Source organism: Papaver somniferum, unplaced genomic scaffold (assembly GCF_003573695.1).
Source record: "Papaver somniferum cultivar HN1 unplaced genomic scaffold, ASM357369v1 unplaced-scaffold_135, whole genome shotgun sequence".
Classification (NCBI taxonomy): Eukaryota; Viridiplantae; Streptophyta; class Magnoliopsida; order Ranunculales; family Papaveraceae; genus Papaver; species Papaver somniferum.
This window is the reverse complement of record NW_020622713.1, coordinates 2,585,123-2,657,211: the sequence shown is the minus strand read 5'-3', so window position 1 is coordinate 2,657,211 and position 72,089 is coordinate 2,585,123. Positions and strand designations below refer to the sequence as shown.

Sequence of the window (72,089 nt, the reverse complement as noted above, 5' to 3'; positions counted from 1 at the left end):
CCCATTTTACGATAAAAGAACAAAAATAAATATAATTGTGCTTGACTCCGCCCTTAACCACCATTAATCTTTCGGCCTCCACCTCTTCTATTACTCATTGTCGCCAAAAATGTTTATTGATATTATTTATCAAAATTACTTATTAATAGAAATAAATATTATAATTAATTAAGAAAACATTTATGATTAAAAAATGATTAGTCATTTATTATGAGCAATTAGTGAAACACTAATTAAATAACACTTTATAATGAATAAATTATTTATTATGTGCAATTAGTTAAACACTAATTAATAAAGAAATTATTATATTTAAGTTGAACAAACCACCACCGTTGATTTATATTTTCTATTAATTCCAACCAAGAAGGAACACTGGTTAGAGGCCACTCTTATGACACAATATGTCATGAGTTCGAACCTATCCGTTATAATTTTTGAAAATCCATATCTTGACTTGATTATTAATTTTTCATTCATAATATTGGAATTAATGCCACGCGTGCGAGTTCTAGGGGGTGGTCAGGAGAACCACAACCCTTGATTTATCTTTCTCTGGACAAATCCTAACCACCACTAACACAGGTAAACTTAGCCTAGCTTTGTTTTGTACTTATGATGTCTCTAATTACAAGGGAGATTCCTACAAATCTTCCTAAGTGAATTTATAATTATCGGTTTTCTAAAAGAACTAAATTATACTTCTAAGATCAGTCATCTCTGAATGCAGTTGTCATGTCAAGGTTGGCCAAGCCCAACAATGCCTTCCTACGAACAGAGAAAATACAACCTTCACTATTCCCCAGTGTTGGATTCATTAAGTACTAACTTATTGTGATTAACTAAGCATTAATTTATCAAGATTAATTAGTCTGTAGACTTTTATTGTAATTGGTGTAAGTCTGACAAATTTACTTCTAAGATATATAAATAGTTTACATCATTTTAAACAATTTAGTCATCTGGATCTATTTATTTATTTATGTTACCAATATAAGTAATCTGAATTCAATTTTACTTTAATTTAGAATATATGATGTTTTTAACTTTGTTGTAATACTATATATATATTTTTTTAAATTCATGTACTACTTAAGAATAACTTAATGTTATATCGATTATCCAAATGTTACCATTATTGTTATTCTTATTATTTTCAATGTATCTATTTGCTTATTTCATTATGTGACTTGATATAAGTAAATAACATCTAACAATTTTCCGTAATTGGTTGGTATTAACAATTTTATTAGTATTATTACATTTATTTCTTATTTCTTAAACTGATAAAAGTTAATCATAATTAATTATAATGCTTAATTTTTATTATTAATTCTGGATTTAATTTGATCTAATTTTGTTTCCTTAAATTTATATCATCGCTAAGTAATCCTTAAGGTGTACTATTAATAAGAATTACATTTTGCTATTGCTATCCTATAATTATTATCCAAATGATATTTATAATAAACTTAAATTTTACAATAATGAGTATTATATAGTGTTATTATTCTCCTATCTAATCACAAATTCTAGTCTTAATTATACTATCATTTTTTATTCTTAAACTAATAGTCCAGTTGGTACACTAAGCCTTAATCTTCTAAATATAATCCTACATTCACGAAAAGATTGATATATTAGATTTTATTTATCCATATTGAATCCATATACTCTATCTTGTTAAATATTGGCGTTGGTAAATTAATATGACCTAAATTTGAGTCTGCATAAAATTTTAATATGTCTTAATAGTCTTTAGATTTTGGTATTAATAATAAGTATCTTATTCACAGACAAACTTTATTCTCCTTTAAGTTTAATTTTGTACTAAGCATTCAAGTATTATAATTATCACGTCATGTGTATAATTTAGTGATTCAATGATCATTTATTGGACTAAAGAAAATCCGGGTATAAGGTCGTTAACAAGTTTAGTCTTTATTGTATGCATCATATGATCACACGATCTTAATCTACCTAACAAGTCTTATATTATCCATCTGGTTTGAACGTAAAACACATAATTCTAATTTGTTATTAGTTAACTTTGCAAAACTTAATCGTACATAGGCACTAATAATTTTCCATAGGTATTTAATCTTAATCATTATTTTATCGCTATATATTTGTTATTGAGATTTTAATTTAAATTATGCTCAATATAATACTAGTTTAAATTTTAACAGTTTAAGTTTGTCACACTAATTTTCCATTTCAAAAGATGATTGAATCTATTTACAAAGAAGGATCTTATTCATTTACCAATTTATTTTCTTTTAATTCTAATATTACACTAAGTATCCAAATACTATTATCACTACTTCATTGATACGACACAACGGAAACGATTTAAAAATAAACCGACACGCGGAGAATCCACTTCGGTAAACAGGACCCAATAATGATAATCAACTCCAATCCAGGAGCAAAGCAACGATAAACAATCAAGATGATCAAATCTCTCAAAGAGAAATAACAGGTTTTTAATCAAACAAAAGTTTTCATTAAACGAGCTAATCCAAGCCAATTCTAAAGTTACAATACGTATGGATTATATAGCCATTAAACATAAACCCTAGGAAATCCAAATGTTACTAAACTAACTTAAGAGAATATATTATTCTCATAAAACAGAGCAATCCAAATCAAACAACTATTTATCCTAATAAATCAAAATACTAACTAATAGATATCCAAGATTTGTTCAAATCTTGGAAACAATAGTTCCAATCCAAATACGTCCCGTATCAGGCTCCCCAACTGCGACGAAACTCGTCTCGAGTTTATACTGAAAATGGCAAGTTGAAGAAAGAACTTTGGTGCCCCCACCTGTGGCACAAGTGGATCTTGAGTCATGCATCGGAATCACTAACCATTCCGAAAATAATCTCAGTTTTACAAGCCTCAGTTTATGCATGTAAAAGCTCGTCTGGAAATGTAATTTCTTCCTACTGTTGCCATGTAGAAGCTCCCATGACATCTTCCAAGAACTGTCACCTCGGTATCCATAAGATATAAGTTGCACTTCACAGTATTTGGTAAACGGATCTTCATGTTCATAAGAAACAGATAAAGCAAGGTCTATTTCCCATGGCTTCTCAGATGAAACCAACATGCCACCATGCTCAGAAACACTCAACTCGATAGATTTTGAAACCAACATACAGTCTCCACATATATCCTCTTGCAAACCCTTGCTGACCGTTGGCCCACCTTCCTTCTTTTCTTGCAGACCCATTCTATTAACTGTTGCGCCCAAAGTCTTCGACTGTACATCCTCTTCTCTTCTCCTTTTGAAGGTCGAAGACTTGGGATAAGAACCATCTTGGTTTCTCCCCACATGAACTTATAAGCATTATCTCTGCGTCGTCAAACTGCGCCAACATCAAGTAACCATGGTCTTCCCAACACGATGTCGCATATATCCATGTCAACCACTTCACACACAATTGAGTCGGAATATATTTTACCGAATGAGAAAGGAAATCTGCACACACCAATGCAGGTGATTGCTTCTCCATAGCTAAACCACTCAATATGATTGGAATAAGGATACCAATCCATTTCTAGACCCAACGACTCTACCATTTTAGGGGATACCAAATTTTCTTCACAACTAGTATCGACGATGAAACGGCAGATTTTCCCGTCAACTATTCCAGAAAATTTAGACCACTTAATTCTCTGATCATTTGTATTAGAAAAACTGTCCATAGCAAATAATCACGATTGACCTTGGATGTACGTAAGTAATTCAAAAGAATTAAAACGCCTTGAATTGATTTGGAGATTAGCACAACTGCCAGTAACAAGACTCAAAAGTTAAAACGAGTTTAGGTGTGCGTGTTCTAAAGTATACTCTAGTCTATATACGGACTTAATTAAAATGGCCCTTAATGGGCTCAAAGGTGTAAATCCACGTCTACTGCTCCTTCATCCAAACAAACAGTACTTCTTCAACTAAACGCAGCCAAAACTAGGGCTGTTCATGGTCGGTTTTGGTTCGGTTTCCAAATAGTTCCAATTGGTTTCGGTTTGTCCCAGTGGTTTTTGGTTAACCAATAATTATGTCAAACCAAAAAAAAAAAAAACACAAATTTACAGATAAAAAAATCGTAGTTGCCGATAGTATTGGATTACACAAATTTACAGACAAAAAAAATAAAATAATAAAATATCAAGAATAGTTAAAGCTTACTCTAATTATAGAGATCAAAAGAAGATATATAATATATCTTAATTTAGTTATTGACAAGTAAAAAAGAAGGAAGACAGAAAGAAAAAAGTCGAATAGCAACAACTGTAGTTGAGGGTGGAGAAAGGAGGCGACTGAGAGAAGGAGAAAAAGAAAGAGGGAGTGAATCATAATGAAATATTAGATTTAGGGTTTCTATTTATCCTCTAAATCAATGGGTAGAATCTAATAGTTGTAAATTAACGGTAGAAACTAAGTTTAAAAATTAATCGGTTTTCCAATGGCTTTTGGTCCGGTTTTAGAGGTCAAACCAAACCAAAACCAACACTATCGGTTTTCCACTTTCTACACCGTAACCAATCCATTAGTAAATGGTTCGGTCTGGTTTCTTCCTATTGGTCTGGTTTGGTCCGGCTCCAGTGGAAAACCGAAACCATGTTCAGCCCTAGCCAAAACCAAATTGATTTGATAAGATCTTAAATCAATAGGAAACACTGTTAGAGATCTTACCAAGATATTCCCGGTCACAACTGATTAAACATGAAGGATACGCAACTTGATGATGAACAAAAACCAAATCAACTGCCTTATTTTTCTTCTTTTTTTTGTGTTTTTTTTTTCTTTTTCTTGATAAAATACCTAGATTGCACAGGACTCCTCAACTGATTCTTCTAGATAAAAACTCACAGATGCACAACATAGGAAAAGCTTGTTCTGATACCACCTGATACGGCACAACGGAAACGATTTAAAAATAAACCGACACGCGAAGAATCCACTCCGGTAAACATGACCCAATAATGATAATCAACTCCAGTCCAGGAGCAAAGCGACGATAAACGATCAAGATGATCAAATCTCTCAAAGAAAAATAACAGGTTTTTGACCAAACAGAAGTTTTCATTAAACGAGCTAATCCAAGCCAATTCTAAAGTTACAATATGTATGGCTTATACAACCATTAAACATAAACCCTAGGAAATCCAAATGTTACTAAACTAACCTAAGAGAATATATTATTCTCACAAAACAGAATAATCCAACTAAAACAACTATTTATCCTAATAAACCAAAATACTAACTAATAAGTATCCAAGATTTGTTCAAATCTTGGAAACAATAGTTCCAACCCAAATACGTCCCGTATCATTCATGTATCACTACTTCATGTATATTTGTTCCATTTTAGAGATTTACTGGATCATTTGTTAGATTAAAGATAATTTCGATACAAGAATAATTAACATATCGAGTCTTCTATTGTGTATATTACATCCTCATCTTTTTACGTCTAACACCTAATAAGTATTATATCAACTATCTAGTTTAAACGGGGTACATATATTTCTAATTTGTAATTAGTTTAATTTACAGAACTTAATCGTAAATAAACGTTAATAATTTTCCATAATTACTTAATCATAACTATTATTTTTCTCGTATCCTTATTGAATTTTAGCTAAGTTTAATATGGTACTAATTCCAAAAATGCTAACATTATCTTATTAAAATTCGTATTACTATTATTTTGATTTATAATTACTATTATAGTATTTTTATCATTAACATTGATGGTTGAACTATTATTCTAACTACTCTTACGAATATTGTTGAATCCCAAAAATATTGTTAACATTTATGTATTTATAAAAAAAAATATTCTATGTATAAGTAATGTTCAGTAAGTTTTATATGATTTACAAGATCTATCATTAATACTAATTTCACTATTTTTATAGTATTAAATTGACTACGTGTTCATACTTTTTAGATTAATTATTCACAAATCCTCATTAGCTAAAGTTATTGGTGTACCCTACAACTTTTACTTCATTACATATACAAACAAACAAACAAACAAATCAATCAATCAAATAATTGTTTTAATTATTGATAGCTTTTAGTGATTAAGTTTTATTTCACAAACCCAACACAGTTCTAAACTAATCTAGTTCACTAACTGGCACTGGCTATTTCTATCTTTTCCCATATAAGATCTAATAATGAGCTCTAATACCAATATTGTAGCGCCCCCTAAGCTAGCAGCTGACTAAACCAAGAGATTAACTAAATAAGAGGCACTAAAAATCTAAACCATTTACTTAAACATTCAATTACGAAAATCTACTACAAAGCTTAACCCAAAACTAGCTCCACTCAGAAATATATAAATATAAGAACTTCTCTCAAATGATATATATATACAATACTCATTTGGTTTACAAATAAAACATACAATATAATAACATAGCCGAAGTTAATCAAACTAATAAATTCAACTCCTCGAAGCTTCCGCTGCGCAACTCTGGTCTGTCTCTGAAAATGAAAGTGGGAATGGGTGAGCACATCATCCCTAAAAGGGGTTCCCCGAAGGAATAACATTTAACTTTCATGCAATTATTGGAAATGATTTGAAAACAATTCTTGTTTTCCCTAACACTAAAACGCAACCAATTTCACAGAAGCAAACAATCATGTATATGGAACTAACTCCTTCCAAACAATATATAATATGGTGACTCGTCCCGCACCTAGATAGCTATATGGTGAACTCGTCCCGCACATATTAAGCATAGCTCAAAAGTGAGTAGTATAAATGAAGGAACAGTATCCTATATACCACAGATGGAAATTCTCATTTCCAAACAATCAAATGGAAATTCTTATTTTCCAATAATTCATGAAGACAAACAAAGCATTACAATTCCTTTCCAAGCAATGGAAAGATTAAAAGAAATCAACAGTACTTTCGGAATTTTAAATAAAACAATGCATGGAATACACAATCAGATAATGCATGAATTTATTAAGAACAACTTTTGTAAAGAAAACAACAATAATCACAAAAGAGTTAAATATAAATTCCCACCTCTTTTGATGACAAGCCACGCCTACCTCGAGATCCACGATCCACTGGTTCATCCTTTATATCGATCATTGTTAATAAGGACTAACTGTTAATCACACAAGAACTCTAAGATTCTAGCCAAAATGGCTAACACAAGAATCATACAAGTCCATCTAATGGTTCTAAGTCCATTTATGACTTTACACATTTTGATACTCTATCTTTAGCATAACTAAGGTTTCCTAATTCAATTAGATTGATTCTATAGTCCATTAGCTAAGTCTTATAAATATCTACAACTTTGTAGAAGAACCCTAGGTCTAATTCGGACCACAAGAGGTCCAAAACAGCTAATTAAGAAAACCGCCCTAAGCCCAAGTCCACCAAGGTCAACTAACAGTCACTAACGGTCGAACTAACGGTCAAAGGTCAACCAACAGTCAATATCCAAGGTCGGGTCAAAGTCCAGGGTCAAATAGTCAAAGTCTAAAACGGTCAATTGGGTCAAGACAGGGGACTCGGTGAGTCAACACGATTCAACTCAGTCAGATTAACTGAGTCAGCTAAGGGAAAAAATGAGTCAGACTGAATAAGTTCAGTCAGACATACCAAATGTTCTCACACAGTTATAATTCTAACCCAGTTCAACTTCAAACTAAACAGTACATCAATTCATTCATAAAACAACTTCAAAACTCAATCTCAAATACAATTTCAGTTTACCTGCAATTGCAGCTTTAAGATTTTCATGGCGATTACCATCTACAACTCTATAATCACTATTCTAACTTTCTTTTTGACCTTATCCACTAACAACTTCACCTGCACCACCATCCCAATACCAACAATACATCTAACTTCCCAACCTTGCAATATCAGTTCAACATTCACTAACAATTTCATTTCTAGCTCAAACATAAGACTCACAACTATTCTTGCATCTTACAACACCATTCTTAATTGCTCAGCTCAACACAACATAGCTCCATTCCATATCCACTAGATTCTGAGCTTCATAAGCATCACCAGTTCAATAACAGACCACAATCTCCTGCAACTTCAACCATATTGGCACACTAACTTCAGAACTAGTTCTTATCTGCAACTCAACAATCTTATAAACTCATCTATAACTCTATCCATTCTCAATCCCATAACTTCTCTACAATTTCAGTTTATTTCTACAACATCAACTAACCCATTTCAGTTCCTGTTTATATAAACTGTAAACTCAGTAACCTCATTCTCATGAATTGCAAGCCTCAGATCAACTTGTACATACCACCAATTAACTTTAGTTACACTTCCCTGTAATCCATCTCAAACATCACCATAACCCAGCCAACTTCTGTGACACAATCCTGTCAATGCCATCATCTCACAACAACACTAACACCCACAGGATTATCTCATGTCTCAACACTTCCACTTCAGTTGAGACTAAGCATAAATACCTGCAACATCTCAGCTTTAATAACATCCATTCACAGTTCTACATCTCAGCAACACAGTCACCTTTTCAATCTGAATTTTACTTCAATTACAACCTACAACTCTCAACACCATGTCACATCTCTACCTGCAGATTCATATCCAACTCTGTCCATTCCATACCCAACAATATCGCAGCAGCAACATCATCACCACAACTACCTGTAATATACATCCATTCAACACCTATCTCAATCCTGGTTCTATTCTCAATCAAATAAACTAAATACTTTAATTAACTCAATGCAAAATACTGACATTAGAACAATTAGAGACTTACCAAGCTTTAACATCCTCTGAATTTCCAATTTACTAGATCGATTCTACTAAAACTCTAGTTCACTTCCATCTTCACTAAAGCTTGCAAATCAACCGCCAAATAAACTTCAGATCCAATCAACACTAGCACCATTTTTCGGGATTAGCAACGGCTGCATGCCGTTGCAAAAGGGACTTGCAACAAAAGACAGCCGTTGCGAAAACTGGCGTTGCATTTTCTTCGCACACAGCTCTTTTGTCGTTGCGAATTCTTTTCGCAACGGTTTTCAGTTCAGCTAAGTGTTTTTTCTTGACTTTGCAAGCTGTTGCAAATAGGTTTAGCAACAGCACTCTGTTGTGGCTATATTTTTGTCGCAAAAGCTACGTATCCGTTGCGAAATTTAGAACCAAAAAAACTTTAGAACGACTATTCTTATCCCGACCTGGTTTTATTATTCTGGTTCTAAATATAGCAACAGCTACCAGCCGTTGCTAAATGTTTGCAACAAAAAATAAAAGTCAAGTCAATCTGTTGTTGACCTAGTCAAGAGTTCCCTGCAACATTTTCAGGCTAGATCCAGACCAAATACCATTGATGGATCCACTTTCTTCTCTCATTTCTTTGTCCACCAACATCAAAAGAGTCTATAGACTTCATTTCTTTTCTTATTTTCTCCAACAGGGCTGCACAAAACCTACTATAATTCAGTAACTGTTGAGATACGCTTGGTTTAAACTGAGAATGATCATTTTCTTTTTTTATATAAGACTAGTTTAGCAAATTGAACACCTCATGTTGGCACTAAAGAAGTTAAAAATGATCATACATACGAACATTGTAGGTTGTAGCACTAAAGTTCGTAACCTAGAACAGCAAATGTACTAGCAAGTCAAAAAACAAGACCAATAAGAACAACACCTGAACTGTATTTCTACAACGCCAAACGTACGAATTCTTGCATAAAGAACATCTTCCTGCAAATTGAATAGATACAGAGTTAAGAAAGTCAGTACTATAAACAAGAAAAAGAGAAGTTGCAAATATATCACACCTTTGTTGGGACATAATACTTGCAGTTCATTCCACCGGTATAATGCACAGACTAAAGCTTTTATACTCTGACTCATTCCACAAAGTTTTTATCTCTGTTGCTTCCTTTTCAGTACCTACACATGGAGGAAAGACTTGTTCAATCAACAAAAAAGATAAAGAAACAGTAAAAAGTGATTCATAAACAAAACCACAGTAAAAAGAGTTTGAGGACAGAAAACTTCTGCTTGACCTGGTACTGATTGGTGTGTCACTGCCTATTCTCTTTTCTTCCAGTCCAGATCACAAGCTTTAGGACTTCTCACCGACACCTGTGCCAAGTAAATGGACTTCCTTGCACACATCTCCAAACGATATTCAAAATATTAAATTTTAACTACTTGGTACGGGTTGGTTTGTCTTGAACCTCATACTCATTCTCAAGTACTATGGAGGTGTAAAAGCCAGATTTTTACTGTAACTTGTCGTACCTAGAAGAGACTTGCAAGGAAATATAGGTGCTTATCAAGCGCATCACTGAGCATAAATTCTGCAACAAGCAACCTTTCGTCACTTTCACAACATCAACCAAGTAAGTTTGCCAATCTATGATTACATGAACAACGGTCAAAATATTGGCAAAGCTGCATAATACAACCAAGTATATCAATTACCTAAAACTACTAAAAGAAAATAATGTATGGACACACAATTCATGTTTTAACAAATTCTTTAACTTATCATGTCGGTCCAAACTAAGGCCGAGTCTGAAACAACCAAAGTTGGAATGAAAAAGAAATCATATTAGGAGGTGCAGCAACGACCTGTGGGAAACTGAACTCTTTGTACACCCAACTTAAACAACCATCTTCTTACTCATTAATTTTTCTCTGCAAAATCACAAAGACAGTGAGTATCGAGTTAAACATAAATAGATCCAACCAAAAGATTATGGAACTGTACATTTCCTTTCTTCAAAGATCTACCATTCAAATATACATAAGACTACAAACGCTTAATGATATAAATATTTGATAGGAAAAGAATTCAACAAATGGGGGTAATAGCATGTTATTATGTGTTTATTTTCAGAAATTTCTCAGTAAAAGAGAACTGTTATGCAATTTCGAAACAAAACAAATAGATCCAAACATTGTTAAAAGCAATGAAGAAAATGGAGGCGATTTAATTATACGCGGAACTGTTAGGTAACAAAATCAAAATTTCTAATCCACAAATGTCAATGCATATATGGATCATCCAAATGTTGTATATTCCTTGCAGATATGGGAAAACAAACATTGTTGACATCCTCATATGACTGGAAATTGTTGCACCAGCCTTAGGACCGAATCCATAAATCACACTATGAACACCCTCAGGAAAGCCAGCCTACAATGAACAACGCAAAACGTAAAAAAAACATTCAAAAATAAAGACGAAGGTACCATAAATAAATTAAGACAACCTCCTCCTGATGTATTTAGGATAATACGAACTCAGTCCTTGTATAATCCAAATAAATGCCATAGACATCTCGACAACGGAATATTAAGGAAGAATAATCAACAAAATTCCAAAAACAAATAAAAATGGATAGGAGCTTACGTCAAATTTGCAGTAAGTCCTAGAATAAGAGAAACACCACTAAATCTGAAAATGCTCCATTTTCAGTGGGCAACAAAACTAATTCGCATCTCTTACAGTTTGAGAGCAAAAGCACTTCCTCACGGTCAACAAATCTCTAATTTCACTTGATGGGTCTCTGCAACAAATCCATCAATCATCCAAGTTTGTTGGAAACCAAATGAAAAGAGTCACAGATAATATAGAGTTCCAAACATTAAAGCTTAACAATTAAGATGAAGGTTCAGATGACCTGATATAAGGAGCCAAATATAGAGATTCAGTTAATGACAAAAAACACACAAAATTAACAAGCCGAAATCAAGCTCGAGTGGATGCAAACTCTAATCATGAACCCTAGAAATTTTTTGGTACTTTTTTTTTGAAAATTATATCTGAAAAGGAAGATCAAGATAAGATTAATGCATACATCAACTGTTATCATGAATCAGAAAAGAGAAACAAGATGAAATCGAAGCTATTAGGTTACAAAATAGAAAACTTTTTTTTCTTTTTCTGAAATTTCAATTCAAGATGGATCTATTGAACTAGAACTATAAGGAGAGATTATACCCATCTTTCGATTCATTTTTGTTGATAAATCTTCGTTTTGTGTTGTTGATGATCTTCATCAAATCTTCTTTATCGATTCACAGCATATCTTCAAGAACTGATATAGTTGATGGATCTCATTGAAGAATTGAAGAAGAAGAGGAAGCAAAACCTGATGAACTTATAGGAGGGTGAATAAGTTGTGAGATTGTAGGAGATGAAAGTAAAAAAATCCCATAAGTACGAATAGGGGGAGGAGGAGAAGGAGGGAGTTGGTTCAGGAAAAGAAATAGAGGGATAAAATGATAGAATCTAGGGTTTTAAGGTGTTACCTTGCACACAGGTTGTTCGCACACCTGCAATTCAGGTGTTACTTTGCACATGGTTGAGCAGCACATGTGGTGTGGTCGGCCGTTGCAAATTGCAACAGGCTCAAAAATTCGCACCTAATGAGTGCAGTTGCAAATTTCGCAACCGCAGAAAACAATTGCTAATATTTAAGTCGTTGCAAAATCACTTGCGAATTCGCAACTGCGTAAGAGCTGTTGCAAAATTTTGTTGCTAATCGGGAAAAATGTACTCTAATTCACGTTACATCCATCTCTAATCAAACCCCTAGAACATCAACTTCATCTTATAAATCTTCTTATCAGCCATCTTCAAGAACGAAACCCTAATTTCTCAATTACACTCTTTTCTGAAACCCTAATCTTCAAATTAAGATTGTTCTTCAACTTAAAACTGTAATTCAACTCAAACCCATCTCATAAATACATCTTAGAACATCGATTGCATCTTCTAATCATTCTATGAGTTCTTCTTCCGAACCCTAATTCTTTGACTCATCACGATTCGACTTCAAAACTTCAATCAAACATCCACCCATAACTCTTCATCTAACCACAACTCTAATTTCCTCCCATAAATCTTCAGAACCTAAATCATCTCCATAAACCCTAATCTTGATACTCTCAGATTCACTCCGACTGTTCTGTTTTAAACCTAACAACCATACAATCTTCTCCATCATCTAAACATCTTCATCAATTAAGTCTCACTCACAACTCACAAATCTCTCGCAGAAACACCAGCGAGAAGGAACAGAGAAAGAGGAGCAGAAGAAGAACAAGAGAGAAGAAAAGAAAATGAAAGAGAAAAGGATAAGAGAGAAATAGCGTTCTCTTCCCAACTTGGTTAGATAAGACCAAAGAATAACACGTTCATCAAGGGAAGCCACCCGGCTAACTACGAAAAGACTAATTTGCCCTTCAAATAAAGTTGATGATATATTCTTCGTCCGATATCCGAATGACCCGTTCAAATAGTCCATTCTGAATAACTTTCCGATGTCTATTCAATCATACTAGTTTTGTATCTAGATCATTTCTAGATTAATTTTTATTAATTAACGTTCGTGTTAGACTAATCGAGTTATTAGCGGCTAAGATGTCTCTTGACTAGTCTAAAAGCGTTGATGAGCTTCAGGGTCTTTACAGATCCGAAAACCATATGTATTTGTAGTGTGAATTACATATTAATTCTCCCCCTTTTTGTTAATAAAATTGGCAAAGGTACAAGAACGGGATCATAATGAAATTTCCGTAAGAGACATTTCATGACTAACAGAAAAAATACATACCAACTAATTTAGATGCAATCATAAAGCCGAAGCTAAATGTACTCATCAAGGAGTTTAAAGATACAAGATAACCCCTCTAAAATTCCACATCCGCACACCCCTCAAGATATGACCATTAAGCACAAGTTCAAAAGAACTCTCCCCCATTTGATGTCATTCTCGAAAGAACAACAACGAGCGACCTTAATTCCAAAAGAAAAGAAGGAATTTTATTGGATACCAAAACCATAAGAATGATTTTTATATCCAAAAACTCAATCAAATTAATCACAAGTGAACCCATGATTAATTTAATCGGAATACACAACCAAATTAATCATAAAAAGTGATCAATTTAATTGATTATGCTCAACATAAGTAAACTTATGGAGCTACGACTAAGTTTAACCATAAGGAAATGATTAGATTAATCATTCATATACTCAACACAAGAAAAACTTATGGAGTACAAACTAAATAACCAAACAAGATGATTAATTTAGTTTATAATGCTCGACATATAGTACCTTACGGAGCAACAACAAAGCCAATAAAAAATAATCAACTTGGTTGTTTAGTTCTCAACATAAGACACATTACGGAGCCTCACAGTATTACATAAAATATGGATCAGTGAAGATCAATACTGTGGAATACACAAGGATTCACTCTATCTTCCATTACTATTCGCATAACGACATTCAATAGACATAATCCTTGCAAACAAAAGATTTTAACCTATCTTCCATCAAAGATTGAAAATATAGGCTTAACTTTTGTAATTGTCAAAAGTCCATTCATTCTTTAACCAATACATGAATATCGATCACAAACGACTTTATTTTTGACAAAGTATGGGACAAACATAGTTCACGGACGTAAACCCAAGATCCCATAACAAGTTGCAATATAACAAATCATAAAGATTAAATACTGCAAAACATCATCCTCCAAATATTTTTAGAATTTAAACCAATAAACCTAAAAAAGAACAAGAAGATGAAAAATAATAGCTATGTGTAGTCACAATCATTGCTATTCAAGCACTAGTTATTCTTCCAACTAAACCAAAAAGAAGACTTACTAGGCAACAGAACACAAATTACTCATCTTCTTCCTCATCGGAGATACTCCAAGATGCTTGAATTGTGTTCAATTCTTCCTTAAGCTCGGGAAACTTCGTTGCAACCAAAGACAATTGTTCTTGGACACACTTCACCCTTGAATCGACCTTACACACACCCTTATGATTTTTTTGAAGAAGACTCAAAGTGGTAGGGTCACAATTGTTAAGTGAAGTATCTCTTTGTCTTTTGCACACATTCTCCTTTATGCGTCTGAAGGTACACGGACGAACCAGTTTGGGAACTCCGAGAGAGTTGCCAATCGAATCAAGACCACAATCACGACAAATTTGTCCAATCAATCAAGGGTAACCTAACATCTGGATATGTGAAGTCATCGAAGACATTTGATAGATGATGAACCCAGAAATATCGAGACTTTGAACACCCGATTCAAGGACATAGACTATTTCCGCAAACTCATGACTCCACCAAGAGTTCTCAATTGTGGAGGGACAAAGATTGGGGATACCAAGTTTCCCAAATGCCAACAACGGGATACTAAGATCATTAGTAGGAAACTTTCCTTGATTCCAAGCTACCTTCTTGCCACAAATCCCTAGAGAGATTTCATCACAAGATGGACGTTCTTCACTTGGTCTAGGAAGACGCACGTTTCCCAACGGAATGTTGGTAATTTTTGAAATTAATTCTTTATTAACAAGAAATCTTTCTCTATTTATCATGGATTTGAATTCCATCTTATCAAGATCAACATCATGAATGTTGGCATAGAAAATTCTTGTGACAGAAACTTGACCATAACCATCAAAGATGTTTCCAAGATTTAATTTTTTTGAAGAAAGCTAAATCCTCTTCATGTCCACTAGATAAATCCAATTTCTTTTCTAGGATAAAACCTTTAGATGAAATCTTTTTGAAGACTCTAGCACAAGAATCATCCACAAACCTAATCCTAAGAGAATTTTGGTCACGATGAGAGTTCATGCTAGAATTTTTTGAGCCCTTAGAATTCATCATGAGATCAATAATAAATTCAAAGGACAAGAGGAATTTACTTACTTGGAGTTAATTTTGAACACCCTTTCTCTTAATTTCTCCAAAGAGCCTTTACTGGAGGAAACACACAAAACCCTAGAGGTTCACGTATGCGGACGGGTAATGAAGAATAGGGTGCACGAACTTCTCTTTATAAGACCAATAATGGGCTTGGACCCGTTTGTGAACCTCTACCAACACACACACGGAAAGTGGGGTATTCTTTTGCACAACAAAGGTTATGCATCCCGTAACAACACACTTTGTGAGAGACGATGGATGCAGTAGAAAGCTTTAGAGAATAACAAAACTGTACACAAGTCAAACCATTTCTTGCCCCATTCCAAGATATATATAAATGGGGTAGTGCCAATCTTGTTACCAAGAGGCATAATGCGCATAGGAATCCTCATGCAACATATTTGGTTGATATGTGTGAACAATCCCCGTTGTATAATCAAAATAATAATGATAATCAGGGAAGTCATATCTTTCTCTCCTTTGTTTAATCTGGTTAGAAGGAAGATTCTTCCGATTCCTAGGTTGTACATGTACCGAACCTCTTTCGTAATGATTCTTAGACTTAACAGAGTTAAGTTTTTCTAAGATATTAAAAACGCCTTTGAGTGCTCTGAATAGATCTTTGTCAATTGATCCATTATGATAGTATTCCTCAAAGAGATCTAGAGTTAGTCTAGTGAGGGTCCATATCCTTGAGCGTGACGAGCGTTTACTCAATGTTTCCTTCTTTTTATTTTTTCCTTTAGATTGATACTTATCATCCAAAACTTCCCTTTTAGATGAAGAAAGATTATCATGAGAACCCAGAGGTTTTGACCATAATAATCTTGAGGCAATCTTTAAGGATTTATGGCGTGCGTTACAGATGCCAAGAGCAAATTTTCCAAAGAAATTTCCCATGGGACAATTTTTAAGGAACGAACAAACACAAACTTGTTAGGTTCAAATTAAGTGTTTGCCTGCTCTGACACCAATTGAAAAAGCGGGGGTCTAACAACACCACCCAATATTTCGCTTAGAAATCTGTATGGAATAACTCCGAAATGCTTTCTAGAGAATCAACTAGACAGTCAGATTCAATCTAGGTAAAATTATCTCAAGGAGTTAATATCTCTCTCTTGTTATGATTTACTCAAGCTAATAGAAATCAGCGAGTCTTTAATCAAACACAAGGAATAACTTGGATGGTACCAAAGACCAATATCCAAGGATCAATCAATGACAATCAACAACCAAAGGTTGGATTACTCTAATTGATGATCAAAATTACAACCTGTATTATTTCAATTATAAAGATAAAACAATATAATGCGGAAATTGAAATAACACAGACACCAGAAATTTTGTTAACGAGGAAACCACAAATGTAAAAAAATCCATGGAATTAGTCCAGATTGGACACACACTGTATTAAGTCGTTACAGACACTAGCCTACTCCAAGCTAACTTCAGACTGGACTATAGTTGAACCCCAATCAGTCTCTCACTGATCCAAGGTACAGTTGTACTCCCTACGCCTCTGATCCCAGCAGGATACTGCGCACTTGATTCCCTTAGCTGATCTTACCCACAACTAAGAGTTGCTACGACCCAAAGTTGAAGATTTGATGATAAAAAAAATTGTCTCACACAGACAAGTTTATCGAAGGATCAATCTGTCTCCCACAGATAAACCCTAAAAGGTTTTGTTCTGTCTTTTGATAATAATCAAGGTGAACATGAACCAATTGATAATCTGGTCTTATATTCCAGAAGAACAGCCTAGAGTTATCAATCACCTCACAACAATCTTAATCGTATGGTAGCGAAACAAGATGTTGCGGAATCACAAACAATGAGACGAAGATGTTTGTGATTACTTTTTATATCTTGCCTATCAGAGACATCAATCTCAAGCCAATTAATATGATGGTACTCGTACGATAGAAGATGCAAGATCAGATCACACAACTACGATAAAGTAGTATCGGTCTGGATTCACAATCCCAATGAAGTCTTTAAGTCGTTAACCTGGTTTTAGAAGAAGAAAACCAAAGGTTAACGGAGAACCGACTCTAGCACGCAAACTAGTATCACACGTAAGGTGTGGAGATTAGTTTTGCATTGATGCTATATGTCCCCTTATATAGTCTTTGAAATCAGGGTTTGCTATTTGGTTACCTTGGTAACAAAGCAATCAATATCCACCTTTAGATGAAAACCTGATTTAGATTAAAGCTAATATTTCTCAACCGTTAGATCGAAAACTTAGCTTGCTACACACAATTGAAATGCACGCTTCTACGTTTGTTAACCGTATCCAAACGTATGCACTTGTTGGTTCAACAATAGTTAACCAAAAAGGTTAGCCATATGAGCATTTCATATCAACCATGTTCTTCTTCACCATAACTAGTTCACATAACTTAAATGAACTAGTTAGAGAGTTATTCAATTGCAAGGAAATCTTATGTAACTACACAAGACACAGTTAAAGCAAAGATGATTTGATTCACTTGAATCGGTTCATGAACTTTTATAGCCACGGTTTGCAAACTGCATTCCTTAGTCTTTTTAAGTTTAAGTTCAGAAATCATCTTCAGATATATAACCTTCTTAAGTTCGCAGACTTGGTTCGCGGACTTAAGTTACCGGGCAGAGTTTACAAACTCCAGCAGAAATTCTCGGGAATGAGAACTTCGTCGGTTCGCGGAATGGGTTCGCGGACTGAGTTCGCGGACTTAGCTTAACGCACTAGTTTTTCAACTCCAGCAGAAATTCTCGGGTTTGAGAAGTTCGGCAGTTCACGGACAGAGTTCGCGGACTTGGCACTTGTCATTCTTCCTGTTCTCTTGATCAACAAAACTTTGGTTCAAGGAATATGACTTATACATAAATGTGTTTCCACAAAAATGCTTATGTCCTCCATTGGTTATGTAATCTGAACTTTCATTCCAATCATTGAAGCAATTTTCAAAGTGATTGAAACATATCATGACTTTCATCACTAGGTAAAGATAAACTTGGTCGGAGCGAAAAGTTTACCAACACATATTTCGAGATATAGATAGGTGAGGTATACTCGGCTCGAAATACCAAATGTGTATAATCAAAGTCTATATATAGCATACGACTTTTTGTCTCAAGAAGTAGGAGATAGAATAGATAGACTTTTGAGTGATAGATAAGTTCAAGTCTTCACATACCTTTTTGTCGAGAAGTTCCACCGGTTCCTTGAGTAGTTCTTCTTCTTGTATGATGAATCGCCATGAAGTCCTTGAGCTCAACTACACTTTCTATCCTAGTCCGAGATTTAGCTATAGTAGACTAGAAATCAAGACTTATAGTTTTGATCACTAACATTGACAAACATGCTTGAGATAGCAACGCATGCGAGTTCGACCGACCAATGCTCTAACACTTTAAATCCAGTATGTCAAGTGTATGTACTGTATAAGTATAACATTAGAAAGAAAAAAAATGTTAACTTTTTGTGAATTAGTGAAAGAAGTTGAAAAAGAAATTGAAGAATGGTATACTAGAGAGGAGGAATTCTACAGACAAAAAAGTAGAGAGACTTTCTTCAATGGAATTGATCAGAACACGAAACAATTTCACATGCAAGTTAATAAGAGAAGAACAAGAAACAGAATAGAAACTCTTCAAAAACCATATGACAGCTGGTGCAGTGGCAGAAACAACCTTGAAGATCTTCTCAATTCTCATTTCAAATATATTATGAGTTCAAAAAGTCCTCCATCCAACCCTTCTCTGGATATGTTACCAAAAAGTGTATTATTGATGCAAACATGATGCTCTTACTAGAGTACTAGATAAAGCTGATATTAGTGCAGTCCTTAAAAGCCAGTGGTCAGTTGTCAAAGACGACGTTATCAAGACAAGATGGTGCAATCCTTATTTATTTCTAGAAGATTATTGAAGAAAATGAACAAGACGAACCTATGTCTCATTCCTAAAACCAAGTTTCCACACAATCCGGGAGATTACAGGACGATTGATCTTTTCAATTCCACGTATAAAATAATCATAAAACTCATGGAAACCAGGATGAAGGTCCATCTTGATAAGTTTATTTCTCCAATGCAAGAAGAGTATGTTCATGGTAGGCAAATTAGTGATAATATCACCTTAGCACATGAATTAATTCACTGTATGAAGAGAAAGAAAGTCAAACAACATTATATGGCCATGAAATTAGACATGAGCAAGGCTTTTGATCCTGTCGAATGGAGTTTTCTAAATGATATTATGTTGAAATTGGGTTTTTCTACCAAATGGTGTCAGTTGGTTCAGGAATGTCTATCTACTACAGAGATTCAAATACTTCTAAATTGATCACCTTGTCGGCCTTTTAAACCAACTAGAGGGATACGTCAAGGTGATTTAATCTCTCAATATTTGTATCTGATCACCATAGAGGTTTTTTTACTAGAGCTTTGGCTCAAGAAGAAAGCATTGGATACATACAAGGATAAAAATTTCAAGAAATGCACCATAGGTTACTCACCTTTTATTTGCTGACGATTGTCTTCTTTTCGTCAAGGCATATATGCATAATGTCAACAATATTTTGGAGATTATCAGAAATTTCAGTGAGGTCTCAGGGCAGCAAATTAACTTTCAGAAGTTTGTAGTTTTCTTCTCTAAACATTTCCTTCCAAGACATTGTAGAATGCTCTTAAGGAGATTAAAAATGAAGAAAATGTCATCGGAGGAGAAATGTCTAGGCATTCCCTTATTTCTGAAGAGGAAAAAAAACAATATGTTTTTCTTCATTAGTTAGCAGCATGAAGTACATGCTAAGTAGGTGTAATGGAAAATTCATCAACCAAACAGGCAGGTCATTCATGGTTAAACATGTTCGCAATGTTTTGTCACCTCATCATATGGGAGTGTTTAAGATACATAAGACATCAATAAAAGAAATGGAAAAAGTTCAGAGAGATTGTTGGTGGAATAATCCACAAGGAGGAGGTCTTTACATAACATTTGGCCAAGAATTTGTATAGACAAAGCAACATGAGGTATGGGTTTTAGAGACTTACAATGTTTTAATAAAGCTCTTCTAGCAAAAGTTGCCTGGAGGTTGTACCACCAACAACAACAACTATGGACCACTGCATTAAAAGGAAGATATTTTCCTCATACTTCTGCACTTCATGCAAAAAAGAAAAAGAACTCAACTTGGGCCTGACAGTCCATACAAGGAATGGTGGAGTTTGTGAAGAGATGGAGTTTTTGGGTTGTAGGAAAGAGTGACAAGTTTCAAACTTCGAATGATAACTGGGTTCCACGAAAGCAAACACCACCAGTTCCAGAAGTCACTAATGAATAAGCTCAGAGCTATGCCAAAGTGTGTGATCTGATTGATTCACATACCAGATCTTGACAAACTGATATAGTTAGAAGATTGTTTACTCATGAAAATACAAAGAATATTCATCATACTCGTGTCTTTACAACTAGTGATGATAGACTAGTGTGGACTCTGACTCGTAATGACCAATTTACTGTCAAGTCAGCTTACAACAAATTGGTGGAAATCAAAACCTATCATCAAGAATACTATGATGAGGATGCTGCTAATTACCTGTACAAGCAAGTTTGGAGTATGGATATTGTTAGAGCACTGCTCGGTCAAACTCGCAAGCGTTGCTATCTCAAGCTTGTTTTTCAAGTTTAGGTGATCGAAACTATAAGTCTTGATTTCTAGTCTACTTGTAGCTATGTCTCGGATTAGGATAGAATGTGTAGTTGAGATTTAGACTTCACGGCGTTCATCGATTGAAGACGAAGATCTGATGAGGAGAGATGGAACTTCATCAACAAAATGTATGTGGAGACTAAAAGACTAAGTCGTATAGCTATATAGACTTTTACATTATACACATTTGATATTTTGAGTCGAGTGTAACTCGCTTATATCTTTCTCGAAATATGTGTTGGAAAGCTTTTTGCTTTAACTACGTTCATCATTATTCTTGACGAGTTTAGTTGGAAAACAATTTATTTGTTGAAAACTAAATAATGAGTCAAAGGATGATCATGTGAAAATTGACTTGAAACATCTTACATGATTTGTGTGAGACAGTCATTTGATGTAGACTCGGAATATTTCGTATTGATCATTCGATCACTTGAAAATTACTTATAAGCTAATAGTTTGTGTGAGACAGCTATTGTCGTCTTCTAAGGATGTTTCAATGATTGAAATTGGATTTTAGAATAAATAACCATTATCTGGATATAACACAGTATGCATACCAGTATGCAAACTATTTTAGTATGATTCGAGTCAGGGAACCAAGTTTGCATACCAGTATGTGTACTGTTTTAAATGTCGAAGTCCGGGAACTAAGTTTGCATACCAGTATGTGAACAGTTTTACCTGAGTAAGGTCCGGTACGACAGTATGCATACCCGTATGCGAACTTTCGGACATGACCAAAGTCTGGAACTTAAGTTTGCGTACCCGTTTGCAAACTGAGTTGGTTTAAGTTCTAAAATCGGTTAAGCATGATTTCATACTCATGAACAAATAAATTTATAAATTAAATAATGCAATCTTTGCAAACCGTGGCTAAAATGTTCATGAACTGATTCTCTTGAATCAATCTGATTTTGTTTCAATTGTGTCTTGTATACTTCTATGAGAATATAAACAATTGAAAAACTCCATGAGTAATACAATTAGACTCATTTGATTATCATTTGATCTAGAACTGTTATATGGATGTAGTTAATACAAAAGTGTTCATATGGCTAACTTCGGTTAACTGTTATTCATCCAACTCAATATACACGTTTAGGTACGGTTACTCATATCTAAATGAAGGTATATTTAATTTGTATGTAACAAGATAAGACCATCTAACGGTGGAGAGATATTTCTTTGGTTTTAAGCAAACTTATCTTGAATCTTAAATCAAGATTTCATTTAATGGTGAATATTGATTGCTTTGTTTCAAAACTATCAAACCCTGATTTGAAGACTATATAAGAGAGAACTCTAGCAATTGGAAAAACCTAATCCCCACACCTATTTTGTGATACTAGTTGTGTACTAGAGTCGATTCTCCTTTAACCTAGGTTTTTCCTAAAACCATTATAGGTTAACGACTTAAAGACTTCATTGGGATTCTGAAGCCAGACCCAACTATTTTCTATGTAATTGCGTGTTCTGATATTACTTGTTCTATCATATTGAGTACTATCTTCTCTAATATTTGCTCGAGATTTATCTCTGATAGGTAAGATACAAAAAGTAATCACAAAGCTCTTCGACTCATTCTTTGTGATTCCACAATAACTTGTTCTACCACCATGTAGTTAAGTTATTGTGAGGTGATTGATATTTCTAGGTTGTTCTTCGAAAATATAAGACCGGATTATCAATTGGTTCATGTTCATCTTGATTTATCAAAAGACGGAAAAAAACTTCATAGGTATTTCTATGGGAGACAGATTTATCTATCAGAGTAGACTTTTCTGTGGGAGACAGATTTGTTTATAAAGTCTTTGACTTTGGGTCGTAGAAACTCTTAGTTGTGGGTAAGGCTGCAAGAGAACCGGTATGTAGTCCCTGTACCGGACTGGAATCGAAAAAATCGGACCGGAACTGAACCGGAACCGTAGTAAACGGTAGAGGGACCGGGACTGGAACTTGAGAACCGGAATAGACCGGTACAGGCACTGGTTCTGGGGGAGTACCGGCATGATCCGGACCAAAAGAACCGGTTAATATCATCTATTGAGATCTTGTATATTTTTAATCTTGTCCGTCCATCCTAGGTTTAGAGAATTCTATTATCTAATCTTTGAGTAACTCTTTCACTCTCATTTTGCTTCTTCGTTTTTTTTCTCTGAAGAGCATCCTACTGCCCTTCACTCTTCATCTAATTTCTCTGAACTACGCTCACCATCATCATCAAGTCTTACTACACAAAAGGTAAATCGATTCTCTAATCTTTTCGATTTTATTTTTGTTTCTGTTTTAAAACCAAACCATAGAAATTGAAAACGATTTTAACAGTATCTCTTGATTAGTCAACTAACCCAGTGTTTATACTCAAGCAGGAGAAGTGCTGAGGATACCAATTTCTTCTTCGTCTCTCTATCAATCTATCACCGATACTTCGATTTGTTCGTCTCTCTATCAATCTATCACCGGTACTTTACTTCTTCTTCTTCTTCTTGTTCGATTTGTTCCAATCTTTGTAACTCTCGTGGATTGATTTAGGGTTTGAGATTGATTGAGCGATCTATCTTATGGGTTCTGTTTAATTTTGTCTAACTTTATCTTATGGAACCCATATACTAATTCTTCTAATGATGAATTTCCTATAAATAGAACTGCCATCCTGTAGATGCCTTGCTTGCTTAATCTATTAGTAGTTAAGTTATGTTGTAATTGTCCAGGTATGACATTGACCAACAATTTTAAGCCATCCATCTGAGCCTGCTATCCTTTGTTATTTTTTTTATTTTTTCTGAATCACATTTATTTATTTATTGAAAAATAAAGTTTTAAATAATTACATCCCATCTTGGAGAATCAAAAAATAAAAGGCCAACTACATAAGCCCAGAAGAGAATTAAGGAAAACTGAAAAACAACCGATATTTTTAGCTGAACCTAAAGTATTCCACATTTGGTATCTCTACCCTTACTAAGGAATTTGGTCTCCCCAGAGTTAACTGTCTTTCACCTGCTTCCAAACTAGCTCCCCTTTTTGCAGTTGTATCAGCAGAAAAATTAGTTTCCCTAAAACAATGTTGGAATATAATGAAAGATACCCTACTCACTGCTTTTTTCCATCTCATCCTTATAATCCATGGAGTTTGCCCTTTTATAAAGCCTTCAATAATTGTTTTTGAATCTGAACATATGATAATATTTTGTAACTCACATTCACCTGCCAACTCCACTGCACAAAGCACTGCATAATTTTCTGCAACAAAATTGGTTGTGATGCCTATGCCCCCTGATAATGCTCCAACCACCTGGCACAAATTACCACTCCAAATCCTGTTGCTCCAGGGTTACCAAAGGAAGATCCATCACATCAGAACATGGTGTATCCCATTGGTGGAGGAGACCAGTAACAGGTTTTGATGCAATGAAATTTGTTGTATCTAATATCCAGATTAAAAACGGCAATTACCTGGCTATCATATGCTTGATTCCACCTATTTCCCTTCATCCTGTATCCTCCTTCATACACCAGCTTTTTAATTCTGTTTTTAAATTGAAGTTCATTAGGCTTGATTTCTTCAAAGAATTTTTTATTCTTATGGAACCATAGCTCTCTGACTACGGAACAAGCTGTTGTGATCCAAGCTTCTCTGAAAATTGGGCTCTTGTTCCTTGCATTGTTCCATACATCATCAAAGGATTTTGGAATTCTATTCGAAAATACATCTGATTATATTTTTTGAATGATGTTGTAGTAATGAGGTTCAAACTCTCGGACTTGTGAAGATTAAATTTAAAGATTTAATAAAATTATATACAAAAATATTAACAAAGTGGGCGAGAGGTATGAGAAAACAACCAAGACATTGATTCCACTATTACACATGAATTAATGATGGTAAATAATCCAAAACACTAATTATCTTTTAAGTCCTTTATATCTTAACTCACTAATAATCAAGCAAATTCTCAAACATCAATTGTATCCCTTAAGCATAGATTATCTAAACAAAGCATAACCTATCTAATTGAATCACAACTGATTAGGAAAATTACGCAAACAATTTAAAACTCTGCAAAAGCAGTGATTGAGTGAATTATAATTAAATATTAGAGAAAATAAAATAGTTACCAATCATTCATGCGTAATAGCTTCCTCATTGCCTTGGTTGTGGGAGAATTAGCCGCTCATCATGTTGGAAACACGCTCAAAAATCATTATTATTGCTCAAAGGGTGTTTACAAATGATGAAAAGCGAGAAACAATTCAAAACCGGGTTTGTAACAATTATATTTGTTACAAACCAGAGAACTACGACCCTCGGCAAATAAGACTGTCCTGCGACATTAACAAATAAGACTGTCATTGTAACAAATAAGACTGTCGGGCGACAGTCGCTGAAACTGTAGCAAAATAAGACTGCTCTGTGTGGGTCTTATGATCTTCGTGTTTTTGGTGCAGCAGCAGCAACAACAGAAACCGAGTTTGGGAAAACTCGAATTTCTTCTTCTCTGGCTCTCCTCAGCCCCCCAGACTCTCGACACCCTCTCTAGGACTCCCATGGAATTTATTTAAAGAAAAAACACGCGTTGAATCTCCTCCATTAATCCTAAATAATCTTCTTTTACTCGGGATTTTTTTTTTATCAATGATTTTGAGTTTTATGCATCTGCAGCTGGATTAAATTCCTTATAAATCTTCTTCACGTTCCAAAGTGTTGATTAAGGCTTCCAAACACGTGCAGTACATGTTTAGATTCACCACAACTCGTGTAAGCTCATGTTTTTCCTCCAACTCCCTGTTTGGATTAAACCAAGTTATCCAAACAAATTTGATCGATACAAACACCCATACTAGCTTTGTTAGGACACATCACAACTACCCATTAAGTTTCATCCCTTTAGTCTACCCACATTTCCTTCAAGAATCGATCGAAAGTTACACAGTTGAGAATAAAATTTTCCCGCCCAAAAGAATTTTTGAAATGTTGAAGATGGTGTCCCCCTAACCAAACTGGGGGTGCGAATAGCAGGTGACCAACTGAGGTGCCCCTTATCCAAATTGAGCGTGCCTTTAGTACGTTTCTCCGGGATTCCAAATAGCACTTTTTGAGCAACTTTTTCCACACAAGTGTATTTCTCCAAAAACACCTACAAACACACAAAGCAACAAAATTAGTACAAAAATCGAGCACTAACAATAGAGACATTGAGTACAAGTTAGACACAAAAATGTGTCTATCAAATACCCCCAAACTTATTATTTGCTAGTCCTCGAGCAAAACTAACAAAAAATAAAACCGAGTTAATCTCGGGAGGGTTTACCAGAGGTGTACCCACAAAACCATGACTTCTAATTGGTCACAAGTATCCAAAGAGCTATGAGGACATACATATTCTCAAACTATCTCCAAGTAACTAGAATGCCATAGAAATTAAAGGTGTCATCTCTAAAGCTGACTGAAGAAAGGGGAGACACATCCGCAACACTGCTAGATAAAGAGATATCCGCTACACAACTAGATAAACATTGTAAGATGCGTCCGCTGCTTTACAGCTGGATAAGATTAGAAGAGAGATAAAGATGAGAGGGACATCTGCTATACAGCTGGACTAATTACGTGTGATGAGTTAAACCAGTGCTAGAAAGATATTTGCCAGATTGAAAGCGGACTAACAAAGCAACCAAATGTATCTTTCTTCGACTCTCTCATAGTGCTCAGTAGAAACAACGTCTTCTTCGGTCTTCAACTGTTGATGATAAACTATCGAACCTCATAGAACCTTGACAATTAACTCTTCTCTTCGATTTCTTGCTTGACTTATAAATTTCTACTTCCCTTTGGCCTTATTGAACAAAACGTAACGATGTTTTTTTCTTTTTCTTTTTTTTTTTTTTTTTTTTTTTTTTTGGAAACAAAAATTACAAGACAACAATTTACATGGCCATGAGAGAAGGACTTTCAAAACTTGGATCTTCGCAACTTGTGATGTCTTGGTATCATGGATTCTAACAACTTATATCATTTGCTCTTATAACTAATCAACTTTGATTTTTGAATTATTCTTTTCTATTGTTGCTTCTAAACCTAAAACGTCTTCAACTTTCTTCATAGATTTTGATGTCGCTCCGCTTGTTGATGATGATAAGTTTCTACTGAGAGAGAGTCGCAATCCAGTAACTAAGACTACATTGTGAGGTTGCTTTGTCTTTCTGGCATTTCCTGACCTACTTGCCTTTCCATCATGTATGGTTAGGTCCATCACGGTTACCCTCTAAAAGGAACAAGTTCTCTCCTGAATTTCAAGGATCTCAATGTCTTTTTCTCTAATGTCTCAAAAGGTTGTTATCCCTAGCATTCCAATTTCTATCTTTTCGGTGAGAAACAGTATGTAAACTTAGCTAACCGGGTACCATGTGACGCTAGAAGTTTCAAAAGTGCAACTAAAAAGTTCTTCCCCACCCCCAAACTTAAATCTAACATTGTCCTCGATGTTCTAAAGATAAAATTAAAAGCATGAACAAGGAGAAACTGTTACCACTTGAAGAAAAAGAGTTAAGGAAAGATATTACCATGTTGCATGAGCATGGGTTACCTCCCAAGAAGTGCTAAGTTTAAAGTCTTCAGCCAGACTTAGGAAAGGATTAGTCAACTCGAACCGTATAACAGTAGCCGGAATAACTGTGGGTCTTCAAAACCAAATAGAGCTGACCAAAGGAAACTGCAGTAAACCAAGAAAATGAACAAGACTAGCATGCCCTTACCTAGTTTCCTGATTAAGACAACTACATCTAATTGTGGTTCAGGTTCAGGTTCTATAAAAGGGTCTAAATATATTTCTTTAGGCTGCAACTCCTCAAAAGTGAGATCCGAATTATTAGGTCCTAGAGTCTGTAAAAACTCAAATAAAAATTTAGAAGCACATAATAATAACCTAAATAATTGAGGATCCTCTAAGTCAATCAGGTTTGACTTACAAAATTGACCACAGTGAGGGTAGTAGTCATTCTTAAGAAAATGTGTTGATTCTAATTTCCTAAAGCATTTAGGTTTAGTCTCACAACTAAATATTCGACACATTTGAAATATAAACGTTCCCACATTTGGAAGAAAACTATTTGGTGGGAAAACAAAGTCAATAAGGGTATCATAGCCTGGGCAAACCACATCAACCAGAGGATGGGTTTCTAATGACTGAACTTCTTTCTGGACATTATTAGGTTCGGGAAAACGTGTATGGAGATAATCTTGTACGATGGTTGAGGCACAAATGTCAAGCCCTACACGAGGGAACTTTCTAAGAGTTAAAGGTAAAGCACAGGGAGAATGATAATCACCCCCAAACTTAGAGTTTTGGGTGTCTCTAGGTAGACTAACTACAATTTCCCTAATTTCTAGATCATCGGAATCCTGAAAATGGTCAATTGCTTCTGTTAGGTTATACTCAGGTGATGCATCCTCACTCATATTTAAAAGCTCTACGAGTTCATCTTCTTCGTCTAAGACTATTGTTTCTAAATCGCTAGACTCTAAAACATTATTCTCAGAATAAACTCGTTCCTCTAAATCATTATCGGCTTTGTAAACAGGAAATACTACATCGTCTAAAACGAGGGTATCTCTAGTCAAATCCTCGTCCTTTTGAATAGGTGAATAATTATTAAAATTATTTGGATTTGAAATAGAAATAATATTATCATTGTAAAGCTCAATTGGAGTATCCATTTCCTGATCACTATTCCTACATAAGTATGATTCTCCATCAACACTATCCTCATCATAATAACATGAAAAAGATCGAACCTCATCAAAACAAGTAGTGCTACCAATTCTAACCTTGTTATCTTGATTATGTAAATAATTATCTTCATTCTCAAGGGTATTATTGGATACACTATATTGGCAATTCAAGTAATTTCGAGCAATTCTTTCGTTCGTCTCAGCTATCCGCTTGAGGTGGTCTTCTAAAGAAGGTTCACTCATTATTGTAGTTCTTTGTCTATAATTATATTATTCATCTCAGCTAACTTACGCGTCGACTCAGCTAACTTCCTGAGGGACTCTTCTAAAGGAGGAATAGGAACAAGGGATCATAAAAAGGACTACTTTTCAATAGTTTGATTGTATCCTCTAGAGACGAAGAACTAGTACTATAATCTTCTTGCTCGTAAGACTGATGCATGTGTGGATAGTAATTGGGCTCACCAGGGTATGACCCATATCCTTCCAAAGGATGGCGTTCCCAACCACTATTCCCAACATGGTCATAAAAAGGATGATGTCCATATTCAAATTCAGGTCGATAATCATTGTATTGGCTTCTATCATACCAGTTCGACATTCTTAATTGCAAGGGAATTCTACACAATCACAAACAAGGCTGACTCGACCAAATCAAACCTATAAAATCTAGCAAACAACAAGCATGATGGCTCCACTTAGATTGTTTCTAGACCAGCTTCTAATCTTTCGAAAAGGAATTCGTTACAATCTGAGCAAACCTCTCTGGAATCAATCCGAGTTTAAGTAAGTTGAATTGAGACGAGGGAAGCTGCGAGGAGCTTTGATACCCAAGGCCTCACCGTATTATAAGGGGCAGTCACGCATTCAACTCACAGAAACCATCATGAACTTCAAAGTATGCTCAAAAGAGTAACCAATATTTTTCGAACGACTTTCCTATTAAGCTCGTTACCCTATAGGTCTCGTTCTAGTCAAATTTTAAGCTTAGGTTCGCGTTTGGTTTTTTTCCTAAGGCGGGCAAGAAGAGAACGGTGATGAAATCCGAACCTTTATCTTGTATGGCCAGTCTTTGCCCTTTACTAGGAAATTAAAGCAACCGTATTCAAATCCTCAGCATATATTCACCTTAAGGCATACAATAAACCCGCTGACAGGGGATTCGCGGGTGTTTCGAAAGCTTACCTCCCGTACCAGACGGGCGCAGAACCGTTGAAGTCGACTTGGGCCACGACTCCTATGTCATGTGCGAACCCGAGGGGGCGAGACGATATTGTAATCGTCGTTCTTCCCTGCAAACAGTTTTATATTTAATGTACCCTTCCTTAGGGTTTAAAAGAAAATAATTGTCCAAGTCCAAAGTCCAAATAAAGTGTAAAAGAAAAGAAATAAAAAAAATAATAATTACAAAAAATGGAAGGTCTCTATAAAAAAAAAATCTCTCTTGTTTTTTTTAATTTTTCTTTCTCTCTTTTTTTTTGCTTTGTCTTTTTCCTTCTCTTTTGGCTTTAAGATTTGATTCCAAGTCTTTAGTATCCAACTTCAAACCTGTAATACAAAGACACACCCAAAGAAACGTAAAAGAACAAATGAAATAAAAAAAAAACTAAACTTCTACCTAAGCACAAATCCGCGTCGGCGGGGCCAAAATGATTATATTTTTGAATGATGTTATAGTAATGAGGTTCAAACTCTCGGACTTGTGAAGATTAAATTTAAAGATTAATAAAATTATATACAAAAATATTAACAAAGTGGGCGAGAGGTATGAGAAAACAACCAAGACATTGATTCCACTATTACACATGAATTAATGATGGTAAATAATCCAAAACACTAATTATCTTTTAAGTCCTTTATATCTTAACTCACTAATAATCAAGCAAATTCTCAAACATCAATTGTATCCCTTAAGCATAGATTATCTAAACAAAGCATAACCTATCTAATTGAATCACAACTGATTAGGAAAATTACGCAAACAATTTAAAACTCTGCAAAAGCAGTGATTGAGTGAATTATAATTAAATATTAGAGAAAATAAAATAGTTACCAATCATTCATGCGTAATAGCTTCCTCATTGCCTTGGTTGTGGGAGAATTAGCCGCTCATCATGTTGGAAACACGCTCAAAAATCATTATTATTGCTCAAAGGGTGTTTACAAATGATGAAAAGCGAGAAACAATTCAAAACCGGGTTTGTAACAATTATATTTGTTACAAACCAGAGAACTACGACCCTCGGCAAATAAGACTGTCCTGCGACATTAACAAATAAGACTGTCATTGTAACAAATAAGACTGTCGGGCGACAGTCGCTGAAACTGTAGCAAAATAAGACTGCTCTGTGTGGGTCTTATGATCTTCGTGTTTTTGGTGCAGCAGCAGCAACAACAGAAACCGAGTTTGGGAAAACTCGAATTTCTTCTTCTCTGGCTCTCCTCAGCCCCCAGACTCTCGACACCCTCTCTAGGACTCTCAGGGAATCTATATAAAGAAAAAACACGCGTTGAATCTCCTCCATTAATCCCAAATAATCTTCTTTTACTCGGGATATTTTCTTTCTTTTTTTATCAATGATTTTGATTTTTACGCATCTGCAGCTGGATTAAATTCCTTATAAATCTTCTTCACGTTCCAAAGTGTTGATTAAGGCTTCCAAACACGTACAGTACACGTTTAGATTCACCACAACTCGTGTAAGCTCATGTTTTTCCTCCAACTCCCTGTTTGGGTTAAACCAAGTTATCCAGACAAATTTTATCGAAACAAACACCCATACTAGCTTTGTTAGGACATATCACAACTACCCATTAAGTTTCAGCCCTTTAGTCTACCCAGAACTCCTTCAAGAATCGATCGAAAGTTACACAGTTGAGAATAAAATTTTCCCTCAAAAACGAATTTTTGAAATGTTGAAGATGGTGTCCCCCTAACCAAACTGGGGGTGCGAATAGCAGGTGCCCAACTGAGGTGCCCCTTATCCAAATTGAGGGTCCCTTTTTAGTATTTTTCTTCGGGAGTCCAAATAGCACTTTTGATCAACTTTTTCCACACAAGTGCATTTCTCCAAAAACACCTACAAACACACAAAGCATCAAAATTAGTACAAAATCGAGCACTAACAATAGAGACATTGAGTACAATTTAACACAAAAATGTGTCTATCAACATCACACACCCATGCCCAGATTTGAATGCTGAATTGACATTCCCAAATAAGATGTTGTATACTATATTGGTTTTTCATGCATATGCAACATCTTGAAGCAAGTTCATAACCATTTCCAAGCATGACAGTATCATCTACATAAATGCCTTGAAGAATTTTCCATACATTACTTGATATACTTGGATGGATAAATGTATTCCATATATGAGATGCACAATATAGTTTTGGTTCTTTATGTCTTAGCAATTCCATTGTAGAAGATGTTGTGAACTTACCAGACATTTCACCAGTCCACACCATGAGTCCTTCCCTCCCCCTATATCTGGTAAACACAAGGAACTGATGATTGGTTGAATTTCAGTAGGTATGCACCACCTGCCATTTTGAATAAAGTCTGCTACTTTTAGATGCTCATTGGCTTTAGCATAAGTATTACTATTAAGATTTCCATTTAAAGGAGCTTCACCAATCCAGTTGTCATGCCATACGTTGACCTTCTGCCCATTTCCAATACACCATCTAATATTTTCTTTAAATGCCTCCCAAGCCCACTTCAGTCCATGCCAAATTGAAGAAAGTTTCCAGTTTTCATTCCATTTCCATGTTTATTTAAGTACTTAGCTTTAATGAATAAGGACCATTCATCCTCAGAATTTATAATTCTCCACATCATTTTCATTAACATAGCTCTGTTGATAATTTCAAGCCTTTGTATTCCTAAGCCACCTTCACTATAAAGTGCATACCTTTCTCCAAGCTAGAATTGTATACTTCCTCACATCTCCATCACCAGACCAGAGGAAATTCCTTATCACTTTTTCACATAACTTAACTATTGATGCAGGCCACTTGTACACAGCCATATTATAAATTGGGATACCGAATAATACAGATTTTATGAGAACCAACCTGTCCTGAAATGCAAGCTTTCTCTGTATTAACTCTACCATAGGACCACTGTAGATACTTTAACTCTGCCAGGAGATAAGATAACTCCTAAGTACTTGTCAGGGAAGGTACTGAGCTCCATCTGCAGAATTTCATTAATCTGATTTTTCCTTATAGTAGAAGTACCATCAATAAAAAGCTTACTTTTAGTTTTATTTATGATTTGACCTGAACCTCTTTGGTAATAATCCAATAACTTCATGAGATTAGTGATACTTTTCTTGGCTCCATTACAGAAGAGAAAAAAATCATCTGCAAAAAAAATGTGTTGGATGAATGCCTTTCCTAACTACCATTGGAATAATCAATCCTTCTGCCACCTTCTTATGAATGCTTCTACTTAGAACATCCTTCATAATAACAAATAGAGTTGGTGATAAGGGGTCACCTTGCCTTAGACCCCTTCATACATAAAAGAATCCATGAGGCCCTCCATTACCATTACAGATAATCTGGCTGATTCAAATAAACTCTTAACCAATGACACCAGGAATTAGAGAAACCATACTTGCCTAGTACTTGAAATAAGAAATCCCAACTTACAGAGTCATAAGCTTGAGATATATCTAGTTTTAATCCTACATTTCCACCCCTTGTCTTTTTCTTCATGTCATTGACCATTTCAGAAGCTAAAATTATATATTCTTGAATGCTTCTTCCCTTGATGTAGGCAACTTGCTGAGGTGTTGTCAGTTTTTGTATAAGAGAACTCATTCTTGTATTTATGATCTTTGTAAAAATCTTGAAACTCACACTACTCAGACCAATTGGTCTAAATTGATTGGGAGTTTTTGCACCTTCTGTTTTAGGCAAACGAATAAGAAAATTTGAATCACGGCCTTTTGGAATAAATTTCCTCCTCCAACAAAACTGCACAACTTGCACTACATCATACTGTATAATCTTCCAGCATGCTCTATAGAAACAACTAGAGAAGCCATCAGGGCCCGGTGAACCATCAGGATCCATACTGAAATTTGTAGATTTTATTTCCTCTGCCTCAGGTAAAACATCCAGCATTTGTTGATCCTCATCTGTAATTATTTTGGAATTTCTTCCAGTAAAGACTCGGCATCTTCAGATTTGAAATTGAAATTTTTTCTTGAAGTGTTGCACTAGAGTTTCTACAATGATTTTCTGATCTGATACTACGTTTCCATTAGAGTCCTCCAGTTCACTTATAAGATTTTTTGATTGCCTAATATTTAAATTTGTATGAAAGAACTTTATATTAGCAGAACCTTCTTTAACCCATTTAATTCTAGCGTTTTGCTTGAGCATGGTATTTAGCTGGACTTCTTTACTATTGTAATCATTTCCAGGAGCAACAAGATTATCTAGAGATTCAATATCATGAGGATTCTGATCAGATATGATCATTGCTTTCTGAACTTCTTCTTCAGCTTCTTTGATTTTAACATTGATATTACCAAAAACACCAATTCCATTGCCTTAAAATATTCTTCAATCTTTTTAATTTTTGTTGAAATACATAAGCAGGATCACCTACTATTTTTCAGCCCAACTTTGAGATACTACATCCATAAAACCTGGATGAGTTAACCACATTTTCTGAAACTTGAAGGATGCATTTGAAGGTTTAGGAATAATTGCACCACCACCTAACAAGGGACTATGATCAGAAGCAATCCTCAACCCCACTTTGTAACTCCAATTCTCATGCATTTGGAACCACTTATGATTATAAACTGCTCTGTCCAAATTACACAAAATTCTCCTATCCCCATGTTGACAATTGGACCAAGAATGCATTAAACCTGATTTAGGAGCTTGTATCAATTCACAGTTATTAAGACAGTTATTAAATTCTTGCATTGATCTTCTATTTGCTTCCCTGTCTCCAATTTTTTCATCTTGAGAGATAATAGAATTAAAATCACCAATATCAAGCCAAGGTTTATTCAGATCACTAATACTTTCATCTCAGCCCATAGAAATCTTCTTTGAACAACCCCTACATGAGCATGAATAGCAGATACTAGAACTCCACCTATTTCCATTGTGATCATTTGGCTAGACATGGAAACTAATTTTGGTTCTGGTAAAGTCTTGTTCCAAAATAACCAAATATTCCCTTTTTTATTAGAAACTGAATTATAAATCACTTTATTTTCCGTTCCAGGCAAATTCAGTTTACTACAAAAGGAAGGACTGCAAACTACTTTGGGTTCAGCTATAAAAACTAAAGAAGGTTTAAATTGATTAATTAAAGTCCACAACTTATTTTGATCCCTAGTTTTCTAAGGCCGCTAAGATTCCAAAATAGAACTTTCATTGCAAAGATTGGAGGCCTTTAGTACCTCCTTTGCATTATTTTTCCTAAAATTATATTTACCAGCAACTGGCTGAGATGTTACCTTGTCTATTACATGATTTTGCTGATCACCAGAAGGAGGTACTTGCTTTGCTGCTGGTTTTTGAATTACTCTAGACCAAGAAGTTGAAGGTATTTGCTCCTCTGAGATTGATCCATCTTTGTCATTAATATATTTAACCACACTGTGTTCTAAAGCATTGTCCTCAACCACTTGAAGAATTTTTGCTGGAACAACAGTTTCTTCATGCATATTCTTATCGTTTTCTTCATCAGTTGCTTCCTGTAATAAACCAAACCTTCTTGTAGATATTATGAATGGCTTTACTACCTGCCGAATAGAAGAAATTGAAGTATGAATTGTATTAATTGGAGTTTGACAAATGTCAAAAGGCTCTCCAATACCTTTTGATTTATGGACATCTGCTGTATGAGATAATATGCTACCAGTTGCAGATGTTGTAGACCCTTCAGATGAATTATTAAAACCTTTTCTATGAGATAATATGCTAACATTTGACTTGGGAGAACTATGATTTCCTTGTGATATCTTAATTTCATTAGAAGCTGCTTGAAACCTACATTCTGTGAGAACATGACCAATAATTTTGCATTTATCACAGAATTTTGGTGGCTTAGTAAGTATAACATTCTGCATAAAAACCCCCATACTTTTTTTTAATCCATAGTTTACTAGGATTTTTTTTGCAAAATCAATGTTAACAAGAACTCTTGCATAATAACCAATCTCAAACTTCAAAGTTGCTTCATCAACTTTAACAGGATCTCCCAGAGCTCTGCAGATAGTAAATAATGTTTTCTCATCCCAGTATTCCAAACTGAGACCTGGAAGATGAACCCAAATTGCTGCTAATGATGTTCTATGATTTTCAGGACGAAAATAGGAATCCAATTTTTGTACCATAATACATGATTAAAAACTCCTCATCTTCCATCTTTAATCATGTTCTTATCTTCTTTGTTGTCCAATTTGATAATAAAGAATCCTTTTCCTAATGGAATCATTTGACATTGCCCTTTCAATTTCCATTGATTTTTCAAATTTTGAATAACATCAGAAAATTTCAGATGAAGAAGATCAAGACGACCGATAAGAGAAAATTGCCAAGCCACACATCTTTCATCTGTATCATTAGTAAGGTCTACCGATGGATTTTCCTCATATGGTTTGTCTAGATTTACTACAAAAGAATCCATTTCTGGATTCTTATTTTGTCCCATGAAAATTAAAACAGATAATCTGATGTAGAATAAATATATCTATAACATAATATTGAACACCAATCATTTCAGATAGTATTCGTAAGAATTCACCTGAATTAATGACGCTGAGAACAGAAATCAAAGAAAAAGATGATGAGAGAAAATGATCGAGTCAATCGCCGATCCTCAGAACTCGACTCAGTCCCTGGTTCCTCCGCTATTTCGATCAGCCTGCTATCCTTACATGAAAACTAAATTAGAGAGTGGATTTAGATTGAATAAAAATGAACCCGAAACTATCCAAAGTTGATTTAGCTAGACATCCTTGAGCAATATCATTACTAAGTTGATTTTTATATCATTTTTAGTTTCAGTCTCTTAGTGTATGAATTTGATGATGTTTGTTTAGCCTGTGGGGCTATCAGTTAGTCAATGGTGTATTATAGGTTATCTTTTATGTCTCTGAAAGCATGCATCTGAATTTTGCCACCTGACTTGCTGTAGTTCGTTTAGTTTCGGACGTGTGACCTACAAACCTTATTACTCATGCTTTGGATGTGCAACCCAGCTCGATTTTATGTTTCTAGAAGACTGTCATGAACTATACTAGATTACTATGTCTTATAGAATGTACTTGAAACTGTCAATGTAAAAACTTTCCTCTTGGTTAACTTGGTTAAACAAGGGTAGTTGTGCTGAGGCTGAACCCACCAAATCGAGAAAATGGACTAAATAGTCCTAGCAATCTTGAATTAATTTCCTTGCTGCTGTAGGTTTTTTTCTTTTATAATTAAGTCCGCGAGTTATAAACCCAAAGGTGTCATTATCCATCCACAAAAAACCCATCAAAACAAAAGTAACACAAAAACCCCATCAAAACAAAAGTAACACAAAAACCCCCAAAGAATTTGATGAAACCTTTTGAAATTTGGGGTTTTGTATCAATTTTTAAAAATTTGGGGGTTTTGTATCAATTTTGTTTAAGATGGAGTTTTAATGGATCCCAACATTTGAACAAGTTTGGTCACCTTGGGTTTTTATGACTAGTTCTGTTTACAATTTTGTATTCAATCCGCAGGCTTTCAGGAATTGATTTTCTGGTGTAATTTGTGCATGAACATATGCAGCATGCAGTATACATGCACCTTTGCTAAAGTTGATGCATCAACTTAGAAGGTTGACAGATCATTTTAGAAGTTATTTCTTTTGTGATTTCTTCGATGGCATTTTCTTTGCTGCTCTTATTTTTGTTGCAAATTTAATTTTGAAGAAGGCAATTTAAGCCCCAAAACTATGCCATTTTGATGATGATGTATACAGGTCTGACAAACACAGACATCGCAAATAGATCACAGACATGGTACAAATGCCATATTTTTCAGTATGGACACAAAGGAGTGAACCATCATACAAAACAACGAGCTGCAACTCGGCCTATCATTGGGTTTTGTCAGCTACAACCCCCATAGTGATACTAAAGGGGGCAAGGGCAAGGGAAAGGCCTACTGTATTGAAATTATGCATTCTCTTTCAATTGAATTTTTCCTTGTTCAGAACTTTGGTTCATCTTTAAGATGTTAATAGAATTTCCTGATTCTGATGGATGTATCAAACTCTAATCTCTCTACTGAAAACACGTACTACTTCAAATTCGTCAAAACAAGGAAAAATTCTCCACCAAAAGATCACTTTTATCTCAATTAGATTACAAAATAACATCATTTTCTACCAAAATCTTATCAACTTTTACTTGTCATGCCATTTACTCAAGTCTGCTAAGTTAGTTCCAAACCATTGAGAATCCGTTACACTTCCATATGAAATGTATTGGTGCCAACTTACAAGCATTTATAACTTGCGTCTTATCTCAAACCTTGTAAACCCAAGCATTTACACTAAGAACCAAGCTATTGGTACTTACAAGGATTTACAGCTTATGCCTTATCTCAAACCTGACAGCTCAATGGATTGATTAAACTGTGGCATCGCTTGGGTGCCATAGGTCCTGAGCTCGATTCTCGGATTAGAATGCGCCCTTTTGTTATTTCTTTTTTGTTTCTTTCTTTTATGCTTTGGATCTGAGATAAGATCATCTTTTTGCTAAAATGCAATAAGATAATCAGTGAAAAAGAATTGTTTCCTCAGTGTAACGCCTGCACTGCTGTTAAAAAGAATGCCCCCTTTTCTTATTTCTTTTTTGTTTCTTTCTTTTATGCTTTGGATATGAGATAAGCTCATATTTTTGCTAAAATGCAATAAGCTAATTAGTGAAAAATAATTGTTTCCTCACTGCAACGCTTGCACTGCTGTTAAAAAGAACACAGGTCTGGTATTTGGAAGGGGTTCGTCGGCCATAGCGTCGTAAGTCCAACAACTGATCTTAGAAAGCCTCATCCTAAGTAGAAACATGCATATTTTGCAAAACAAGTCCCTACACCCGATCTCTAATTGACGTGAATTGGTTTGCTTAATTCCACAAAAGAAACAAATAAGACAAGAATCCACTAGATACTGAAAATGTGTCATGGACCTAGACAAGAAGAGGGTGGCCCTTATCGTATCGGTAGTCAATCTTTATCACTAGTTATGTTTATCCTAATAGGTTGAATTAATTAGTTTAATTAATGTGATTAGTCGTTAATTTAGTTGTAATGGTGGGTTATGATGATATAACCACTTGGAGCTTCATTAGCCGTTAGATGCTAAGTTAGGGAGGGATGGCTTTATAAGCTCATTGAATCTGTATTGAGAAACAGAAACTCATGAAAGAAATGAAATAGAAAAAAGTAGCTTTTCTTACAGGGGTAAGACAGTGGTTGTTCTTGCAGGGGTGAGACAGTGGGTTTTTGTTAGGGTTTTCATTCATCAGGGGTATTTGTTAGGGTTTCTTGTATCAAATTCGTTTATCAGTGTAAGTATGATCCAATTGTTATTGTACATCTCAGTACATAACAATGGATCAGAGCAGCCACGATCCATGGGGGTTCAGTGGATTGGGAACTATTTTATGCATGTGAGGAATTAAGTAATCTTCGATTGAAGTACAGTATTGAAGAACTTGGTAGTTCTCCATATCGGGATCAAAATCTCCTGAAGTTGTTGGTTTCATCAATGAAGCAGAAAAGAAGCTGGAGTATGCTTATTACTCCAATTGCAGAGTTGCCGAGGTTATAGAAACAACGGCTATGGAGGAGGAAATGAACAACGAAGAATTGGGTGGAAGAAAACTCAACTAACCCAGAGTTGGTTACTGATTTCAGATGTAATCCATCACTACCATTGGAAGAAGAAGGGGATGATTCTCTTGACTTAGAGTTTGATTCCGTCGTTTTTTTGATGAAAATGAGTGAAAAAGCGGGGTCTAACAACACCACCCAATAATTCGATTACCAATCTCTATGGACAAACTCCAACATACTTTTTATGAGAATCAACTAGACAGTCAGACTCAATCAATAAAAGATATATCAAAGAGTCTATATCTCAATCTCTCAATTTGATCTTTACTCAAGCAAATAGAAATCTGCGAGTCTTTATCAAAGAGAGATAACTTGGACAGTACCAAAGACCAATGTCCAAGGATCAATCAATATCAATCAACAACCAAAGGTTGGATTTCCAATTGATGATCACGAACGCACAACCTATATTATTTCAATTATATAAATATAATGCGGAAAAGAAATAACACAGACACCAGAAGTTTTGTTAACGAAGAAACCGCAAATGCAGAAAAACTCCGGGACCTAGTCCAGATTGAATACACACTGTATTAAGACGCTATAGACACTAGCCTACTCCAAGCTAACTTCAGACTGGACTATAGTTGAACCCCAATCAGGCTCCCACCGATCCAAGGTACAATTGTACTCTTACGCTTCTGATCCCAGCACGATACTGCGCACTTGATTCCCTTAGCTGATCTCAACCACAACCAAGAGTTGCTACGACCCAAAATCGCAGGCTTGATAATAAACAAATCTGTCTCACACAGAAAAGTCTATCAAAAGATAAATCTGTCTCCCACAGATAAACCCTAGGTTTTGTTTCGTCTTAAGATATGAAATCAAGGTGAACATGAACCAATTGATAATTCGGTCTTATATTCCCGAAGAACAGCCTAGATTAATCAATCACCTCTCTACAATCTTTCCATGACTACACAGGCGGTTTGTCGAGGAATCACAAACAGTGAGACGAAGATGTTTGTGACTTCTTATCTTGCCTATCTGAGAACTCTCACGATCTCAAGCCAATCAATCGATTGTACTCGTACGATAGAATGCAAGATCATATCACACAAGTACGATAAAGTAGTATCGGTCTGGCTTCACAATCCCAATGAAGTCTTTAAGTCGTTAACCTGGTTTTAGAGAAGAAAACCAAAGGTTAAAGGAGAATCGACTCTAGCGAGCGCACTAGTATCACACAGACGTGTGGGGATTAGTTTTGCTCAATGCTAGATGTCTCCTTATATAGCCTTCAAATCAGGGTTTTGCCTTAGTTACAAAGCAATCCATATTCACCATTAGATGAAAACCTGATTTAGATTCAAGTTAATATTTCTCAACCGTTAGATCGAAAACTTAGCTTGTCACACAAACTTGGGTACACGTTTACTGGGTTTGCGAAAACCATGCCCAAACGTGTACGTGTATGTTGGTTCAACATAGTAACCCAAAAGGTTAACCATATGAGCATTTCATATTAACCTAGTTCTTCTTCACCATAACTAGTTCAATTGACTCAAATGAACTAGTTAAAGAGTTGTTCAATTGCTATGAGATCTTATGTAACTACACAAGACACAACTGAAACAAAGATGATTCGATTCGATTGAATCGGCTCATGAACATTATAGCCACGGTTTGCATAAAGCATTCCTTAGTAATTTAATGTTTCATGTTCAGAGCACATCTTTAGATCATAACATCTTAAGTTCACAAACAAGTTCGCGGACTTAAGTAAACCGGTTGAGTTTTCCAAACTCAGCAGAAATTCTCGAAAAGAGAACTTCCGCCAGTTCGCGGACTGAGTTCGCGGACTAAGCACACAAACGAGTTTTGGAAAATCCAACATAAATTCTCGGTCGAGAACTTCCGACAGTTCGCGGGCTGAGTCTGCGGACTGCGTTCGCGGACTTGGAAAGCCAATTCCACAATCCTTCCGATTTCTCTTGATCAACAAAGTTCGAAAACTTCGGTTCAAGGAATACATGGTTATGTAATCTAAACTCTCATTCCAATCATTGAGACATTCTCAGAGGACGCTATGTAGCCGTTATTCACAGATCGATTCACGTCAGAGCAATTCTCAAGGTAATTGAAACTTTTCATGACTTTCGTCACTAGGTGAAGATAAACTTGATCAAAGCGAAACGCTTTACCAACACATGATTTCGAGATATAGATAAGCGAGATATACTCGGCTCGAATATCAAATGTGTATGATCTAGTCTATATAGTATACGACTTTTGTCTCATAAGAAGTAAGAGATAGACTTTTGAGTGATAGATAAGTTCAAGTCTCCACATACCTTTTTGTTGATGAAGTTCCACGGTTCCTTGTATAGATCTTCGTCGTTGTATGATGAACCGCCACGAAGTCCTTGAGCTCAACTACACTTTTCTATCCTAGTCCGAAACTTAGCTATGTGGGCTAGAAATCAAGACTCATAGTTTTGATCATTAACATTGACAAACATGCTTGAGATAGCAACGCATGCGAGGTCGACCGAGCTATGCTCTAACAATGAGGATTCAGTAGAAGTATACGTAGAAGAAGGAAAACCCATCCCTTATTTCAGTCAATTGATTGATAATATGGATTCCGAAATTGAAATTATTGCTAGCAATAGGGTAAGGAGCTTCGACAACCAGAATACTAATACATCTGATGAGAGGTATTACGAGCACTCGAAGGATTGGATTACTCATCTCAAACCGAATTGTAAGAACAATCTTTATCTCCATCTTGATTTTACTCGTTCCATATTTGATCGTGGAAAATGGTTTGATGGGTCAGTTTTGACTAATGATTACAAGGGGAATTTTGTTTATGAGTTAGATTTTAGACATGGGTTTGGACTGGAATTGTTGTTTATGAATTCAATAGGAAATTTATTGGCTAAGAATGGTAATCCTAGTGATACGAGTTATCTGTTTGTTAAAATGCTTCAACTAGGTATGATGTGTTTCAAAGGGGAAGATGTTAACAATCACCAAATGGCTAGTGAGAAATCTTCTCACCCATGTTTCGGATTTACAAGTATAGAGTATTTGATCGTGGGAGAGATCTTGAAGTGATGGAAGGGTATTATTGTTTTGATAGTTCTTATGATTTCCATGATTATACAATTACTTCTCGTGAGCTTGTTCTTAATGGGTCAGATTCATGGTCTAGTGTAAGTGTCTGTATACCATCTAATGGTGGTGTTTGTTGTTACCAACTGCTTAAGGGAACTGAATCGTCAACAAACAATTTTTCTGCTCAAGTGATGATGTGCTGGAATTCAGTTGGAGTCTTACTTGATGGTACTTATGAATTCTATGTCGATATTTATGAATTGTTGCTTTCGAATTGGATTGGGACTTTACTTACAAAGCAAGGTGAAGACGGTGACACTTACAAGTTGTTTGATCCTGGCAGACATAACTTTCATGGTAATGAAGGTTACGTGTTTCTCTTACTTCGGGGAAGTGATTGTTATAAGCTCTTGAGGCTCAAGAAGAGTTGTAAAGGGATGTAATCTTGTGAAGAGAAGGAAGAAATCAAGGAGATGCTGGTAGTGGTTAATGGCGCGGAAAGCAAAATACACAAGTTGTTGAGAGAAATGCTTAAAGAAGTGATGGCTACTTATAATGGGCTAGATGTTGTAATTCCGAGGTTTTATTACATGGGGAATCAGTTAGTCATTCTTATAAATGTTATTATATCTACTTCAGAAGAGAAATATGCTCTAAGTTTGCATCTTATAGCCGGATTAATTGTCCATGAAGCTTACAAGCCAGCAATTGAGTTTTCTTACCAACTGCCTAATGTCTGGAATTCAGCTGTTTTATGGAGTGTGAGAATTCTTATAAGCCAACAATGGAGATTATGGTCCTCCCAATAGAGAATTACATTTGGCCAGAAATTCTTGTCAAGGGAGGGAACTTGCTGCTTGGAATTGAGATTCAGGTTGTGCTGAAACTGGGGAATCCAAAATGGAGAGCAATCAAGCTCCACCAAAAACTTAAGTCGCTAGTACAGGGTGCCTCATATCAGAGTTGCACTTCAGCAAAATCCAAGAGTGGTAGTTATCAAGTCGTACAAGCGGACCTAATGGTGATAACCAAGTGTTTTGTTCCTAGCGAACTTTTTAAACTGCAAGAAGGAGTGGATTTCTTGAAGTGGAAATTCAAGAGTTCGAATGGCGGTGAAGAAGGTATACTCTTGCCTACGGCTGCTAGAGTTCTCTTTGTGGAGTCATTGATGATTATAGTTGATATACAAGGAGGTAACGAGCTTCAGATTCTTTTGGATGAGTTTGAATTTCTTCAAGTGCCAATAACGCCAGTTCCCAGAATTTCTAGAACTCAATTTTACCTCTCAGCAAGTTGTTTCTTCTTTCACTTTCATTTTCTCACACTGACACCGGTGAGAGTTTTACAATCCATGAGAAAGTTTTAATGGCAGATTGGTATTCCAAACTGATGAGTTTTGCAATTCATGAGATGGGTGTATATGAATGTCAGTATTCTCAATTGTGTTACAGCTATATGCGGGGTCTGGCATCTCAAAATGATGAGAATTATAGATATCTTTATTATGACCTTGTGAGGACGGTGAGAATTCAGTTCATGCTCGTTAAAATTCAAGTTACCAATATACTAATGTTGGTGGCGTTTTTGAGGTGGAAATACGAATTATGCTCTACAGGTAAAGGGAGTGTTGAAAATAGGAGTCAGACCATTTCAACCCTCAGGTGGCTGACAGTAACTCAAGTCTTACTCGTGGTGATTCAGAGTCCAGATGTGCTAGTGCTAGTAGATTTCTTGAGGTGGAAATCCAGAGGGGTGTCAAAAAATTTATGGAGTATGGGGAAAGGCACATGTTTGTTGTTTGATAGAGGGAAAAGACTCGAATCCGAGTTTAGGAATTCTCACTCCAAGAGTTCTAGTGTTGTTTATTTAATAACACATTTGAATGTTCATGTGCTGACGGTGATGGATTGATATGAAGTGGAGGAGATTCAAATTATTTCGTACTGGCTTATGGGATGTGGGAAATATGATTATCATGATGCAACCAAGGTGGAACCGGCTCACTGCAGTTGGAGGTTATAGCTGGACAGAGCTCCCTATTAAGGAAGTGGTATTGTTTGTGGGAATTCAAATTCTTATTACGTTGGAGTTGGTGGATCGAGTATGGTGGGTGTTTAGGCTGCAACAACCTTGTAATTGGCAACTAAACACCTCTGCTGCAAAGATAGACAGGAAAATAGTGACACAAGGTGAAAAGTTAAATGAATCTTCAGTCCCCACTATGTTAGTTAGCAAGGAAGGGGTTGAGACCGAGAACATACTCTCACAAGCTTATGTAATTCCTGGCAAAGAAGAAGACAGAGAGCAGAATGCTCATGCCATGGCGAGAATTGGAGACACACTCCTTGTGTAAATTTACCATACAAGAACACCAATCAGTCTGGACCTTGTTGTTAAACTTGATCCAACAGTTACTGGGATTCTTAAATTAGTAGTTGTTATTCATTGGTGCATGGGGGCCATAGACGGGATTGATGATTAAACTGGTGCCTACCAAGCTGAGGGTTATGAAGATAGTGGACATGTTTATATCAGGGAAATAAACTCAAGAGGGCTAGGTTCACTGGTTGGTTTTGATTGGAGCACAGTCAAGCTAATTGCTAATCAAATTTGGAGCCATGCCATTGCCAATCCAATTCACCTCTGTATCATGATAATGGATTCCCAACAACTGAAGGCTTTCGATGTCGTGAAGAAGAAAATAATCACTTCAGCTTTAAGATTGTTCTTCATTGCGATCATGGTAAGGGAAAATGATACTAAATTCCACCTAGCTGCATCTGACAAGGTAGAAGACAACTGGGCCTGCATTCTTCATCCTTGAGGACAAGGATGTTTTGGAGGGGAAGGTATTGTCATGCACCTAGCCAAGAAGAGGGTGGCCCTTATCTTATCGGCAGTCAGTCTTTATCACTAGTTATGTTTAGTGAAAAATACTATAACCCCCTACTATATGGGTTGAATATAGAGAAGCCCCACAAAATGGATCCTTCTCTATCAACTCCATTATTTCACATTTTGATATTTCTAGGCCCATAACTTTAGAATTCAGGGCCTGTAAATAAAAAATTTACTTCATAATACCAAAACAGCCCTTTAGTATATATAGTTATAAAACTAGGCGTAGATTTCATTTTTGGTTTCTTTTTCTTTTTCAATTTCTCTCTCTAATTTTCTTTAGCGCTCTCTCGGATGAAGAACCAGTCCGAGAAACAATTCCTAATCGAAATTCTCAATGAAAAAATGATTTCGAAACTTAGATCTAAGATTTTGCAAACAAATATCCTGATTATCCAAACAAAAATTCTACATCAACATCACTTTCTCTCTCTGGTTTTTGCTCTGAAGAGTATTAAGGTTTTCAGTTTCAGATCGTCAATGTCGTAGTTTAACGGAGAAGAAGAAAACGAGTTTAGCTTCATCGATTTCAGATGACGATGCTTATGGATCTCCGTTGATGATTTCGATTGAATATCTCAATGAACTAATCGATTGAAATAAATAGATTTGATCTACGTCGATTAAATATGGATTTTTCAGTTGATTCGAAGATATCTCAGAAATTGATTTAATCGATTTTTGTTCAATGGATTTACAAATCTGAATGATTTGGTTCAAATTTATTTAACAACTGATCATCAATCTACGAATTCTCAATTGATTCTAGTTTGTTGTTTCAAAGCTACTCCATGTTAGGTTTTCTGATTTGAAGTTGTTGTTGTTTCTTTTGATTTCTGAGATCAAGAAGAATCATCACTGTTTCGGAAGAATAGCAACAGAATCAAGGTACAATTTGTTTTTTAGTTGTTGTTGTTGTTAGTAATTATTCTCGTTTCGATTTTAGTTTCATTCTCGATTTCAATTTTGATTTAGTTTTATCACAATCTAATTTCCTATGGGAACCAATCTTGATCTGTTTTTGATAATTTAATTTTTGTTTTGTTCATTTTGATTAGGTGATTTTCAGTTGGGTTGAAGAATAATTTAGGAGTATGTGGATTCAATTTTATAAATCAGGTATGTATAGCTGGATTTAGGAGTATGTGTTTTCATATGAACTCAATTTGTATTTAAGATCTGTCAAAGTGGTTTAATTAGTATTTGATTGAGAGTAATATTTATTTTTGTTTCAATTGATGTTTGTAGGTAGGAGGACTAGCAGTACCTAATCACATGACATGTTATTCTGGTCTCGGTGGTGCACTCAGTTTTATTATGTACAGTTTTTCCTAACCCTTCAACTGTCTATGAGCTAATAGTAGTGGAGAATACAAATTTTTTATCTCCTATGTTTAGTTAATACTGGACGTGGACTTGTAATGCTTTCAATTTGATATAAATATATGTGAAAATCATCATTGCTTTAGTTGCTAGAAGAAACTACTTCGTGCATCGTTGATTTGCGTATAATATGTTTATATCTGTGATTCATATTCCTAAGAACTGCTGAACTTTAGCAACTGTTGAACAATGCTTGTCAGACGCGGGCTTAGAAATGTTATTTAAGCAATTGTGAAAAGATGTGTAATGTTATTTAAGAAATGTTTTTGTTTCATTGAAAGATTTAGGAGAGAGGTCTGAAATAAAGAATAAAGTGATATGAAGACACCGATTGGTAAGTTTGATGGAGCAACTGCACAAACAACATAATACGTTGATCTATGATCATGGAGTGTGTATGTAACTTCTAGATGTGTAACTTCTAGTTACACAAGTTAAATAGATGTGTAATTTTTAGTTACACATGCTAATTAGATGTGTAACTTCTAGTTACACAACCTGAATAGGTGTGTAATTTGTAGTTACACAACTTGAATAGGTGTGTAATTTGTAGTTACACATGCTAATTAGATGTGTAACTTTTACTTACACATACTGATTTTGATGTAGTTTTTTAGAGCAGTTTTATCTTGATTTCGTCATCTTGATTTCAAATTTGTTAACTTTTGCTTGTTGACCAAAATCTGAACTTACTTTTTATTCTTGAATGATTATTTCAGCTTGTATTTCTATCTCAGCTACTTCATTCCCCTCTTACAATAGTGATGGTGGTGGATCTTACTTGATCTGTTAAGGTATTGAACCTTAATTCTTTTTATCAGTTCTTCACTGCTTGTTATTTCATGATTGCAGACCTTTTTTATACAAATAATCAATTTTTGATTGGTGAAAATATGGGATTTTACTTGTATAGTTATCTTTATTCTGCTCATGCTTTTCCTTCTTTCATATAATGATGTTGCCATGTTTCTTAGATTGTTGAATCAAATCTTGGATTTTACTTACTATACAGAATGAGCACTGTGATAACAATTATGGTCAAATATTTTACTATATAGAAGGGTATACATGTTTGTGCATCGACACGGCGACTGACATGGTAAACACAGGTTCAATAAAGTTAGGGTTAGGTTCATGTTATGAACATTCTTATGTTTTGTGATTTCTCCTGTTAGCTAGTTCGATCTAACTAGGATGCAAAAATGTCAAAATTCGGAAATCGTGTAACTGCTAGTTACACATGCCAATTGGATGTGTAACTGCGAGTTACACATGCCAATTGAATGTGTAACTGCTGGTTACATGTGGTAATTATATGTGTAAAACTTAAGATTTGTATATCTTATGTCATGCATTCATATTTTTTTATGTTCTGGTCTGATACTGGAATACCAGTCAGTCTTTCCATGCATAAATATTGATTTATCCATCTTTTTACAGGTTACCCTCTCTGAGCAGATGAGTTAGGAGGTATGATTGTGTAAGACTTGAGATGACAGAGAAGAATATGATGATCAATTGGTGTTTTGGATTGGTGTGTCAATCTGCAGGTGTTGATTATTAATATTACCCTCAATTACACTAGATAGATGCATGTGTAACTCTCAATTACACTAGATAGATGCATATGTAACTCTCGATTACACTAGACAGATGCATGTGTAAATTCTAGTTACACATGCTAAAAAATTGTTGTAAATGAATATTAAAGTAATACATGTATTTTTTTTATGTACTCTTTTTTATGTCTATTTTTTGCTTATATATACAAGTGTAACTTTGCATTACACATGCCATAAGGATGTGTAACTTCTGGATACACATGTCATATGCATATGTAACTTATGTTTACACATTCGCACTATACTTTAATAATTTCGGGCCTAGATTTAATAATTTTGGGCCTAGATTTAAATTTTATTTAATTATGGGTTTGGCAATATTCATAAGGGTATCAAGGTCTTTTAATAATTCGGGGCCTAAATTTAAACTTCTTTTAATTAAGGGCCTCATATTATGGGTTATCCATGGGTGGGGCCTGAACCTAATTTTCCCTTATGTTTATCCTAATAGATTGAATTAATTAGTTTAATTAATATGATTAGTCATTAATTTAGTTGTAATGGTGGGTTATGATGCAACCACCTGGAGCTTCATTAGCCGTTAGATGCTAGGTTAGGGAGGTATGGCTTTATAAGATCATTGAGTCTGTATTGAGAAACTCATGAAAGAAATGAAACAGAAAAAAGTAGTTGTCCTTACAGGGGTAAGACAATGGATGTTCTTGCAGGGGTGAGATAGTGGGTTTTTGTTAGGGTTTTCATTCATCAGAGGTGTTTGTTAGGGTTTTTTGTATCAAATTCGTTATCAGCGTAAGTCTCGATCCAATCTAGTTATTGTACATCTGAGTACATAACAAAATGCTCTGTATTGTCAGTTGGCTAGTAGTACAAAAAATAGGAGGACATTATGCACAATATGTGGTCGGGATTGAAAGGATTCATTACTCTTAAGTGCATGCGTGCACAATTTGTATAATTATGTTTAAAAAATAAAAATAAAATTAACCTAAATATTTTATGTTCACTACTCATGGAGATAGTAATCACATACATCATTGTGTGTTACAATGGTGTGGGCCAAGTAAGTGAACAGCCGTAATTGCGCAATGCAAAGCCATAATAGCGCATTACAAATCCATAATAGCGCAATGCAAAGCCATAATAGCGATATACTGTATAGACCGTCAAGAACTAAGATAGTGGAACCCTGCAGGGCCAGTGAAGCGCAAAGGTGGTAAACTACATTGGCTAAGTAATGAAGCTTATTGACCGACACAATGAAGCTTCATTGAGGGAAAGGAAAGGCAAAGCCAAAGTGGCAAGATGCAACATGCAACATACGTTGTTGGCATTAAGGCATATCCACGGAATTGAGTTGGCCCAAACTCAAGGATGATGCAAGAAGGTAGAATAGGACAATAGTTGGTCTATGCTTAGTTCAAGGCTGGCCAAAGCTTGAATAATGCAAACAAGCTAGTAATGCAAGAGTGGCATTGCTATTGTCGAGCAATTGGCTAAGTAAAGCAAGAATAACGCATATGATCATATGGCACATATTGGCATAAGTTAGAAATCATGTTGGCATGAATTTGGCTTAGCTAAAGTGTCCTAGAAATTTCAGAGAAAGGTCAAATGCGGTGAGGCGCAGAAGTGGCACAAAAGTGGCGTAAATGTGGCGCATTATGGCTCAAGTGTTGTTTATTGGCTTTGCAAGCATGCCAAAGGTGCGAGACAAGTTTTAAGGGTTATGAAATAAGTTCATAACCTTATTAGAGTTTCCTTAACCGTTCAAGACAAGTGTGGTTTCAATCTGCAAGACAACACAAAAAGTGGAAGTTGAAAAGCAGATTGACGGTTAGGAAAACTACCTGTGGACATGTGGCTGTCTGTACGATGTGCAAGCGGTTGCTCACAGTTTTGGCCTGATCTTTAGCATGTATAAATACTTTAGATATCAATAAGAACAGTGTTGTTCATTTGAGAGAAGAACCACTAATGTACAGAGTGTTTTAGGCATTCACCAAGAGGGTGAATGGCCTGTTTTGGTCCATGTGATGGACGAGTTCTGTAATCTTCCTTTACTACAATAAATGGGTTTGTTGCAGTATTCTTTGTGTTCAGTGTGTTGCTGATTTGTGTGAGAATTGTTCAAGTACATGGCAGAACTTCTTATGCTTATGGGGGCATGAAGAGTTAGAGAGAAAGAAGGAAAGACTTACGTTGTGCAAAGCCTTTAGAGTGAAGGCAGATGCATACTTTGATGCAAGTATGCAAGGATGAGTGGTTTTGGGTGAAGTTGATTCAATGAACCACAATCATTTTCGGTCATGTCCCATGAAAATTTTAGGCGATTAAATGGGCGTGTGACAGCAGGTATCAGAGCGGTGTTTGGGGACACCGTTCTTGATTTTTCTCTCTTTTTACTCAAGTTGGTGTCATTTGTTTGTCAAATTCAGTGAAGAATTGTTTGGGTTTCACTAGTATGGAGACTAGAAGAAGTATTGGTCTTGTATGGATAGATCAACTGGAAAGAACATTGAAGCTTGAAGTAGCAAGGCCAAGAAAGTTCATGGAAAAAGGTGCCTGGGTTCCACCCCAAAGTGTTAGACGAACATGCCAGAATCATCGGAAACCTGGTTTTCAAGTGATTGCATGAAAAACTCAAGAGTATACTGACTTCTATGGTGCAAGTCAGATGTTAAAGTCCACGTTTCTCACAAGTATGCAAAGACTATGCATTTGGAATGCATATCTTTGTGGTGTTATCAATAGCGAGTACATTACAAGTAGTTTTGGGAATTTTGCGAAAATTACTGAATGCAAGAACCTATCTATGCGATAGAATTGAAGGCGTCTCATCGTAGCCAGTTTGATGGAAGATCAAAATTATCTCTCTTGGATGCATGTACCTTAGTGGTAATGCAAAGTCTGTTGAGAACCAGCATTTTTGTGGCAATTGTGATGCCATAAAAGAAGAATTGGGTGGCCAATTTTTATCTAGCTTAAAGCTTATGGAAAGGCTGAAGAAAGAAGCGCAAGTTAGGGAAAAACCGGTACACCATGGTCTTGCGTTTGCAAATTGTTCTTCGTTGATGCTAGATGCGCACAAGGAGTGTGCTTGCACCTGGTTTATGAGTGGGATCAATATGCTTGGACAAGGGTGTCCAAAGACCTGCATTTGATCATAACCACAAGCGGATGTTCTTGTCAACTGCAAATCAACAATAGTTGCCACTGAAGTTAATTTTGGAGAAGAGGGAAGACAAGAGTAACCAGATGTGTGTGGGAAGTAATAAGTTCCAAGTCTGAAGAAGAATGCGGCATTCTTGCTTCAAGGAACGTATAGCAGTGGCGCCTCATTTGCAAGGATTATGGTCTTGTTAATATTTTCCAAGGAAATTTGTCCGCGAAAGTCATTGAGTGATATGACTTTATTGAGCTCTATGGTGATGCTCAGAATCACCAAGTTAAGTCCGTTCCAGTTGTGCAAAGGTGCACAATATTGTGTCAAGATTTGGGTGCTAATTGGTATAACATCTATGCAACAGTATCATGCGCAAAATGGAATTTGGGCATGGGCAAGATGCATAATGCGTTTGAGATGCAAGTTAGGCCAAATTGTGGATGCGGGAAAGATAAGGACATAGTAGTGGTGATGCATAAGAATGGCATGAGGTCATTTTTGGAGAAATCTTCATGAAAGCTAAAGCAACATGATAGCATCAGTTTGAAGGAGTATTCAACTAAGTATCAATTATATTTTGCTTCGTTATGGGAGTGGCATAAGAACATTGATAGTTGGAAGAGTGCATGTGGCAAAGTGAATTACTACATTGGGGTCAGTAGGTGATGTCTCGCTTCCTTTGTTGCTTAGAAGCGAAGATGAAGTCAGTATTGCAAGACTTGTTAGGTCTTACAAGTTGCAATCAGTTGGCGCGAGTATTTGCTCAAGTTTGAGTATACTTTCAGTTTGGGTCGAGTGGACCTTGGTGTTGAAATGAAGTCTCTCTATGTAAGGTAGTAGTGAATAAGAGTATTTGAAGTGAAAGATCTTGCCTCTTTCGTTCAAAGTAAAGCTAGTTCGTGTGGAAGATGCTACATAGCATATTAAGCCAAAGTATGCAATAGAAGACGCTGAAAGTGAAAAGAAGCAAATAGAGTTGGTGGCATAGTCGAGTTTGCTGTTGAGAGTTATGTGGAAGTGCGGAGGCATTTGGAAGCAATAGCATGGAGTAACGCAGCAAGAATGAAGATGTAAGTCCATCAAGTATATGAGTTAAGAGTTTGGAAGAACATGATGTTGTTTTTCCGCCACATTAAAGCGTAGCAGTTTGAAAAAGCATGTGATGCTTAAATTGCTGGTTTCAAAGGTGCGTGAAGAGGATATATTTTCTAAAGTGACGGTGGAATGCCCCGGGTATCCTAAGTCATGACTATACCAGAGTCATGCATTTCAATCAAGGTGTTGAGAAGATGCAAGAACAACGAAGTGCTGGTTCTTTAGCATACAAATGGTGCAAAGCTAGGAGGCGTAAGTTACATTATGATTTGGAGGCCAAATCTAGTGTAAGTTTTGTTGCATTGCTGGAGACAAAATATGTTGTTTCATCATTTTTACTGCTATATTTGGAACCAAAATATGTTGGAACCTTTTTTGGTTTCATCATTTTTACTATTATGTAAAAATAAAAAATCACTTAAACATACCGCTTGTTGTCACCTAAACATATATAAATAGGATTTTTGAGTGCACCTATATGAATTATGGATGGAGAAATTTTCTGACTGTATCATTAATGTTAAAATGACTAGTGATTATTTGAAATTATTTGTTAGATCATGTTATAGTAGTTCAATACAATATATCAAACTATGTTTGGTCTGTCTTCTGTTGTAGTTTAATACTTGGGTGTAATTACATTTGTGCCTTGGAACAAGAAAATGTTTTGTGCCTAGAAACATATTATAATTTTTCCTTTTCATATCAACATCCTCAATTCTTATGTATGTGTGTCTTATGACCAAGAACAAACCATGTATAAGCGGTCATATCATACTTATATGCAACGTCTAAGTTAAGAATACAGGTTGTGGTTAAGACTTTAAATTAGGACCAGGAACACTTCATGTTCCAAAACTCTAGGAACAAAGGAGATTCATTTTCCTACATCTTACGAGAGTAAGCCGTGATATGACCCTCTTCCTTTTGGTTTCACCTGCAATATGCTGGAACCGTTTTTGGTTTTATCATAAAACAGTTAAACACATAACATTTCGCTACAAATCCGGTATATCGATATGGTTTGGGTTAAGTTACAGGGTGCTAATAAACATAAATGTGGTAATCATAATTGAAACCATTCATAAACCATTTAAATCTTTTACTATTATAAGCATTTTTAAAGAAAAGAGACAATGTTGTAAAAGGCTATTACAAGTATTACAACTAGTTGATAGTACACTAATTTTTATGTGTGCAGTGACAGTAGTGTCTTCTTTTCTAATTCTTTGGTGGTTTGTCTATCAGTATCTTATAGGAATGCTTTGCTCTCATGTTTTCCACCTTTTTCTTGATATATTTTTTTCATGAGACTTCGTGTTTCCCTTCAAGAGGGTCATCATGTAATAGCAAACATGAAGTCCATAATCTTTCCTGAAATTACAAAACAAATGTCTCAATATTTAGACTCGCAAAAGAAAATTATTGATGTGAAATTAAAAGATTGTTTCATCGAAAAAACCAGAATAAACTAAAACCACCAAAGTTTCGATGAAACAACTTAACAAAGGGAATATAATGGAACCAAAAATGGTTTCATCAAAAAGACCAGAAAAACTAACAACAGTTCTGGTGGAACCAAATCTAATACAGGGAAAAAATGACCAAAATAAACGAACACCACCAACAGTTCCGGTGGAACCAAATCTAGCAAAGGGTGATGAAACCAAGAATGGTTTCATCAAAAAGACCATAATAAACTAACACCGCCAACAGTTCTGGTGGAACCAAATCTAACAAAGGCAAAATGATGAAACAAAAAATGGTTTCATCAAAAAGACAAGATTAAACCAACACCACCATCAGTTCTACTGGAAAGAAATTTAGCAAGGAAAAATGGTGAAATCAAAAATTGTTTCATCGGTAAAACTATAATAAGCTGACAACACCACCAACAGTCCTGGTGGAAACAAATTTAACAAACGGAAATGGCGAAACCTTTCAATCTGAATAAGAACAACATGAATAAAGTTTTATTTAACCATAATAATCAACAAAATAGTTGGTGAAACCCTAAATAATTTGCGAAGATCATGGAACAAAAGATTTAATTTACCTTTTGTAGGATTTTTAAACGTTTTACTGACCTGTTCATCATTCTTTTTCTCTTGTTGAGCATTTTTCTTCACCATTTTAACCAGTTTTCGTGATTTTGGTTTCTACTTTTTTGATTTTAGGTCATAACTTGTTTCAACTTATGATTTTTGGTTTCCAATCTGAGGTTTTAGGAGAAAATCGAAAGGAAAAATGAACTTGTAGATCTGGTTTTTCTTATGTTTGAGGGGTTAGGAAAGAGAACTAGAAGAAGACAAACGATGAAATCGAGATAATACGTAAAGTTAATTTGTTCAGTTAGTTTTATGCTGAATAAGAATAGAGGGTATTTTAGACAGATCCGAAAATTTGAGGCTTTTTTACATTAATTGTTTTGTTGGAATTTTCTTACACGCACGTTGGCAGTCCTGGGCTATAACGCGCGCGTTATCAACACAATTGGAAAGGACATGGCCTTTGGGCAATCCTAACCTATCTAAATATCCAGAATTGGAACAATGATGTAATGATTCGCCGAAACTCTCCGTGCATTTGGAGCCGCCGGTAATTTAAAAAAAGTTTTCTTCGCACTTTCACTGATTCCCTCTTAGGTGGAGGAAATCCGACGATTTGGGGAAAACGAAACCCAAACTCTGAAAAAAGTCGAATCCTTTTCTCAACAATCGTTTTCACCAGTAAGTTTTCTTCCTTATTTCTTGAACTTCTCATGTTTCTCTTTACCGAATTATATCACTGAATGGTATTTCGCCTCTTTTGGGTGACTTTAATGATCTTTTTTCTTAATTTTTCTTGACGATTATGATGTTAATATAATGAATCTTGTTTTTTTAGAAATGGGTTTTTCATGATTTTGCTTCTAAGTGTAATTTTAGGTGTTGTTTGTATGATATTCATAAAAAAAATCAATCTTTTTTTTTGTGTGCCCAAAACTGATTAGAAATTGTGGTGCAAATGAAACCGCTAGAAAATGAAACCCTCTTCTGTAACGTGAAATCAAGTCCTAAAATGATTTTGAAACACCAGAAATTTCCGTTAAAACCCCTACAGTGGAATGTTAATGTTGTTTTAATCTTTAGGTTTATATAATCTTTATACAGGGGTTATTAAATCGATAGATTTAGGTTTATGTGTGGAATAGTTATCTCATAATTTCATATTTTAGGTTGCGTTTGTTGGTTGGGATTTACAGATAGCTTCACTGTAATGCTATTTCGTTGCTTCTCAAAGAATGCGCTATACAGTTATTAAGTGGCGCAGTCCTTTAACTGTATTTTCTATGATTCTAGAGTTGTCCTAAATTTGCTTTGTCATGATCTTTTATCTTCATATGCTAAACATGTTGAATACTACAGAAAATACGTGTTCGTGCTCTTCTGATAAGTTTATTACACGTAAAATCCCTTTGCAAGAATACCACACAAGTTTAAGACTAAAAAGAGAACAGGCAAAAAGATACTTGGAATGATGCATCATTCTGAGTCCTCCAAGAACAAATTTCAATATAGAACATAGCCTTGCATAGGAAATAAAGCTCTTTTGGTTTCTTCTACTCGCCTTCAATCATTAGTTAACCAACCTGTTATGTGTTGTGGATGTTTAAGTTCATTTCTAAGGTAAACTTCATCATCAGTTGTATGAAACTACATCTGACGCAATATAGATGCAAAATACGTGGTGTGGGGATGATCCACTCTATGAATGGTAATGACTCTGGAACATAGATGTAAAATACGTGGTTCTTTTGTACATCACTACAGCATAGTTTATCATGAGACGATTACTTTGTACACTGTCACTGACAGTGGCAAAGCTAGGCCTAGATTGATGTGCTGGCCCCTCGGTCAGCCCAGCACATCCGCCTACCCTCTGACTAGCTATACACCACTTTTCTTATTCATCGGATTTGATCTCAGGACCTTCCCCACCCAAGAAATACTTTTGTTGGGAATTTTTCATTGATCTAGTAGCAACTGGAAGAAGACATTGTTGGTTTCAGTGGCAGCCAAGTACCCAAACAAACTTATATTTCTTTCTATAGTTGCAAAGGCTTGTATGGTATCTGAAAAACGCATCGAATCCCTAATACCCAGGCTCATTTTAGCTAACAATCTCTATTGGTGGAAAATTCATCCTTCGAAAGTTTTTATGAGCCTGAAGTTATTCAAAGATTAGAAAGCAGATGTTGGTGATCCATTGCTTTCCTTTACTTAGCTTGAGTGTTCTTCAGGTAGACATCAAGAAATAGTAATAGGTTGTTTTCCACATGGATTGTTCATGGAGATTATGGATAGCTTTCATATTTTCCATGTGCTTTAGAAGCTGATCACATTCCTGTAATCTTTGACAATAAGGTTCTCTGATTATTTTGCAACGTTTCCCTGTATCTGAAGTTCATGTGCTTTTCTGTTACGGATTGAGGATATGACTGTTATCACTATGAGCTATGTGTTCTTATATATTTGAAAAAGCTGTATTCTAATGCTGAAATTTTTCCAGACCGAAGGAACATGAAAAGTTCCGGGAAGGATTGCAGCAAGTGGCTAACATTTTCTGGAAACTGGCCTTTTCTTTGCAACGGGTACGATTTCGTCATACTTTTTCTTCCTCGTGTCCTTTATTTCCTTTTCACACATTATCTTGATATTGTGAATCCTTGTATAAACAATTGTTTCTCTCAATGCTGTTGTTGAGCTCGACCTTGTCTAGACTTGCCTAGAGTTTATTAGAAAGTTTTCTCCTGCTTATTCATCATATACATAAAGTGAAATTTCTATAATGTGGGGTTAGTTGGAACGTGGGTGCTAAAATGCATGTGCCCTCATGTCCCGCTAGTTTGTGTTATTGATTTTTATGTTATGTTGATTGGTTGGTCCGGACGAGCGCTACTTGCAACAAAATTCTAACAACTTCCGTATTTGGATACTTATCACAGACTCGGAAATGTTGTGAGACACGGGCCTTATGGATTTAGATAGTCCTGAGCAGACTCTTATTCCGAGGGCTTCAATTAATGACAAAGCTTGGCTTTTGTTCCTATGGCATTACGAAAATATATTGCTGACTTTAAACTATGCATGGATGAAAAAATAGTTTGTACGGATTATCCTAGGTTTTTTGTTTCCTATGATTACAGGCTTATTTATTTCGGGTTAGTCTATTATTCACATTGATGGTGCCCTGTAAGATAAGCATGTGCGTTGTTTGTCTAAGTCTGCCTCCTCCTTCTGCAATGTCCCGATTTGAATTTTGTTTCAGTATTCTTCTTTTTAAGTTAGTCTTCCTCCTACTTCTGCAATGAAAATCTTTTTTGTTTAGTATCTCAGCATATAATCTTTTTTCTTTTTGTTTTGTTTTTTTCATAGCTTTCTAAGACAGTTCTATTATATTTCTTACTTGTGATAGTTTACTGGTGTTCAATTTATTGAATGTAGTGCATCACGAGGTAGACTGAAGTAACAAATAAATAGGACGCTTAATATATGTTATGGTTTTATTGGAAACTAGATTTATGATCGGAGCTATTAAACATGCAATTGTTATCTACCAACTACTGAAGTATAGGAGTAGCTATTTCTTATTATTACTAGTCATGTAATGGATGGAAACCAATCACTGAAAATCTGCCGTCTACGCAAATAACTTGGCTAGTGATTGATCAAGAAGCAGCTGGGAGGCATAGGAATGCAACCAGAGATTGAAACACCGGATTGGTGTTCGTGAGATGATGCTTTCTAGGTGCTCCTTGTGTTCCAGCGTCTGAGATGTAAACAGTTAAGAGGAATGCTGTGGTAAACATACTAGTGATGTGCAGACTGGCGATTGAATAGTCAGTGAGTAGTTTAGATTGTTAAAGCATGAAACTCTTTATCTTTGGAATGGTGAACGCATTCTACTTTCCTAGTTCATTTTCATGTTCCGGTTATTCTTGTCATCGTCCTCTGTTAGTTAGGGAGTGTCCTAGGTGTCTTCTTGCCTTGCTTTACAAATTAGAGGTTGTTGTTTTCTCTTTTTTTCCCCTAATCTCCGTCTTGGTAATCAAAACTGTGAGGTTAATCTCTTATCAGTTATTCTGCACAAGCATAAAAATTTAGTTTTTTCTGTAAATGTGATGAGTTCCAGAAAGTGGAAAATTTCAATCAACAGATCGGTTCAATAGGATTTTCTGTTCTATGGCCCATTTGAGAAACATGACAGTTTTGTCCATAATCCACAAAATATTTATTCAACAGTTTTTAATATTAATTAAAGAATCAAGTAACATAACTTGTCATGAATTGTAATGTTCTGTATCTTCGGATAATCATCTGGCTTCTGCCTGGAACCAAATGCTATACAAAATCTTCTTATGTACTTCGAGTTCCTTGCATGCATGTACTACCAATCAACTGCGCCATAATACACGAGTAATATGTTATCAGTGAATGGGTTTTTGCATTATAGTGTATACATGTAGGTGTTGCACTACATATCTGCAAAGCAATATTAACTAAACGCCTGATTAAATTCGAAAACACCGAGTCAGGGAGCTTGACAGTAAGCTTGTTCGCATAAACTTAAGTTTAGATATGTGTAATCTAATGGCTTTATTACCCCTTTTGAGATTATAATCAACTTATTTTTAGTACAAAATCACTTATGCCACATTTACATGGTATTTTAGATGCTTTGTTTCTCATGTTATGTCGGAGAAATTCATTTGTTGACGTTTTCTCTTAGGAATCTTGGTTTATACTTTATAGGATTTCGGAGGCTTTGATTCTCATGGATAGGCTGTTCAGAGGGTTTAAGATTTTCCTTTTAACCTTTCTGAGTTGCACTTGATGGCCAAATGGAACTGAGAAGGTAGAAAACAAAATTGTGTTTCAGTATTTGACCTCGGGGATGAGAGTCGGTTTCTCAAAGAGCTCGAGGATGTAAAGGTTTTCGTGGACTTTGGTTTACTTCCTAGATCATATGTTGGAGTTTGTAAAGCTTGCTGGATGAGGTAAAGTTCTCCCCAGTCTTTTCCTTTTATATTGCCAGTTTGACTTACGCTGTATATCATATGGTTGAGTTGTTTTTGCGCTTGTGGTAGCTCTTCGAACTTGCTGGAGGACTTCAAGGAGGCTCTGAACCTCCAGCATTCCAGCGTGCTGCAAATGGGATAAGGGCGGAAGCTACGGTGGAGAGAAATGCTTTGGTTAGTACACCTTATCTCTTGTTAATCTTTTGGAATTTGATACCTCAACACCTTCTTGAAAGTTAACAAACTGTAGGTTTGCTATGTCTGCCTTTTGGATCGTGTCAATTTTAATCATCAAGTGGGATAATCATTAATCAAATCTAATTTTAATCTTCATTTATCGACTAAACGCTTTCAGGAAATGAATCTTGTTAAAGAATTTCTCTGATTAATCTAACCATCAAATAAACTCGTAGACCAATTCATGCGAGATAGATTTCATTCTTTCTGCAGAATCATGTGTCTGTACCGAACTCCTGGGCTTAGTTGCTTCTGTTGTATCTTCAGTTCTGTTTACATAGAAAATGTGACATGCTTTTGCTTTTACTCTTGTACTAATTTATGAAAGTTCGATTTTTACAGTCATGGTGGGAACTACCCAGTTTAAGAGCTGTCGTCTACTTCTAGGAAATGTTTGGCACAAAGAACTGTCTATCTGTTGTACAACGTCGCATTCTCAGGAAACTTAGGAGCAAGAAGAGATCCCGTAGTTGGAAATGCTGCGCCAAACCAGCACAGTCACATTCAATTGGCCACTTGACGAAAGTTGTCCCTTTTTTACCACAAAGGAATCCATAAAAGAGAATGAACAACATCTGAATTTGTCCTGTTTTTACTCGATGTGGATTCATACCCATTTTTGCCATGAGTATCCCTCAAGCAAGGCAGCTGATCAGTCATCGAAGAGTATGTGTTAATAATGCAGTCAGAAGTATCTCATTTCAAAACAATGAGGTGGTCAGTGCAGAAATTCGGAGATCTCATTTCTGCTCCGTACTCAATATTATGGGTCAAGTTCAGATCCAATTGTGGAGAAGAACCAAAGTAGAATGGTTACGCCTACTCAAAACCAAGGCGGGGAGCCGTATACTAATGAAATCAGATTTTCTAGTTTCCTACTCTCTTTTGTTTTTCATTAATTTCCTCCATATATCCATTTAGCTTGTAAAATTGTGTAGCTTGTCTGCGCTTGGAATATATAGTGTTGTTTTGTATATCTAGTGTCTGTACTTAGTAAAAACTCAAGAGAGCCTCAGAGATGATAGTGTTCTCTTCATTGTCCTTTGTATCACTCGAATGAAATCCATTTATGAGAAAATGCAGTGTTATGTTAAAGTTCAATTATGGTGTTGCAAATAGTTAACTATGACATTCAGAAGTCTCAGTTCTAAGTTCTGGTACTCGATACTTGCGCATCTTCTGATTCTCTTCGTCATGAACAATTATCATTTCCAATGGAGCTGTGACATTCAGAAGTCTCCTTTTTCCTGGTACTCACTTTAAAGACCATTCATTTAAGATAAAACATCAGATTTTATCCAAGGTAGACATTTCCCAGTCCTGCACACACATATAGCGGGCATCGCACAGCCGTCATTTCTAATGCTTCTTTTCCTTTCTTTTAGTAGATGTTTAAGAATGCTACTTCTTTGAATAAAAATGTTTTAGAAACATGGCTGTGATTAATGATATTTGTATTTCTTATTGTTTGATGCAGTGTCATGTATTTTATGGCTCAGAATTTGTACATTTGCTTGACGAGGATGATCTAGCCGTCATTCTTGGTGCACCGTGTAGACCTCGCTGCATTATTGACTTCATCTCTCAAAGCCTTCACTTGTACTTGTTACACTTGGAGGAGTCAAAGCGCAGTCTTGGTAATTCTTCAAAAACAAACACTGCTTCAGCATAGATTTTTCTGTAAATGAAATAAATACGCAACGCAGTTTTGGTTTCTAAAGGCTTATAACCATGGCTCTCTCTTCTCCATTAGTTGCAGGCAAAGCTGTGCTAACCATAAAAAGAAGAGCCATTTGTATAATTTCACCTGGTGGGTTCTCAATTTGGCACAAAATATGACGGTTACTGCAAGGCTACAGAAATTCCTACTGTGCTTAGTTGCATCTATTCTTGTAAATGTGGGAATCCTGCAGTTATGAAAGTACAAAAACACTTGGAAATGCAATTAGCAAACCAGCGAATTCCTCATGTACACATCTCGACCCAGAAACTGCGAAAAATTGCATCACTTGTCAATCAATCAAAAACGGCAGCTTGCAAACAAGAATAGAACAACTGGTAATGTAGTATTACAAATTAGAAGGGTAGTTCTGAATTCAAAACACTAAATCCAAGCATTTGAATAAGAGAATCAGTTTCTGAAATTCCACCTGATTTTGAGCAGAACCACATAATGAAAGAATCAAAGAACCTCCTACAAAAAGAACTATTAATGAAAGATCACCATTAGGTAGTAATCCTCATCACGGTGTCAGTAAACTTCCAGAGTAGATGATTTGCCTACGGTTTCTTGGATACTAGATACAAAGGTTTGAGAAGCAAGACCTGACAAATCTGAACAAATTGAATGGTATACAACAAATATAATAAGATTCAAAACCTTTGCATCTAGAGAGGAGGAGGTCTACTAATTCGCAGATGGTTTTGGCTGGCTAGGCAGTCTCAGCTTTGCCTTCTTCAGAATAAAATTATATTTCAAACTTAATGTATTACGAAAACTAAATCACACAAGAACTGGTAATGAAACAGACCCAAGAGACGCACCTTTCCGTAACCAGAAAATTTTGCAACACAGAATTCGTCAGACCCCAAGAAATGCACTCACGACACTAGATTTGGTTATTTATGCCGACTATGCAACAACAGTCAACAACCTTGTTACTAGTTCTATTGAAAAAAATTAAGAGACATTGCAATCCAAAAACATAAGGTGGTAATCTAGTTTTAGTTTCAGTCATAAGATTTTACACAAAACATTATCAGTTCCATGAGCTAAACAAGGGTTATTTTCCTCCATGGGCACCTACTAAAACAACCTGAAGTGTGACAACCATTATATGAGTTACTACATTATATGAGTTACTACATATTTATAGCAGCAATTCAGTAACCAGAAAACCAAGACACTAGATATCGTCTTTTAGCTAAGTTTGCAACACAGTCACCACTGCCTTGTTACTAGTTCTAATAAGCAAAATTCAGAGGAAAAAATAGAGTAATCCAGCTTTAACTTCAGTAATAAGATTAATTTTACGCATAACATTATCAGTTTCCTGAGCAAAACAAGGGTTGTTTTTTAACCATGTAGGCATCTCAAAACAACCTAAAGGGCAACTACCATAATACTCCGTATGGCTTATTACATTGCAGAGTCAACACACATCCAATGTACAGCTGGGTATATTAACCAGTTTTCCATTTCACATGTGTGCAAAATTAGAGGTTAAAAAGAAATGAAAGATTGCAATATCTAATGCAAAAAATTAAGGCCACTTAGCAGTTGTAGCTGGAAGGTAAAAAAGATCTTTTCCGTTTTGGTAGATGCTGAATAACTGCTTCAGTAGCTTCTAGTCATCAGCCGCTTCAGATTCTAATGTCTTCAACTGTCTCCATCCATCACAAACTTGGCAAAAGTAATACACCTGTTAAGAGAAAATATCAATCTACGCCAAAAGTGTATGAAAAAGAAAACCAAGAAAAGATACTACTACTGTTGATTCTTCTCATTTCCATATTGTACTTCGAAATAACTATGCACACTTTGCAGGTTGGCTTTCCAGCCCTGTATACGTGCAGCGATGAGCAGGAGAATAACTTGCTCCCACCATTCACATGACACCTACAGATATGAAATCTCGGGACCGCAGCAAATCATTTATCTGACAATTATTGAAAAGTCGACTACTAAACTTTCCTGGTCCACCCATCTCTGTTGATAATTGATATACAAAGTCCACAGTCAGTGCAGATACCGAAATTTCATATTTAAGAGGGAGGTAGCGTCGAAGCCAACTGAAACTATTTACAGAATCATAATATTGTATCTTCACTAACTGTATTGAGAATTTACAACCACAAGTTTGCAGTAGAGTTAATATTTAGACTGGGATATGAGAAAAAGGGTAAATGTCATTCACCCCTGACATATTTTTTTTCCTAAGAAATAAGTCTTCAGATGTTGTGATATAAAAGAAATAGCATAGATATTTATATGAACCAGGGAATTGTATATCTATATGATATGGCTATTTGAGATGTTGATAAAATAACCTATGAATTCCTAAGCAGAAAATGTAATAGCATAGATAGCTTATGAATGAAAACCAACAAGCTACCAGATTCTTGCAACATTGAACAAGCTAATGTATTGTAACAACAAAAACAGTAAACGAATTGGAAATAAAAGAAAAGTGCACAGAATTATTAATATACCTGAGTGTGTCATTGTCAATCGACCAATCCCTTGGGATATATTTCATCTTCGGGTATTTCCTGTTGATAGAGAGCACCAACAGCTTTCATACAAAACTCAGGGTCCTCTTCAACTGAAGAAAGCATATCAGCCTCAGAATTCCATTTCATTTTGTCTTTGTTCATATTCAAATTTTTCATCGCCAGCATATCCATTGAGTCACCAAGAGAATCTTCCGCGCCAAGACTATCACCACCGTCAATTGAGTCAGAGACCAAGTTCACGAAAGTCTTCTTACACATTTCCAGATCAGCTTGAGATGATGATCCATGTTGAGATGGTCTCTCTTCCAAACAGCCCCAACCCTTCCCTTCTTCAACATTCAGCACTTTCTCCTCGGCTTTCAGTTCATACGCACGAGAATCCTTGCTCCCTTCACCTCTGGTTTCAGCATTAGGTTTGCTCATGTTTTCATCTCTTTGCTTTTCACCAGTTTGAGTAATTTCATTCTGCAAACCCCGCGCTTCAGACTCTATCTTTTCAGAGTAACTCAGTTCTTGACATCTCAATATCGAACTTTCTTTTCCATTCCCCGGGACTAGGCTCACCAAATTAGAAATGCGTGTCTCAACACATCCAATTGTTGAATTTTCATTTTCCATTCTTTGGACTAGAATCTCCGAATTGGAACACTTCATTCTCCATAATTCAGTTGCATTCTCATCTTTAGAAGTACTCTTTCTAGTTTCTTCTACCTCCGCTAATTTATCCTGGAATTCAGTGCACTCTACCTTCTTCTTCTCAAGCTCCACTTTCATTTTCTCAGGATCTACTTTATTCTTCTCAAGCTCCATCTTATTCTTCTCAAGCTCTACTTCATGCTTCTCAAGCTCCAACTTATTCTTCTCAGGCTCCATCTTATTCTTCTCACGCTCTACCTCATTCTTCTCAAGCTCTACTTCATTCTTCTCAAGCTCCACCTTATTCTTCTCAGGCTCCATCTTATTCTTCTCAACCTCCACCTTTTTCTTCCCAAGCTCTACTGCATTCGTCTCAAGCTCTACTTCGTTCTTCTCAAGCTCCGCTTTCACCTTCTCAAGCTCCACCTTATTCTTCTCAGGCTTCTCAAGCTCCACCTTATTCATCTCAGGCTCCATCTTATTCTTCTCAAGCTCCACCTTTTTCTTCTCAAGCTCTACTTCATTCTTCTCAAGCTCCGCTTTCACCTTCTCGGGCTCCATCTTATTCTTCTCAGGCTCCATCTTATTCTTCTCAAGCTCCACCTTTTTCTTCTCAAGCTCTACTTCATTCGTCTCAAGCTCTACTTCATTCTTCTCAAGCTCCATCTTATTCTTCTCAAGCTCCACCTTTTTCTTCTCAAGCTCTACTTCATGCTTCTCAAGCTCCATCTTATTCTTCTCAGGCTCCATCTTATTCTTCTCACGCTCCACCTCATTCTTCTCAAGCTCTACTTCATTCTTCTCAAGCTCAACCTTATTCTTCTCACGCTCCACCTCATTCTCCTCACGCTCCACCTCATTCTTCTCAAGCTCTACTTCATTCTTCTCAAGCTCCGCCTTATTCTTCTCAGGCTCCATCTTATTCTTCTCAAGCTCCAGCTTTTTCTTCCCAAGCTCTACTGCATTCATCTCAAGCTCTACTGCATTCGTCTCAAGCTCTACTTCGTTCTTCTCAAGCTCCACCTTATTCTTCTCAGGCTCCATCTTATTCTTCTCAAGCTCCACCTTTTTCTTCTCAAGCTCTACTTCATTCGTCTCAAGCTCTACTTCATTCTTCTCAAGCTCCGCTTTCACCTTCTCAGGCTCCATCTTATTCTTCTCAGGCTCCATCTTATTCTTCTCAAGCTCCACCTTTTTCTTCTCAATCTCTACTTCATTCGTCTCAAGCTCTACTTCATTCTTCTCAAGCTCCGCTTCCACCTTCTCAGGCTCCATCTTATTCTTCTCAAGCTCCACCTTTTTCTTCTCAATCTCTACTTCATTCGTCTCAAGCTCTACTTCATTCTTCTCAAGCTCCGCTTCCACCTTCTCAGGCTCCATCTTATTCTTCTCAGGCTCCATCTTATTCTTCTCAACCTCCACCTTTTTCTTCTCAATCTCTACTTCATTCTTCTCAAGCTCTACTTGATTCTTCTCAAGCTCTACTTGATTCTTCTCAAGCTCCACCTTATTCTTCTCAGGCTCCATAGATAATTCAAAGCAGTTACTTTTATAAAGGTTCACGCTCTCCAATTCAATTACAGGTTCTCCAGACCCTTTTGTTCTTTCGACATTTTTCCCCTTTGACCCAATTTCAGCAGAAGCACCACCTACGATTGCATCAGCTGGATAGAAAATTCCCAATTAGTTAGACAATGCAATGATTCTTATTGTACCTGTGCGGGACTTAACAGATGAAACTATGAAATTTCTTAATTACCATAATTTATGTAAGAGTTACTCACATTCAAAGTTATCATTTGCAGCTGGTTGGTTACTTGTTTCACCACCTTCCATTAACATCTTCCACCGTTTCGAGGCCCTAGTTTCCCTAATTCCTGTCAATGATTTTGGTTCTCCTGACATTTTTTCAAGTCTTTTCCTCTTTGCACCAATTTCAGCAGAAGCACCACCTACAATTCCATCAGCTGGATAGAAAATTCCCAATTAGTTAGACAATGTTATGATTCTTATTGTACCTGTGTGGGACTTAACAGATGAAACTATGAAATTTCTTAATTACCATAATTTCAAAAATGCAAGCGAAACCATAATTTATGTAAGAGTTACTCACATTCAAAGTTATCATTTGTAGCTGGTTGATTACTTGTTTCACCACCTTCCATTAACATCTTCCTCCGTTTCGAGGCCCTAGTTTCCCTAATTCCTGTGAATGATTTTAGTTCTCCTGACATTCTTTCAACTCTTTTCCTCTTTGCACCAATTTTGACAGAACCAGCACCTACAATTCCATCAGCTGCATAAAAAAAAATCCCCAATTACCTAGACATTGCAGTGATTCTTACTCTTAGGGGACTAACTCAACAGGAAATTTCTGAATTGGAAGCAAACGAAACGAAAAGGGGGGAATGTATGTTTAGAGGAGTTTACTCACAGCTGGTGGAAGGATTACTAGTAGATGGTTGGTCCGTCAGCTGCCGTTTCCCCGGCCGTTTAGTGCAATTTGAATCAGATCCACTGTTCCTCTTCTTCTTAGAAAAATCAGATCCACTGTTCTTCTTATTCTTCTTCTTCTTCATAAGACGATTCTTGTTATGCAGAAAAATAGAAGTGCAATGTTGTTGACAATAACTTTTAGTCTTCATCCTGAAATTCTTACATCTCCATATCATTCCATCATTTCTACAACAACGCTCTTCGTCTGGAGGTAGGATGGATCTCTGCTGATCGGGAGCCTGCTTCCTCTTCTTCTTCTTCGTTAGATCTGGAGTACTGTCAGACCCAAGAAGATCATGATGCCACTTCTTCAGAATCGAGGGATTGTTTCTCAGAAAATCAGTATGAAACTTGTAATGTTTATCACAGAACTGTAGATGATTATCACCACTTAAAATCTTGCATATGTTTCCTCTGTATCTGCAAGCCTCTTGTTGTGCAGCAGCAGCCATCTTGCGAGTCTTCATGATGCCCTAAAAATGGAACACACGAGAAATTGGGGAAAAAACTATTATCAAGCTTCAAGTTAAAGTGTACGGAGTGAACGAGGTTTACCTACTTTAACCACAGGTTCACCAACTCCAGTTACTTTTTACCCTTGTCATTAAAGACTAAGACTAGACGACTATTACCAATCTAACCACAGGTTCAATAACTCGAGTTACTTATCACCCTTCTCATTAAAGACGGTGTCAGTCTCACAGGCACTCCATCACACTTATCCCAAGTAGTTATTAAACTGTATATATAGAGGCCGAGAACTCACTAATGAGATCATATCTGGCGGTGTATTTGACCTGGCTTTGAATATCTCCAAATGCAGGGACAATGGAACTTCGAACAGCAATCTGCCATAAGCTTCAGGGTTAGTTTTCACGAATAGTTGTCATTACGATTCGGTCCCTTTTCACTTTTCAGGATTTTATTTTTAAGAACGATTTTAAATTGTATTGTTTTTCTTCTTATGTGGCGGAGAATGGCCTCACATATACACCTGATCAGATTGTTGTTAGTAATGGTGCCAAGCAGTGCATTTTGCAAGCTTTGGTTGCATTTTTCTTCTGAGGTCCTTAGACTTTCTTGTATTCCTCATTTAGTCTTAGCTATATTTTTTTAAATTTGTAGCTCTTTTTTTTTCTCATTTCTTCTTAGCTTTGCAGCCTTCACTGTTGGAGACCGTTGTTGACTTTCCTAATTCCTCAGCTTATGTTTTTATTGACTTTGTTACTCAAACTTTACATGTCACCTGTTACAAAGGTTTTTGACACTACCTCTTTTATATTAGGTTATAATCCCAGCTCCATTTTGGGTCAATTATCCTGAAATGGCAGAAGCTGTGATTGTTCCTACTCTCATTTTTGACGATTTTTTTAGTAAACCCAGAGCTGATAAAACCTAAAATCACAGAAAAATCAAGGATACTTATTCTATGTTTCCCGTCCGATCCAACTGGATCTGTTTGTCCCAACAAGTTGCTGCAGAAAATTGTTGCAAAACATCACAGGCTGCTGGTATGATTGCAAACATGAAATCTATAATGAAAGACCTTTGAAGGTTAATAGTTTGAGTATTTTCTTGTTTTTCCTTTTAGGTAATATATATGAGCACATTATCTACGCGCCAGCTACTCATACAAGCTTTTGCATCTTTACCAGGCATGCGGGAGAGAACTCTAACAGTTAACGGGTTTTCTAAGGTAATTTAGTGGCAATCCTAAGTCTGTCCGACCTGTTAGCAGCTAAAATAATAATAATAATAATAATGTAAATGGGATTTGATCGACACTTTCTTGGTGCAACATCTGTAGGCCTTCGCAATGACTGGTTGGAGCCTTGGATATATTGCTGGTCCTAAACACTTCATTGCAGCATGTGATAAGATCCAGAGTCAGGTACCACTTTTAACTCTTGCTTTTCATGTTCCAGTTCTTGGAATTATAAATAATGTTGAATGCAGAATGGTACCACATTAGTTATTTCACGAGATGATACCAGGTCTGACAGATATTTGTTAACTGTTTATTCTGTACATGATCAAATTTGATTGACTCTGTAAATAAGTTCCTGACCACAAAAATTACGATTCGTCAAGTGTTTATCACCGCTTAATATATTCAGTGTTGATGCCTTGGGTTGTATCAATCTTCAAGGGGTTACCCAGCCTTCACCTTGTGCAAGGGCATAGGACCAAGATCGATCATGCATCCTACTAAGAAAATCATCATGACCAAAGGGATAGCTAGTGTTATCAAGACTCTTTTTGTAGATGTCATTCTGTTTAAATCCTTTTATATATTGCAAGTGCTAATTCATGCAATGGTCTCCAGATTACGCCCGGAGCTAGCAGCATTTCCCAGAAGAGCAATGTTATCCCGCACGACCTTGTGGGATGCCTTCCTGCAAAAGCGTCTTATAAGTCGTTAGATCACTATGTCCCACAACTAAAACCCAGATTTAGAAGACTTAGGGAAAATGGTGGGTCCCGAACTTAAAGTGGTGGGTCCCAAACTGAATGCAAGTCTAACCGTTTATAAGCTCATCCAACGTCTTAGAAACCGTTTTTGCGGGAAACCATCCCGCAAAGTCGTGTGGGATAGCATTTGTCTTCCCAGAAAGCATGAGTTGCTGCTCTAGGAATTGGTTATGCTGGTGGGGAAGCATTCACAGTTATGGTAAAAGCTTTCCGTGAGCGGGGAGTTTTTTGGTTGAAAACTTTCAAGAACTTCCAGGTGTCAAGATATCAGAGCCGCAGGTACAAATTTCGACTTCCCTCCCTCGTTTCCTTCCTCTTGCTAGCTAGCTTGATCCATTAAAGCAAACCACTTTTGGTGCAGGGAGCATTTTACATGTTCCTCGATTGCAGCTCCTATTACGGATCAGAAGCGCTGAAGGGTTTGGTATCAGCACGGACTCAGAATCACTCTGCTGGTACCTTCTGGAAAAAGGAATGGTAATAACATTGGATGTATCCCTGTAAGTGTCATTTATACATAGAATAAGGTAGTGCTCAGAATTCCGACACATCTATGTGGCGAACAAAAAACAGAATAAAATCAAATAGATGAACATCTACATAGGACACTGCTTGGAAGATCTGAGTGGCCTTATCATAAGATGATTTCCTTGAGACTTTTCTTCTATTGCTTAGTTTCGCCATTTAAACACCCGTATTTAACTTATTAAGTATTTAAATTTGCAGGTGGCGCTTGTTCCAGGAGATCATTTGGTGATGACAAGTGCGTACGAATGTCTTATGCGGCATCCCTATCAACCTTGCAAGCAGCAATGAAAAATATCAAGGAAGCCATGCCTGCAGTCTCTGTTTAAAATAAATTGAAGAGAATAACCCAAAAGGGGTGTGATTGATTGTTGTACAAATTTTAATGTGAATGTTTCTATGTTGTATCATTTTGCAACCAAAATAATAATTTTCTGTAATCTTAATTTTCTTTATCTAAAATGTAAAACGTGTTTTCTCCTAATCTTTTACAAGGTTTTCAGTTATTTACCATATATTTTCCAACAATCCAGTGCTTTTTGTTCTTTTACTGGATACTTTAACCAGGTGCAGAGGGTTTTCTGCGGTGAGAAAATTTAAAAAAGTCGTCATAAATCTATAATTCTAATGAAATTGGAGGTCGTTATAACGGCTCCGAAACGACAAAGCAAAAGAAGTGTATTGCTACAACATTTGAAACAAATGTTCATGTTTGACCGACATTGACTTAAAAAAAATTATTGAAAGAAATTGTTCTTGTGTTGGTTGATTTGCTCTTATCAATTTTTGAAAAACATCAACGACTGTGAAAGAAATAGAAGTATTTCTGTTGTTGCCCATTTTCTGTGAAGAGCTACTTTAGATTAATGGTAACACAAATTGAATTTATTTTTACCAATAAAAGTTAAAAAGATTTGGTAGAAATGACGAGGTAAGAGTGTTTTTTGTGAAGAGTTACTTTAGATTAATGGTAACACAGATTGAGTTTATTTTTGTCAATAAAAATTAAAAAGATTTGGTAGAAATGGCGGGGTAAGAGTGTTAGATTTGATTTGAACTCTTTTTAATTGCTAGTGCAGATTCAAAGCATACATTTTGCTAGGAGGTTGTTTGGATACC

The 72,089-nt window shown here is 35.9% G+C and overlaps 1 protein-coding gene, 3 long non-coding RNA genes and 1 pseudogene across 10 annotated transcripts; 4 read left to right on the top strand and 1 right to left on the bottom strand.

The window, feature by feature from the left end:
- The first annotated feature begins 42,696 nt into the window (after nt 1–42,696).
- LOC113333933 lies at nt 42,697–46,107 on the top strand. Its single transcript, XR_003352446.1, has 2 exons — nt 42,697–42,830; nt 43,065–46,107. It is a non-coding gene; the product is annotated as an uncharacterized LOC113333933 (long non-coding RNA).
- Nucleotides 46,108–46,792: 685 nt separating this feature from the next.
- On the top strand, nt 46,793–47,494 carry LOC113334111. The gene is made up of 3 exons (XR_003352514.1): nt 46,793–46,972; nt 47,143–47,203; nt 47,333–47,494. It is a non-coding gene; the product is annotated as an uncharacterized LOC113334111 (long non-coding RNA).
- Nucleotides 47,495–55,827: 8,333 nt separating this feature from the next.
- LOC113333916 lies at nt 55,828–61,706 on the top strand. 3 transcript variants are annotated; one of them, XR_003352430.1, is made up of 6 exons: nt 55,828–56,037; nt 57,860–57,941; nt 58,296–59,151; nt 60,103–60,347; nt 60,438–60,542; nt 60,948–61,706. It is a non-coding gene; the product is annotated as an uncharacterized LOC113333916 (long non-coding RNA). The 3 variants fall into 3 exon arrangements; XR_003352429.1 differs by having other exon boundaries at nt 58,296–59,193; XR_003352431.1 differs by lacking the exon at nt 58,296–59,151.
- A 1,895-nt stretch (nt 61,707–63,601) lies between these two features.
- LOC113333932 (trichohyalin-like) lies at nt 63,602–68,487 on the bottom strand. Of its 5 annotated transcripts, none has more exons than XR_003352445.1 (6): nt 67,912–68,487; nt 67,591–67,773; nt 67,262–67,444; nt 64,818–67,141; nt 64,126–64,314; nt 63,602–64,027 (listed from the first exon to the last, which is right to left on the bottom strand). XR_003352445.1 is itself a non-coding variant. In XM_026580294.1 (6 exons), exons 1-5 carry the CDS (start codon nt 68,438–68,440, stop codon nt 64,833–64,835), a joined length of 3,120 nt encoding a protein of 1,039 aa, XP_026436079.1. In that variant the 5' UTR covers nt 68,441–68,487; the 3' UTR covers nt 63,605–64,027; nt 64,818–64,832. The 5 variants fall into 5 exon arrangements, 4 of the variants coding, with proteins under 4 accessions (XP_026436079.1, XP_026436080.1, XP_026436078.1 ...); XM_026580294.1 differs by lacking the exon at nt 64,126–64,314 and having other exon boundaries at nt 63,605–64,027; nt 64,818–66,653; nt 66,738–67,141; XM_026580295.1 differs by lacking the exon at nt 64,126–64,314 and having other exon boundaries at nt 63,605–64,027; nt 64,818–66,773; nt 66,900–67,141.
- Nucleotides 68,488–68,801: 314 nt separating this feature from the next.
- On the top strand, nt 68,802–71,299 carry LOC113333879 (annotated as a pseudogene).
- Nucleotides 71,300–72,089: the final 790 nt, after the last annotated feature.

Excerpts from the sequence above, each read along its gene's own strand:
- LOC113333932 (XM_026580293.1), bottom strand. The coding sequence starts at position 68,440 with ATGAAGACTCGCAAGATGGCTGCTGCTGCACAACAAGAGGCTTGCAGA. Across the intron at positions 67,774-67,911 it reads TAGTAATCCTTCCACCAGCT|CTGATGGAATTGTAGGTGCT; the intron begins GTGAGTAAACTC and ends TTTTTTATGCAG. Across the intron at positions 67,142-67,261 it reads TGCAAATGATAACTTTGAAT|CTGATGCAATCGTAGGTGGT; the intron begins GTGAGTAACTCT and ends TTTTCTATCCAG.